We start from the raw sequence: 72,089 nt of genomic DNA, 5'->3' as shown, positions 1-72,089 counted from the left end.
TTTTTTGCTGGGGCTGCTGGCACTCCTAATAAAGGAATCTTTGAGTTACCCTCAGAGGGTTGGTCATGTTTGAGGAGCTGGGTCAGAACAATAGGGTAGGGTAGAGTAGGGTAGGGTATGGTAGGAGAGAGAGGAGAGGAGAAAACAAGACAAAACTTTATTTGGCCAAAAATAATTTGTCTCCAGTGTAGAAGCTGTCAATGTAGCAACAGAGTAATAATAATTATAATCATGATACCCATAAGAGGCGCAGTAGAGAAGATGTGAAGGATAATAATACTGCTGCCATACTACATTGATAAGCATATTTAGGCATAAAACAATATTATGAGGATTAGGTATTCAGCTGAGTGATGACACCAGGGAAAAAAATGACTGCATTTTGTTATGCACGTATGAAGTATGTTTGTTAATGTTTCTGTCTTGCTAGGGCTTGTGAAATACTTTTAAATATTCAAAAATGAATGGGAATATATCTTAAAGCTGGAGCAAGGGAGACGTATCATCCAACCAAGAGTTACACCAGGACATCAGTTTCAGAGAAAGAGATGAAAGGGCATAGTGCTCGGTGTGTCTGTGGGTGCATTTGTGATGAAAACATAATGCACTAAAACTAAAAGGTTGGAAAGGGGAAGATTTTCTAAAGACTGACACAGCACAAAACATTTCACAAGGTTATGTACCAGCATGGCATTAAATGTTTAGCAGTTCATAATTTTCTAGGGAAAATTAGAGCTTTAAAGGGGCGTTGATGTGCCTGTCATGCAGCTTTGCAAAAGGACAGCATGGATTCATATGTGATCATGTCCCAACACAATTAACAGGGTTACTGGTTAGCAACGCTTATTTTCCATCATGGGAAATGGTTCCACTCCTTTTCTATCTAAATGCCATGCAACTTAGTGGATATGGGAACCCCAAGGACTCTGATGATGTCTTAGACAATTCTCAGGATTGCAAGTTCCCACATTCTCCTCTCCTGTTCCACCCTCGGTTTTAGCAAATATTTTGGCAGAAGTGTGGCTGGATAGCAATGCACATGGCTTCCAGATTTGACTAAAAGAAAACAAGGGCATCGCTTGGATCAGAGATACGGGCACCCGTGAAGAAAATACAAGTCCAACATTATGTAATTTAGTGGGTGGATATAGTCTAACGAAGAGAAGGACTAGGGGATGACCGTCTTCCAATATTTGAGAGGTTATTACAGACCGTAGGGGGTCAACGTCTTCTCCAAAACACCTAAAGGGAGGACAAGAAGCAATGGATGGAAACTAATCAGGGAGAAAACTAGCTTAGACCTCTAGAAGTTGTGAATGAAGTATCACTGGAGGTTTTTAAGAAGAGATTGGACAACCATTTGTCTATAATGTTATAGGGCTGTGATGGCGAACCGATAGCACATGTGCCAGAGGTGGCACGCAACACCCTCTCTAATGGCATGTTAACAGTTGCCCCAGATCAGCTCCGCCGCGCATGTGCACATTCCTCCCACCAGTCAGCTGGCCTTTGGATCTCTGCTGTGCATTCGCAGTGGGTTGGGCATGCGGTGGGGGCGTTGCATGTGTTTGTGGAGGATCACACACACATGCGTGGGGGTGGGCACAAGCAGGGGCTCCATGCAGAGGCAGGGGGTAGGATGCATGCAGGGGGTCGCGCATGCGCAGGAGGGGGTGCAAATTGTATTTTGGGGGCTTGCATACATGCGCTTTAGCCATTTGGTCCAGAAAAGGTTAGCCATCACTCTTATAGGGTCTCCTGCTTGAGCAAGGGGTTGGTCTAAAACAGAGTTCACCAATATTTCCAGCTTCGTGGACCAGGGGGGAGGTTGATGGTTCACACGGTTCACCGACAAAAGGGCAAACGACAAAACCATGCCCGACTAAACCGCGTCGCTGACGTCATCAACAGGGCGACAACAACGCGGAGAGAGAAGCACGCTGTAAACCCTAAACCTAAACTTCACCCCTAACCCTAAACCTAACCCTAAACCTAATCCTAAACCTAACCCTAAACCTAACCCTAAACCTAATCCTAATCCTAAACCTAACCCTAAACCTAACCCTAAACCTAACCCTTAACCTAACCCTAAACCTAACCCTAACCCTTAACCTAACCCTAAACCTAATCCTAAACCTAATCCTAAACCTAACCCTAAACCTAATCCTAAACCTAACCCTAAACCTAACCCTAACCCTAATCCTAAACCTAACCCTAAACCTAACCCTAAACCTAACCCTAAACCTAACCCTAAACCTAACCCTAAACCTAATCCTAAACCTAACCCTAAACCTAACCCTTAACCTAACCCTAAACCTAACCCTAACCCTTAACCTAACCCTAAACCTAATCCTAAACCTAACCCTAAACCTAACCCTTAACCTAATCCTAAACCTAACCCTAAACCTAACCCTTAACCTAACCCTAAACCTAACCCTTAACCTAACCGTAAACCTAACCTTAAACCTAACCCTTAACCTAACCCTAAACCTAACCCTAACCCTTAACATAACCCTAAACCTAACCCTAAACCTAACCCTAACCCTAAACCTAAACCTAACCCTTACCTTAAGTTAAATCGGCTTTCTTTCGACGCGCTATTTAAAGCTCCCTTCTTTCTCCGCGCTGGCTGTTGTCGCCGCATTGATGACGTCAGCGACGCGGTTTAGTCGGGCGCGGTTTTGTCGTTCGCCCTTTTGTCAGGTCACGGGTTCACACAAGGGGTCAGCAAGCACACATTCACCAGTCAGGAGAGGGATTTGGGAGTTCTCCGAACTGCACAGAATCTTAACTAGAGGTTCTCCCGAACCCCTGCAAACCCCCAACAGCCCACCCTGCTCCCATCCATAGGGTGAAAACAGCATTCTCCGCTCCACAGAGAGCCACTTAGAGCGGCCGAAAAGTTCCCGACGTTTAAATTTATTCTCCATGCAACCGAGCACAAGGCGAAGGAGAAGATGGTTGCCCTGCAGCACTTTCATTCATATTTATCCCCAATCAAAACACGTCTGCCTTGTGGGTGTCAACAGGCTTTTATCTCTCTCAATTATCACAATCCCACCTGAATTCTCCCTTTCAAAACAGTCGTCTAAAATATTAATTACGCACGTTGGGTGCAAATGGATGTAAACTAACACATTTTCATATTCCATTATCACTGTTATTACCTAATGATTAAGGTATTAGCTAGCTCTGCTTTTTCGATAGGCTTCATCCGCGCAGTCCCAGGGACCCTTCTGAAAAGAAAAAGAAAAAACAACCAAGCAAAGATTCATGCACGAAATGGTTTTCTTGATGGCCTCCATTGCTGAGGGCTGCCTCTTAAAGGATATAAGGGAATTCATGGGATTTGCTATTGGTCTATAGGATCTGGGATTGATTAAATAATTCAGAAGCAACTCCTTAACCCCCCTAGGTGCAATCTATTAGCAGTGTCCTTAGTTTCAAGACTTATTTCCCCCCCCCCACTGATTAATGGTTGGACTTTTTAATAGTTTTAATTTAAATATATTTGCATATTATCAAGGCCTCAAGGTAAGGGGCTTCAGAAAAGTGTCTCGTAATGCATAATTAGCAAATATTACTTTTTGCCTTACAAAGTGAACACATAGAATACCCTTTGTTTCAGCCTCATCGTGTTCGTAGGCAAACCCAAATCCACACTTTGTAAGAGTTTGTGAAGAAGTTGAGAAAGAAAGAAACAAGAGAGAGTATATGGCAGGATTGGGGGATTGGGTTTTTTTTTTACTTCCTGTTTCAAAAATAGATCTCGTTGTTGTTGCTGTTGTTGTTGTTGTTAGTTGTGAAGTTAGCTAATTGCCAATTACCTCCACTAGACCAATTAGATCCCACAGACTAGGCCTCCTCCGAATTCCATCCGCCGGCCAGTGTCGACTGGCGACTACCCGGAGGAGAGCCTTCTCTGTGGCTGCTCCGACCCTCTGGAACGAACTCCCCGTGGAGATTCGAACCCTCACCACCCTCCAGGCCTTCCGCATAGCCCTTAAAACCTGGCTGTTCCGACAGGCCTGGGGCTAAAGATTCGCTGCCCCTACCTCGAATGGTATGATTGTTGTGCTTTTTAACTATGTATTGTTTTGTGTTCTTGTTAAACTGTTTGTACCCCCCCTCTCCTTTTTGAGCTGTGAGCCGCCCTGAGTCCCCTTAGGGAAAAGGGCAGCATACAAATGAAATAAAACTCAAACTCAAACTCAAACTTTCTTCCTACCCACAAGACTGACCTGTTTGGTAAATCCCAATTCTGGCTGCTCCTCCCTATCACTATGGAGAAGGGGCGTTGGTCCTACCTGAGATACCCATTCTCACAGGTAGAGAGGAGCAGCCAGCCCCACCCTTAAGTCTGTCTGGTCCTGCCAGAAGGGAGGGGCTTATGTTTTTTGCAGGTCACAAGCCTCATCATCTCCATGCCTACACCAAAAACTGGGAAGGTTCCATAGAGGGGCGTTACCAAAAAAAGATGACAGGTTCTGTCTCCAGGCAGAAGACAACAGCAACACCGTGTCATATCCACCCCATCACGACCACATGGACAATGTTCCTCCAGGCCTTCCTGTCCTCTACCATCCTCTGGAGTCCATTTAAGCTCACGCCAACTGCTTTGTTAACTCTATCCAGCCACTCATTCTCTGTCGTCCCCTTCTTCTTTTGCCCTCCATCTTTCCCAGCATGAGGCTCTTCTCTGATGAGCCCTTCCTTCTCATTAGGTGGCCAAAGTAGATGTCTTTAGTGATTCTAATTGGACGAGCCAATAAAGGCAGTCCTCAACTTACAACCATTCATTTCGTGACCATTTACAGTTACAACAGCGAAGTGAAAAAGTGGCTTACAACCAGTCTCTGCATTTACTACTGTCGCAGCATTCTCATGATCATAATTTGGGCGCTTGGCAATGGCATGTAAAAAAAGATGTAAGATATCATTTCACTGAAGAGCTTCTAAACACTGAAGAGCTCTAGGCTGCATTAACAGTGGGATAGAATCAAGATCACGTGAAGTGTTAATACCACTTTATGATGCCTTGGTAAGGCCACACTTGGAATACTGCATTCAGTTTTGGTTGCCACAAGAAAGAGTGCAGAGAAGAGCAACAAAGATAATGAGGGGACTTGAGGCAAAAACATATGAAGAAAGGTTGTAGGAACTGGGTATGTCTAGTTTAATGAAAAGAAGGACTAGGGGAGACAGGATAGCAGTGTTCCAATATCTCAGGGGCTACTACAAAGAAGAGGGAGTCAAGCTATTCTCCAAGGCACCTAAGTGTAGAACAAGAAGCAATGGGTGGAAACTAATCAAGGAGAGAAGCAACTTAGAACTAAGAAATTTCCTGACAGTTAGAACAATTAATCAGTGGAACAACTTGCCTCCAGAAGTTGTGAATGCCCCAACGCTGGAAGTCTATAAGAAGAGATTGGACAACCATTTGTCTGAAGTGGTGTAGGGTTTCCTACCTAAGCAGGGGATTGGACTAGAAGATGTAGAATCCATTCCTGCTCCCACCCCATTCCAAGTCGTGGCACGACAAAACCGCACTCGTCAAAATAGCAGTGATAAAACCATGTCGTTAAAGCCGCAACGTCATCACCGCGATGTCATCACCACCGCGACAACAGTGCGGCGGCAGAAGGGCGCTTTAAAACAGTGCGGCAGCAGAAAGCCGATTTAAATTAAGGTAAGGGTTAGGATTAGGTTTAGGGGTTTGCTTTAGGTTTAGGGTTAGGGTTAGGGTTAGGTTACGGTTAGGTTTAGGGTTAGTTTTAGGGTTAGTTTTAGGGTTAGTTTTAGGGTTAGGTTTAGGGTTAGGTTTAGGGTTAGGTTTAGGGTTAGGTTTAGGGTTAGGTTTAGGGTTAGGTTTAGGGTTAGGTTTAGGGCTAGGGTTAGGGTTAGGGTTAGGGTTAGGGTTAGGGTTAGGGTTAGGGTTAGGGTTAGGGTTAGGTTTAGGGTGCTGAGTGCTTTGGAAGGCGCGGCTTTGCCCTCCATGGTTATGTCATCGCGGTAGGGTCGCATTTTCCTTAGCGCTTCAGACGGCGCGAATTTGCCCTCCGCACTTATGTCGCCGCGGATAAGGGCTTCGCGGTTTTGTGGTGGAACCTTCCAAGCGTGGCCATCCCAAATTGTATAGCTCAAAGTCTGTAGAGTTCTCAGTCATCCAGGTTATGGTTGTCCCAAAAGTGCTTTTTCAGGAGGCAATTGGAGTCGTTTTTCCTTTTGCTTCAACGAACCTGTAAAAGGACGCAAACGACCAGCTTTCTGCAAGGAATATAAATCCTTCCTTTCCCTGCTATCCTGTCAGAGCTGAAGAAGCTTCTTGGATGAGAAGCGAAACGTTTTTAAAAGGGGAAAAAAACCAAGGAAGTCCAGTTGCCTCCTGAAAAAGCACCTTTGGGATAATATGATGGATAATGTAGTTCCGGCTCACATCATATGGCATTGATTCAATGTGCTATTGAGAACTGAAAAACTTTTGGAGTACTAATGACAGGGGTGGGATTCAGCCAGTTCAGGAGAACTGGATGTTAATTTTACTGGCTGGCCTCGCCCACCCCATTCAGCCCCTCCCAGGACTCCTCACGCGGCCCGTTTTGCATGCCAGGTAAGCGCACACAGAGGCTCTGAGACAGTGAAAAGCAGGCCTCTCGGAAATTCCAGAAGTCTGGAAATAGGCCTGTTTTCAGCCTTCAGAGGGCCCTTTGGAGCCCGGGGAAGACCATTTTTGCTCTCCCAGAGTCTCAAGGAAAGCCTCCAGAGCCTGGGGAAGGTGAAAATTCCCCCCACCCCCCCCCCGGCCATGGTGCAGGAGGCTGAGTAGGTCACGCCCACCATAGCCACGCCCACCATAGCAACCGGGCAGAAAACCAGTTGCTAATTTTTTTCAATCCCATCCCTGGCTAATGATGTTGATGGTGTGGTTAGATTAAAGCCTTCAGGGTGTCTACTTACCGGTATTGCCATAAATGAAAAGAAAAATCTGAAGCTGCAAAGATAGAAAGATTATAATAGGAACATGCAATGTAAGAAGCACAGGAAAACTCAACCTAATGAAAGGTGAAATGAAATGACTACAAATTGATGTCTTAGGCACCAGGAAATTGAAATGGACTGTAATTGGTGCTGTCAGTCAGAAGTTCACACTGTTTATTACTCCGGACATGAAAAACAAAGAAGGAAGAATGTTGCTTTTATGGTTAAGAACAAATCAACCCTGAGTTGAGTTGAAATGAATTAGGAATCTAATTTCTCGTGGGAGGCACAATTGAACAGGCTGAAATTATTCTATTTCATACACATTATGTGAAGACTAATGTATATAGTCAAGGCTACAGTTTTCCCAGTTGCAATGTATAACTGTGAAAGTTGGACCATAAGAAAGGCTGAGTGCGAAAGAATTGAGGCCCTTGAATTATGGTGCTGGAGAAGACTCCTGCGAGTCCCTTGGACTGCAAGACAATCAAACTGATCAGTCCTAGAGGAGATCTTGACTGCTCTTTAGAAGGCCAGATCCTGAAGATGAAACTCAAATACTTTGGCCACCTAATGAGAAGGAAGGACTTCCTAGAGAAGAGCCTAATGCTGGGAAAGATAGAGGGCAAAAGAAGAAGGAGATGGCAGAAGGTGAGGTGGTTGGATGGAGTCACCGAAGCAGTTGGCGTGAGCTTAAATGGACTCAAGAGGATGGTAGAGGACAGGAAGGCTTGGAAGAACATTGTCCATGGGGTTGTGATGGGTCGGACATGACTTTGCAACTAACAACAACAAATAAAAAAGTAGTAGACTTTAATCACATCATTATAGCTATTATCTTGATCAACCCTGACTGCTCTTTAGAAGGCCAGATCCTGAGGAGGAAACTCAAATACTTTGGCCACCTAATGAGAAGGAAGGACTCACTGGAGAAAAGCTTAATGCTGGGAAAGATTGAAGAGAAAAGAAGAAGGGGGCGACAGACAATGAGGTGGCTGGATGGAGTCACCGAAGCAGTCGGCGTGAGCTTAAATGGACTCCAGAGGACGGTGGAGGACAAGAAGGCCTGAAGGAATGTTGTTCGTGGGATTTTAATGGGTCGCACAAGACTTTGCAACTAACAACATGTGAAAATCTAGATCTCTGCAGAAGGCTGAAAAAGTGGAAGGGAAGAGAAGGAAAGGAAGACCAACATTAAGGTAGACAGACTCGATTGCAGCAATAATGAGGGCACAGATTGTCATGGAGATCTGTGGTCACTAGGAGTCAAAAATCAATGGCACATAACCAATCAGAATTAGAAAATAGCAAAGTTGGAAGGAACCTTGGAGGTCTCCTAGTCCAACCCACTGCTCAAGCAGGAGATCCTGTGTCATGGCAGAGAAGTGGGTGTCCAATCTCTTCTTAAAAGCCTCCAGTGATGGAGCACCCACAGCTGCTGAAGGCAATGCATTCCACTGGTTAGTTCTTCTCACTATTAAGAAATTTCTCCTTAGTTCTAGGTTGCTTCTATCATTGATTAGTTTCCAACCATTGTTTCTTGTCTTGCCTTCTGTTGCTTTGGAAAATAGGTTGATCCTCTCTTCTTTGTGGCAGCCCCTCAAATATTGGAACACTGCTATCATGTCACCCCAATCCGTCTTTTCACTAGACTAGTCAACCCCAAATCTGCAAGTGTTCTTCATATGCTTTAGCCTCCAGTCCCCTAATCATCTTTGTTGTTCTTCTCTTCACTCTTCCCAGAGTCTCGACATCTTTTTTATATTGTGGTGACCAAAATTGGATGAAGTATTCTAAGTGTGGTCTTACTAAGGCTTTATAAAGCAGTATTTTTTTTAAAAAAAAATATTATTTTAATTAAAAGAATCATCTTTCGTTACATCTTGTAGAAAGTGTGTTGATTGGTTATAAATACATTTCGTGCGTTTCTTCCACAATCATTACGTATACTTCATTCAAATTGAATTGTACATTTTAAATTAAAAAAAATTATGTATTTTACTATCACTGTACCACAATTCTCATATAATTACAATTATTTAAACATGCTTTTCTCTAAAATCATTTGTATTTAAAGACACAACCACCTACTGGCATTCATTCGCAATTTCAATAAACCTCCAATAACATTACACCTTTATAATATATTCTGAAACAAAGTCAGTTAATAAGCTATCTAAACATTTCCCCCCCTTTCTCCCCCCCAACGCACAATTTAAAGCTTATATCCAACACACACACACACACACACAAAAACACAAACACACACACAAACACACACACACACACACACACACACACACACACACACACACACACACACACACACACACACACACATATATATATATATATATATATATATATATATATATATATATATATATAATTAAACATTATCCATTAACATTTCCTTGTTATTATTGTAGTTAACTAAAAATTATTTACTATTTATATCACCTCTCCTCTCATCAGCCCCCACCCCAAAAGAAAAGATTGTACCTTTATAGCAAGCTCTAGACAAGAATGTATTAATAAAATTTATAGGTCTTTTCCCTAAGTCCCAATTTACGATTTGTATCCAAGTTATTTTCACTAATAAAGCAGTATTAATACACCGTGGGATCTTGCTTCTGTCCCTCTGATAATGCAATGTAGGATTGTGTTGGCTTTGTTAGGAAACCGTGTATTTACAGTTATAAGATATTTTCAGTTTTGCAGTTGAAGGAAAAGTAAGGAAAATAGAGAAGATAAAGAATAAGAAAAGGCTGAAAAATAATTAAACAGAAAGCATCGTTTCTGCTAACATAACATCTACTGGGTCATGTAGAAGATGTTCTGTGGATATGCACATAAAGTTTGTGTGGGGGAGTATACACTGCTTGCCATAAAGGTTATTCTCCTTTTTATGCCAGTAGCTGTTATGGCAGCTGCCCTGGGAAACAAGGAGGACTATAAAAGAGATCAGATATTTCCTATTAAATGCACAAGGGGAAAAAAAAGAAAAGAAAGGGATAATGAGGAAGAGGTAACAATCTCGAAAAAGTATGCATTATAATTCCATTGCTTTAAACGAATGGATGGAAACTGAACAAGGAGAGATTGAACCTGGAAATAAGGAGAAATTTTCTGACAATGAGAACAACCAAACTAAGGAACAGAAGTTGTGGGAGCTTCATCACTGGAGGCTTTCAAGAAGCGACAGGACTGCTATCTGTCAGAAACGGTGTAGGCCGGTGATGGCGAACCTATGGCACGCCTGCCACAGGTGGCACGCAGAGCCATTTGCCCAAGCATGCGAGGCATTGTCTTGTCAGCTGGCCAGCGTGCATGCTCGCACTGGCCAGCTGACTTCGGCCTTCTTTTGAGGCCATTTTCCGCCTTCCGGAGGCTTCAAGAGCTTCCCTAAAGGCTCTGGAGCATGACAAACTGGCCCTATGGGCAAACTGGAAGTTCAGGAATATACTTCCAGTTTGCTCGTAGGATCGTTTTTTGCCCTCTGGAGCCTTCAGGGAAGCCTCTGGAAGACCCCTGAAGACTCTGGAGTATGAAAAACGGCCCTACAGACAAAACAGAAGTCACTTCCAGTTTGCTCTGGAGGGCTAAAACCGGCCCTATGAGCAAACCGGAAGTCCGTTCCCGAACTTCCGGTTTGCCCATAAGGCCAGTTTTTCACTCTCCGGAGGCTTCGGGGAAGCTCCTGAAGCCTCCAGAGAGCCTCCGGGTGGGGCGATCAGGGGAAGCTGTTTTCACCCACCCCAGGCTCCTATAAAGCCTCTGGAGCCTGGGGAGGGCGAAAAAAGCACACCAAAAATGGGGGGAGTGCTGGTCATGCGCGCATGCATCTGGGGACACTTAGAGCAGTGTATGTAACACCTCATGAGCTGCTTAGTTTCCAGTTTGCTTCTGAATCCAATTCAAGCTGTCAGTTATTACCTTTACAGCCCTTCTTGGCATGAGTCCAGGTTACCTGAGAAACCATCTCATCCTAATTATATTGACCTGTTCCATCTGGTCAGGCTAGAAGAGCAAATCATAGACCCCATCGGCTAAATAATTTTGACTAGTGAAATCTAGGAGAAGAGATTTCTCCGCTGTTGACCCCTGCAGGCCATACAAGATGGACTTTGTAGTACCAAACATGGATTTTGTCCTATTGTAATACTTGCAAATTAACATAATTATTTTGTATTTTAATTCAATTGGTTTCATTGGCACCCACGATTTCCATTACCGGTTCGGGCGAACTGGTGCAAACCGGCTGAATACCACCTCTAGCCACTATCCTTCTGGAAGAGTGTGAAGACATGGTTCAGTAAACTAGCATGAAGATCCAGTCCAAGAGTGGTGCGTGGCCCTCAGGATGTTTGAAGGTACTCTCTCAATCTTTTTGACTTTGTCTATTTTTGTAAAGATGTTATCAGATTGTTGTTGTTTTTTACTTTTAAACCACCCAGAGTTAGTTAGTTAGTTAATTTACTTTATTGCTGTTTTGCACAATGAAATTAAAGTTAGTTCCTTTATTATATTTCATTTCGTACAACGAAAAAAATTGCAAAGATTTTTTTTTATTTTTGTATTCTCTTACATACCATTTTAAGTATACATTCACATGAGTGTTATAACACACACCGTTCACATTCTAAACAATTGAATTGAAAAACCCCGATACTACATTAATATTGCATTATACTAGTGATGGCGAACTGCCCTGGGATAGAAGCTGTTTTTCAGCTTATTTGTCCTTGTTTTTATTGTCCTGTACCGTCTTCCAGATGGTAATAGTTAAAAAAAAAAAAAGGGAGCCCAGGATGAGATGGATCTTTAAGACTGTTTTGAACTTTCTTAAGGCAGCGGGAGCTATAAAGCTCTCCCAAGGAGGGGAGAGGGCAACCAATGATCCTCTGGGCAATGACACTAACCCCTGGAGCACTGTCCTATCTGCCACTGTGCAATTGGCAAACCATACACAGGTGCAGTGAGTTAAAATACTCTCTGTGGTGCAGCGGTAGAAGGTCACCAGCAGTTTTACATTCAGTTGTTTTTTCCTGAGAAATCTCAGGTAGTATAATCTCTGCTGGGGCCTTTTGACCAGTGGGATAGCAATAGCAATAGCACTTAGACTTATATACCGCTTCATAGGGCTTTCAGCCCACTCTAAGCGGTTTACAGAGTCAGCATATTGCCCCCACAGTCTGGGTCCTCATTTTACCCACCTCGGAAGGATGGAAGGCTGAGTCAACCCTGAGCCGGTGAGATATGAACCGCCGAACTGCAGTTAGCAGTCAGCTGAAGTGGCCTGCAGTACTGCACTCTAACCACTGCGCCACCTCGGCTCTTAGGATAATGTCACTTAGTGAGATGGAATGGACAGTATATACATTTGGTAAATAAATGGTCATAAATTATTAGATAATTGATCGAGGATTATAATCGGAGTGACTGCATATTTTCCCTAACCTTATGGGTTAAGTCCAGCCATTTTGAATAGGACACGGTTCTTAAAAGCTTCTGAATTAAATTATTCTCAGATACTTTTATTACCAAGTCCTAAAATGGATGATTACATCCCAGTTCTCGTAAAACACCTGATGTTGTACCTTTTCCACCTGCTTAACATTTTTTGTGGACTCTTCAAAGTCAACTCTGTGTAGAGTATGTTCTCTCTCTTTTTTTTTAATAAAAAGTTTTTTTATTCTCTTGCATACCATTGTAAGTATACATTCACATAATTGTTATTCTTCTTTACAATTGTCATTCTAATCGTGACCCGTCAAAACCGTGCTCAACTAAACCGCGCCCAATTAAACTGCGTCGCTGATGTCATCAACAGGGCGACAACAGCCAGCGCAGAGAAAGAAGGGCGCTTTAAATAGCGCTTTGAAAGCAAGCCGATTCAACTTAAGGTAAGGGTTAGGTTTAGGGTTAGGTTAAGGGTTAGGGTTAGGGTTAGGGCTAGGGTTAGGTTAAGGGTTAGGATTAGGTTTAGGGTTAGGTTAAGGGTTAGGATTAGTTTTGAGGACTGTAAGGAGGGACGCGACCACAGGGTGAACGGAACAGTCTTTATTAACTCAAGTAAGTATGACAGCGATTCAAGGCAACCCGGAGCGCGCCAAACTATTTATACGAACGCTTCAGCCAATAGGAGCCTGGGACTTGGACAGCAACAACTGTCAAGCTCCCAGGTCCAATTAGAACTCACTCTCTGCCGGCAACAGCCTCCCTCGCGTCCTAACCAATCAGGACGAAGGAGGCTGTTGCTGACCGTCAAAAGGTGCTGAAGTAACTTTAACCAACGTAGACCATTTGCATGGGCCTTATGAATATTCAATACCCCTTCCCCCCAGTTCTGCGCATGCTCCCCGGGTGGAGCATGCGTAGTCCTGTAAATAGGCGGGGCGGTGCCGGACCCGCCCTGACCTACGCAGTTCCACAATAGTCGACGGCGGAGGAGGACCTCCTTGTGGTAGCTCCTCCCGGAAGGGGGTGTAGCTCCGAGGCACGCCTTCTCGGGATGGCCCAGAAGGAGGGCTCAACGGCAATGGTGAGCAGGGGCGAGGTGGCGTGTTCAGGACGACAGAGTCAGGTCTGGGAGGCGTGTCCGGGGGGCAGGACATAGACAAAGGTGGGGACCGTTCTACGGCGGCTTGAGATGTCGGTTGGAGTCCCCTGCAGGGGGCGCTCTGGTAGGCTGGGCCTGGTGTGGTGAAGGCCCAAGGCTTTGCTTCTCCGGATTGAGTTCCAGGTTTTTGATAGGAGAGGCCTGGTGTGGTGAAGGCCTCAAACTGCATTCCCGGGCTGGCAGTGCTGACATCAGTTGGGTCCGGGCTGTCGGCTGGTGGCGGGAGGCGCCTCCTTAATTGATCCAGGTGGTGCCTCCATTGGGATCCGTCAGCCAATCCGACCCTGAAAGAACAGGGGCCTGTCAGGGTGGTAACGGTGGCTGGAACCCATTTTGCAGGCCCAGAAAATGCTCGGGCCCATACTGTGTCCCCCAGTTTGAATGAACGGGGAGGGATAACCCCCAGGTTGCTCGGCTGATCCCCTGAATACAACGGGTGTAGCTGGTCCAGGGGAGTCCGCAGACGCCGGCCCATCAAGAGCTCCGAGGGGCTTCGGTTGGTCGTTGGGCAGGGAGTGGAATGTTGGCTTAGCAGGTAAGCCGCCACTTTCTCCTGCCAGTCGCCCCGGTCCATGCGGCCCAGGGCCTCCTTAGCTGAGCGGACCGCCCGCTCCGCCCGGCCATTGCTGGCCAGGTGGTACGGGGCTATGGGCGCATGTCGAATCCCTTGCCCGGTCAGAAACTCTTGAAACGTGGTGGACATAAATTGGGGGCCATTATCCGAAACTACCAGGTCTGGCAACCCATGGGTCGCGAATAGCCTCCTCAAGGCCCGGACCGTACTCTCAGCTGTGGTGGAGCCCATCAGGACCAGCTCCACCCAGCGGGAGTAGGCGTCCACCACAATCAAGAAATTCTGACCGTGGAAGGGGCCGGCAAAATCCAGGTGGAGGCATGACCACGGGCCTCTCGGAGCCTCCCACTCACGAGCAGGCCCAGCTGGGGGGTTTGGCCTAGATTGTTGACATGGGGTGCAGCGGCCAACATAGGCCGCTATCTCTGAATCCAGTAAGGGCCACCAGACATAGCTACGGGCTAATGCCTTCATTCGTGCTATGCCCGGGTGATCCTTATGGAGCAGGGACAGGACTTGTGGCCGTAGCGCCGTGGGGATCACCACTCGATCCCCCCAAACGAGGCATCCCCCGTGGAGGGAGAGCTCCGCCTGTCGGATTTTAAAGGGCTTGAAGCCCTCCGCCACCTTGTCCATGGGCCATCCCCTCAAGACCCAGGAAGCGACCTGGGAGAGGATAGGATCGGCCTTAGTACAGGCCGCGACATCCGCGGCCGAAATAGGGAAGCCGGAAGACGCTATGGACAGAATGGAGAGACTGGGCACCTGGGCAGTATCGGTCTCCGGCAATGGGCAGCGGCTTAGGGCATCAGCGTGCCCCAGCTGCTTGCCTGGACGGTACTGCAGCGTATATGAATACGCTGCCAGGAATTCCGTCCATCTTGTCATGCAGGGAGAGAGGATGGGGGGGGGTCGGCTTGTCGCCTGCCAGAAGCCCAAGGAGTGGCTTGTGGTCGGTGACAAGAGTGAAAGGCCGACCATAGAGGTAGTCGTGGAACCTCTTAATCCCGGACACTGCAGCCAGAGCCTCCTTGTCGATCTGGCTGTAATTACGCTCCGCCGAGGAGAGTGTCCGGGAGTAATAGGCCACAGGGGCCTCCAAGCCGTTGGGGAGGACATGGCTTAGGACGGCCCCGACTCCATAGGGGGAGGCGTCACACGCCAACGTCAGTGGCATCCTGTCATTGTACTGAATCAGGACTGCCGCTGACGTCAGAGTTTCTTTGACAGCCGCGAACGCATGCGCTTTGCGGCTCCCCCAGCGCCAGGCCGCAGATCGGTCGAGCAACCGATGCAGCGGCTCAGCTAGTGACGCCTTGTGCGGTATAAAGGGGGCGTAGAAATTCAGGAGCCCTAGGAACGCCTGCAGCTCCGCCTTAGAGGTGGGTGCCGGGGCGTTCCTAATGGCTGCGACCTTGGAAGGCGTGGGGTGGATGCCTTGGGCGTCAATCATGAAGCCCAAGAATTCCACCCTTGGAACAGCAAATGAACATTTGCTGCGCTTCAGTTTTAAGCCCGCGCCCCTGAAACGACTGAGGACCTTCCGAAGTACTTCGATGAGTTCTGAGCGGCTGGAAGCAGCGATCAGGACATCATCGAAATACAGAACAACGCCCGGCAGCCCATGGAGCAGCCGCTCCATGAGGCTTTGGAAGATCCCCGGGGCCACAGAAACACCGAATTGAAGGCGGCGACAACGGAAAGCCCCGCGATGGGTGACGATGGTCTGGGCGGCCGCCGCATCGTCATCCACCGGGAGCTGTTGATAGGCCTGCGCCATATCCAGTTTGGCGAATGTGCAACCCTGCCCAAGGGAGTGGAGCAGGTGTTGCACTACAGGGACTGGATAGGGGTTTGCCTGAAGGGCCAAGTTGATCGTCGACTTGTAGTCGGCGCAGATCCTCACCGACCCGTCTGGTTTAATTGGGAGGACAATGGGTGTCTCCCAAGGAGAATGATCAACGGGCTCGATGACTCCCTGCGCCAACAACTTATCCAGTTCGGCGTCAACCTTGGCCCTTAAGGCAAAAGGCACCCTGCGGGCTTTCAGCCTAATGGGAGCAACCTGAGGGTCTAAACTTAAAGAGATGGGGGTCCCCTTGTAACAACCCAACTGGCCGTCGAAGACGTCCGCAAAATCCCTTAATATGTCTTCGATGGTACTGGGAACCACCCGGTGGACCCCTCCAATAGACAATCCCAGGGCCGGGAACCAGTCCAAGCCCAAAAGGGCTGGCAGGTCGTCCCTAACTATTAGAATGGGCAGTTTCCCCCGGAATTGGCCATAGCGCACTGCGATAGGGAAGGATCCTAGAGTAGGAATCAACCTCCCTTGATAATCCCTCAGGGAAACCTCAGATGGTATTAAGCGATTCTGGGGCACTTTGGGGCATAGCTTAGAGAAGAGAGACCAGGGCAGAAGGGACCGTGAAGAGCCAGAGTCCACCTCCATCCGGCAAGGCTGACCTTCCAGCTGGACGGAGGCTGAGACCTTCCGGGCCCCTGCAGCGGCTTGGCTCGCCGCGCTGTCAGAACTATTAGGTTGACTGGTGGAATAGCAATCTTCAGCCCACCTCGGGGGCCGCTGCTGCTGGCGGCGCGGCTGCGCCTGGGAACGGCTGGACGATTGAAGGAACGAGGGTGCCGGCAATAGGGCCCTGCAGACTTTTGCTAGGTGGCCTTCCCCTTTGCATCGGTTGCAAATGGCATTGAGGAATGGGCAGGACGGGCGTTTGTGACGGCCTCCGCATCCCCGGCAGGGCACCATGGACGCCTGCTGCGCCGCTGGTTGAGGTTTCGGCTTCCGCTTAGGCAGAGTTCTCATCTGCGCCACCACATCTTCTTCAGGGTCATCAAAAGGCAGGTCGTCCTCAACCATGTGGGCTTGAGGCGACGCTTCTGGAGGTGGTCGCTCAGGTGTAGATAGCTGCAACCGCTCAATATCGGCCGTGGACTGCTCTGACAGTTCAGCTGCCCGGGCAGTCTCCACGGCCTGAAGCAGGGTGATTCGGTGGTTCCGGAACATGCGGCTCCGCAGGTTGACATCGCGGACCCCGCACACGAACTGTTCCACTAAGTTCCCCTCCAAATTTGAGAATTCACACTGTGCGGCCACCATTCTCAAAGCCTCCAAAAATTGGCTTATCGACTCATTTTGTTTCTGGACTTGCCGGCGGAAAGCAAACCGGCGTGCGATGACAGAAGGGGTGGGCGCGTAATGGTTTTTAAGTCTGGCCATAAGTTCGTCCCACCCCAGCTTGTACGCTGGCCTTGGGGCGGCCAGGGCTCTCGCTGACGCGAACATTGATGGTTCGCAGCATGAGAGGAAGAAGCTGCACTTTTCTTCCTCGGTTTGAGCTTGATTCTTAGAAGCAATCAAATAACACTCAAACCTCTCCATAAAACCCTCCCATGATTCTCCGGCCGAACCAAAGGGGGCAAAGGGAGGCAGAGCAGATGTCATCTTGACGGTAGTGAAGGGAGAGACAATGAGAAGCCACAAAAAAAAAAATTTTTTTTTTCTCTTCAGGCAGTGTCCGTTGCCGGTCTGGACGGCGGCAGCTAACTGCTTGTCTCTCTCTTTTCACCCTAGCGTCGCGGAATCGCTAATCCCATCCTCGTCGCCAATTTTGAGGACTGTAAGGAGGGACGCGACCACAGGGTGAACGGAACAGTCTTTATTAACTCAAGTAAGTATGACAGCGATTCAAGGCAACCCGGAGCGCGCCAAACTATTTATACGAACGCTTCAGCCAATAGGAGCCTGGGACTTGGACAGCAACAACTGTCAAGCTCCCAGGTCCAATTAGAACTCACTCTCTGCCGGCAACAGCCTCCCTCGCGTCCTAACCAATCAGGACGAAGGAGGCTGTTGCTGACCGTCAAAAGGTGCTGAAGTAACTTTAACCAACGTAGACCATTTGCATGGGCCTTATGAATATTCAATAATTAGGTTTAAGGTTAGGTTTAGGATTAGGTTAAGGGTTAGGTTTAGGGTTAGGATTAGGATTAGGATTAGGTTTAGGGGGGTTAGGTTTAGGTTTAGGGGTTAATTTTAGGTTTAGGGTTTACAGCGTGCTTCTGTCTCCACGCTGTTGTCGCCCTGTTGATGACGTCAGCAACGTGGTTTAGTCGGGCGCGGTTTAGTCGAGCGCGGTTTTGTGGGTGAACCCATTCTAATACATTTGTTATACCATTTAATAGGTTGTAATATACAATTTGGGTTGCTTTATTTACCATCCCTTCTGCCTGTTGTAACACCATCTTATTTCCCCTTTCTTTTATCCCTCTCTCCCTTCTCTACTTCCTCCTCTTCTTCCCCTTCCTTCTTCCCTTACCTCTCCCCCACTCCTACTCTTCCTCTTCCCCTTCCTACCCTCTCTCCTTCCCTTTCTCTCTCTTCCACCCTCTTCTCCTTACCTCTTTCTTCTTCCCCTCCTCTTCCTCTCATTCTCTCCTCCTTTCTCCCTTTCTTTTTCTGTTGTTATAGGTGTCTCTTCCAACCAGGGGCGGGTTTCTCGCCCCGTTCCAACTGGTTCGGTTGGAACGGGGCCGGCAGCGTCCTCGCGCATGCGTGTAGCACGCACATGGCACACGCATGCGTACTAGCGTCTGTGCGATGCTCCAGCTGCTCCTGGAGGATCGCGCAGGCGCTGTATGCGTCCTGCGCATGCGTGGAAGTGCAGAACTCGTCAAAACCGGGTAAGGAGCGTGGGCGCGTGGGTGGGCCCTTCGCCGTTCCCGGAAGTTACTTACTTCCGGGTTCGCCGACCAACTGGTTCGCAGGGACCGCCGCGAACCAGTTGAAACCCACCCCTGCTTCCAACTCTCAATTTATGTTTTCTTGGGATGGTATTTTTGAAAACTGTGCGAAGTATGATCTCTCTTTTCTGTACCATGATGTCACTGTTACCAGATGGTCTGTATTATCTCTATTTCATATATGTATATGTGTGTGTGTGTGTGCACGCGTGCACGTACACACACACAGTATGTATGTATGTATGTATGTATGTATGTATGTATGTATGTATGTATGAATGAAAATGCTTTTCAAAGTTGTTTTATTTTGGGTGCCAATTTTTCTATTCAGTCTCTGCTTTTTCTGTTCTTATTGTCCTGGCATCTCTATTGGTTACAGTCTAATGTAACTTTCAAAAGCTGAACGTAGGGAGCCCTCTTCCCACTCCATCTCAAAATCAATTAATTCTGCCCTTTCCATTCAAAGGTGTTTGAAGGCAATTTGCAAACAGCAAAAGGGAGAATATGATTAAGATCTCTTTTTCTAACCCATTACTTCACATCATACTCCCACTTATATAGGTTGATCTCAAGATGGTCTTTTGTTTTTATGTAAGATCATAGATAGCTAGGATGAATTAAACAACACCGAAGCTTTGAGTAGTTTATTTAATGAATGCTGTGGATCAAGGGTGGGATTCAAAAATTGCCGCAATGGGTTTGCTGCCCTGTTGCTGGTAGGGCATGGTCATGATGGGCGTGGCCATTGTGGGTGTGGCCTAGTCAGCCTCCTGCACCATGGCGGGGTGGTGTTCTTTCACCCTCCCCAGGCTCTGAAGGCTTTTCTCGAGCCTCTGGGGGGGTGAAAACTGCTATCCCCGGGCTCCAGAGGCCCACTGGAGGGCAAAAACAGGCCCATTTCTGGACTTCTGGAACCTCCAGTAGGCCCATTTTTTCCCCTCCCCAACCCTCCGCGCAGGGCCTTAGCTGGCATGAGGAATGGGCCACGTGGAGATTCCTGGGAGGGGCAGGGCAGGGTGGGAGGGGATGAGGCAGGATGGGAATGGCCAGCCAGGGGTGGCATTTGGTGGTTGGTCGAACTGGACAGAATCCTAGCTAGAGGATCGCCCGAACCCGTGCGCACCCCCCTGGCTGCAGATCACATTTCTGCTTTTCTGCTCTTTCTTTCCTAGGGACTAATCTAGGCAGTCCTTGACTTACAAGCAAAAAATGGAAGGAGAATTTCTGTGTCAAAGCAAGACAGATGTTAACTGAGCCCACACCCAATTCCACAATCTTTTTCGCCATGGTTGTTAAGCAAATCACTGCATTGGATAAATGAATCATGTAGTTGTTAAATGAATCCCGTTTCTCCCAGGGATTTTGCTCATCAGAGGTTGGCTGAAAAGGTCTCAAATGGTGATCACATGACCCTGGACACCACAATCGTCATAAATCCGGGTAGTCCTCAATTTACAACCTAATTGGGGCCCTTACATTTATGTTCTTAAGCAAGATATTTCTTTAGTGAGTTTTGCCCCATTTTACGACCTTTCTTGCCTCAGTTGTTAAGTGAATCACTATAGTTGATAAGTTAGCAAACTGGTTGTTAAGCGAATCTGGCTTCCCCATTGTATTTGCTCCAGTGGTGGGTTGCAGGTGGTATGGCCCGCTACGGGCGTACTGGAGCCTGCCCAGAGCACTGGGTACCGTTCTGGTATGGTGCTCCGTAGGGCCCACCCACCCACCTGAGCTCCTTACCTGTCCTTTAAAGCCTTTGGCGCTTCTGTGCATGCACATGGCGCGTACAGCACCTGCGCGACCGTCTGCCGAGCAGCTGGAGCATTGCGGAAGCCTCCGCAACATGCAGGTGCAGGCGCAGTGATGGGTTCTGGATCCCACTTGGTGCATACAGCGCCTGCGTAATCCTCCGCCGAGCAGCTGGAGCATCGCGGAGGCTTGCGGAGGTGTTGCTGGCAGGTACAATGCATGCGCGCATCACACGCGTCCATGTGGGCGACGCTGGGCCTGTTCCAACCAGTACGCCGCGTGCATCGTACCTGCCAGCGACACCTCCGCAAGCCTCTGCGACGCTCCAGCTGCTTGGCAGAGCGCTGCGCAGGTGCTGTACGCACCATGCGGGATCCAGAACCCATCACTGCTTTGCTCGTTGGAAGTTGGCAAAAGGTGATCACGTGACCCTGGGACTCAGCAACGGTCATAAATATGAACCAGTTGCCAAGCACCTGAATTTTGATCACGTGAACTAAGGGATTGCTGCAAAGGTCATAGCTGAAAAATGCTCATCAGTCATTTTTCAGTGCCATTGCAACTTTGAACGGTCACTAAATGAATTACTGTAAGTTGAGCTCATGCTGATTGCCAGCCACCTGGATTTTGACCCCATGACCATGGGGGATGTCATGACAGTCATAAGTCACTTTTTTCAGTGTGATTGTGACTTCAGACAGAAGGTAAACAAGTGATTATATGTGCCAGGGTTCCAAGGAAGACCCCCAATGAAAGAAGACTCCAACGCTTGAGTTTCCTCAAAATTCCATTTTATTAGAGATGTCATTTTGGCACATCTGGGAAAACCTGAATCTGAAAGCTTCCAGGTTTTCCCCACCCAAAAGAAAGTTCCAGTCCCTCCCCAGCACCCACATGTCCATCCCATGGCCCAATCAGGCACCATCCAAAACAGGAGATACCTCCCAGTCAAGTCATCACAGCTGCAGGGCAGAGTGTCCTTGACTCTCTGAGAAAAGAGTGTTATTTTGACTATATATCTTCCATATGCCATATAACTTCTCCCCTCCCATTTTACCACAGTAGAAAATGTGGCAGGCCTGAAGGCCCAATGCAAAAGATGGCTTCCAGGCCTGACAATAAGTTGAGGACTACCTATAACAGGGGTGCCCAAACTTGGCAAAGTTTGGGCACCCCTGTTATAGGTAGTCCTCAAAGGTTTACTGACAAATGCGCAATAGACATATGCGCGCCGACAAAACTGCAATGACAAAACCGTGACGTCAAAACCGCGCCCACAAAAGCGCGCCGACAAAATCGCGTCATCAACAAACTACATAGTGGGATGCGTCTACGTACATTATAGCCTTAACCCTAATCCTAACCCTAACCTTAATCGTGCTTGTCATTGCGCTTTTGTCGGCGTGCTTTTGTGGGTGCAATTTTGACATCGCGGTTTTGTCATCGTGGTTTTGTCGGCGCGCATATGTCTATCGTGCAATTGTCGGGTCACGTTCCTCATACTTGCCCAAACCCAAGCATAGTTCGCTGGAAAATTCTGGGAGTTGAAGTCCACAAGTCTTAAAATTGCCAAGTTTGGGTACCCCTGACCTATAATGTAGTATATTTCATCACAAAATGTTGCAGTATTTGCATTGTCCCCAGGATGTTGTCCTTTAATCTGTTTTTTTCCTCCTCTTACAGTATGTTGTGTTCTCTAGACCAGTTGATTTCTTACTATCTTCCATTCTCCCTGAATGCCATCAGCAAAGTCTTTGTGGATTCTTGGGTAGAATTGTTTCCATTATTTACATCTGGAATGTAGGACTGCCAACGGTGATCGTACTTTAAATAATGAAATGGGGTTTGAAATAATGATGTAGGGATAGGCACAACTGTCAAGATCAGCTGGGTTGGGGTTTTTTTTTTTTCATTTTTTAAACCTCAAATTCTTTCCATCCTTCTTACGAGTCTTTGCATCAGTGTGCGACTTTTCTTTTTAAGTGTGCAGGAAACTTTATGATCTTTTTAGTCAGTGTATTTTATGCCTGTTTTGTAGCTGAAAATATACATCACAAAATACGAAAACTATTTTCCGTTTCATTACCTGAAAAGCAAAGTAGAATACTGAATTCAACCCCAAGGGTGAGATTTCCCTACACGTAGACTATAAATGTTATATTTTTATTTTATTTATATTTATCCCGCTTCTATTAATTTTACAAATAACTCAAAGGCAGTGAACATATCCAACAGACCTTCCTCCTCCTATTTTCCCTACAAGGACAACAATCCTGTGAGGTGGGTTGGGCTGAGAGAGAGGGAGTGGCCCAGGGTCACCCAGTCAGCTTTTATGCCTGAGGTGAAACTAGAACCCACCATCTTCTAGTGATTGGTTCAAAATCACTCAGCTGGCTTTCATGAGTAAGCTGGGACTAGAATTCAGAGTCTTATGGCGATTGGCCCAAAGTCATCCAGCCAGTTTTCATGGCTAAGGTGGAACTTGAACTCACAATCTCACAATCACTAGTTTTCTAGCCCAGTACCTTAACCACTAGATTATTAACTGTCATAAATATACACCAAGTGGACCAAGTACTGTATATAGTTATGTTAGACAACGGGTAGAAATTCATTCTACTGAGCTACAAAGGAATAGAATTCAAGAAGAAACCAAAAACATACTTAGCTGTATTTAAAGGTAAAGATAAAGGTTCCCTTCGCACATATGAGCTAGTCGTTCCCAACTCTAGGGGACAGTGTTCATGTCTGTTTCAAAGCCGAAGAGGCAGCAGAGACGTCCATAGACATCTCTGTGGTCATGTGGCCGGCATGACTAAATGCCGAAGGGTACCTTTGCACCAAAGGTGGTACCTATTTTTCTACTTGCATTTCTACATGCTTTCGAACTGCTAGGTTGGCAGAAGCTGGGACAAGAAACGGGAGCCCACTCTGTAATGCAGCGCTTGGGATTCGAACCATCGAACTGCCGACCTTTCTTATCAACAACCTCAGTGTCTTAGCCACTGAGCCACCACGTCCCTAATTTACCTCATAGGCAAGTGGTTTTATTTTGTACGGGGAAAAAGCGAAAGATGGGTGCTATGCATGGCACCTTGAATTCCCGGAGCAAAAGCAAGATATAAATTTAATAAGAAATAGCCTCCCCAACCTGCCTTTTGCAGGAACACATCAACTATAATGTACTAATTATCTCTAAGGGGGTTGTATCCCCTTCTATTGATCTTCTGGTTCAAAAACCTTTCATAAGATTTTGAGGAACCCTGGGGTTTTCTCAGCTAGTGCACCGAGAAAACTCAATTAACATTTTAACAGCTCTATCCATGCATCTTGCTATCAAAACAAAGCCCATTATATTTAATGAAGCTTATTGTTATCGGTGGAAGATGGCATTCCTTCTTCCAGTCAAAGAAATTTATTTGGTTTTGAAAAACAACAATCTGAATCCGCCAGCAATTAAAAGCAATAATAGATAATAAAGTGCCGAAAAGAGGGAGGTGCTTTGCTCCTTGATTTTACAAAATTTGTATCAGGCACTTGCCAATTCTAAATAAAAAAGTACTTAGTACTGCTTTGTAAAGCCTTAGTAACACCCGGAATACTGCATCCAGTGTTGGTCACTATATTACACAAAAACAGATGTTGAGACTTTGGGGGAGGGACTGCAGAGAAGTGCAAAGAGTTATAGCTGGATCTGTAGCAGGGGTGGGTTTCAGGCGGTTTGCGGCGGTCCCCGCGAACCGGTTGGTCGGCGAACCCGGAAGTAAGTAACTTCCGGGAACGCCGAAGGATCCACCCGCCCGCCCGTGTTTCTTACCCTGTTTTGACGAGTTCTGCGCTTCCACGCATGCGCAGAACGCATACAGCGCCTGCGCGATCCTCCAGGAGCAGCTGGAGCATCGCACAGGCGCTAGTACGCATGCGTGCACTGCGCGCGTGCACGAGGACGCCGCCAGCCCCGTTCCAACCAAACAGGTTGGAACAGGGCGAGAAACCCACCCCTGATCTGTAGGTTGTCTGAGCTCCTCGGTTTGGTTGAGGTTTGGGCTGATGCAATGAAGTGGTTTGTTGGCAAATTCAATTGTGGCCGAGGGCTAATCCTACCTTTCTTCAGGCCTTGCTGCAGGGAATTTGCTTATGAATAGAGCTAGCTAGCTCTTTATCTCTTGAGTCCTTACCTTTGCTGAGGGCTATTAAGAAAGGTGGGGGATGCTTTCCAAGAGCATGTTTCTCCATTTCTCCATCCAGGGAAATATAATATTCTAAGTTTTTAATATTTCTCAAAATATTTCATTCTTCTAGGAGAAGGTTTTACCCTTAAGTTTGGGATTCAAATAATTTAACAACCGATTCTCTACCCTAATGACCAGCTGGGTAGATGGGGGTTCGGTGGTCATGTGACTGGGTGGGCATGGCCAACTCAAAGTCCCTCAAGTCGATGGGCGTTTCGGCTTAGCTGTTACAATGTAATAAGGGTTAACCGGAGAGGCAGTTTCTGTGAGCAGGGCAATAAAGATCAGGATAGAAACAACACCAGAATGTTTCTTTTCTGCCTTCCTTACAGGATTAGCCCTGTAAAGGGGGGAAAAAACAAAATGAGATTTCTTCCAACAACCGGTTCTCCGAACTGCTTAGAAAGTTAACAACCGGTTCTCCCGAATAGGTGCGAACTGGCTGAATCCCACCACTGACTGGGGTTCATCTAGTGAAACTCTGGCAGTCATTTTGAAAGGAAAATGGATCAATTGATTTAACAAATATTGGTTTCAATACAGTGATGGGTTGCCAATTTTTTTTACTACCAGTTTGGGCATGCTCACATGCTTCTGAGCATGTGCAGAAGGGTCTGGGCAGGTGGGCGGAGCCTCCCGCCATGGCTACTACCAGTTTGCCTGATCCAGGCTGAACCAGGAACAACCTACCTCTGTTTCAACATGAAAGAAGCTTTTTGTTGTCCATATAGTAACCAATACAGATATCCAATATATATGAATAACTCTATGGGAACAGTGTGCCTTATAATAACATCTGTTTTCCATAAACTTTCTAACTTGGTGACTGAATTGATCCGTGATCCAATTTAGTGAATGCAATAAATCATAAACTAAGGAAAATTGTTTGCATTCTCTTGCCACTTTAAATCAAAGATAAAATGCTTGTTGGGTAATCCATGTTGCCAAAAATCAGCCCCTGTGTCTGCTTATAGAAAGATCCTTCAAAGGAAATGTTGTCTGTTAAATAAAGTGCCCATTAAATCCCAAAGTTGCTTTTTTTCAATTTCAAGAAACATATTCAACAATCTGAATATGCACAATATGTATAATATTCATTAGCCTTTTTTGGCTGCTGCTACCCACCGCTGGCATAGAGTCAAGATCACATGAAGTCTTAGTACTGCTTTAGAAAAATTTAGCAAGCCCACACCTAGAATACTGCATCCAGTTTTGATCTCCAAGTTATAAAAAATATGTTGAGACTCGGGAAAGAGTGCAGATAAGAACAACTAAAATGATTAAGGTGCTGGAGATTTAAATGTATGAAGAACAGTTTCAGAAATTGGGTATAGCCATTCTAGAGTAAAGAAGGATTGGGGGGGGGGGACATGATAGCAGTATTCCAATATTTGAGGGACTGCCACAAGGAAGATGGGGTCAACTTATTTTCCAAAGCACCAGAGGTCAGGGCAAGAAACAATGGATGAAAACTAATCAAGGAGAGAAGCAACTTGGAATTAAGGAGAAACTTCCTAACAGGGAGAACAATTACCCATTCGAATAGCTTGCCTTCAGAAGTTGTGGTTGCTTCATCACTGGAGGTTTTCAACAGGACACTGGACAAACCACTTGTTTGAAATGATATACTGTCTCCTGCTTAAACAGGGGGTTGGACTAGAAGACCTCCAAGGTCCCTTCCAGCTTTATTCTGTATATGTATGAATGATAATGTATGAATAATCTGAATCAGATCAGAGTCGATCTGTAAATTGTTAGTATGTTACAGCAGTTTTGATCTAAACCAGGGGTGAAATCCAGCAGGTTCTGGAGAACCGGTAGTGGAAATTTCGTGTAGTTCGGAGAACCAGAAAATACCACCTCTGACTAGCCCCAAAGTGGGGTGGGAATGGAGATTTTGCAATGTCCTTCCCCTGGAGTGGGGTGGGAATGGAGATTTTGCAGTTTCCTTCCCCTGCCATGCCCACCAAGCCACGCCCACAGAACTGGTAGTAATTTTTTTTTAATTTCACCACTGATCTAAACCTAATCCATCCATGCATCAGTAACCTGAGATTGTATTGACTATCCGCAAGTGAGAATTCAAGGTCTTTTGCACTTAATGTCAACTCGCAAAGCATCCCTGGCCTGCTCTCGAGTTGCCATAGGAAGAGGGTGATGGGGAACCGATGAAACAGCACGGCAGCAAAAGACAGATGCACATTATCTCTCTCAAGGCTGTATCCCAGGGTTACTTACAGCGGCCAGAGGGGAGTGGTCTCTACAACCCGCGAAATTGCCCTGACACACCCTGCGGGGGGAGAGGGGAAACAGCCTCATAATTGGGGTCATAAATTACGTGGGGTCAGAGCTGGCTTCACTTGGGTTTGTATTGTATTGTATTGTATTTGTATTTATTAGTTTTGTATGCCGCCCACTCTCAGAAGACTCCGGGCGGCTTACAATAAAAAAGGGAGGGGAATATATAAGACAATACAACAATTTAAAATTACAGCAACATTCATAACTTAAAGTGGGGCTGGATGCTTCAACAGCCCCAGGCCTGCCAGCACAGCCAGGTCTTAATAGCTTTACAGAAGGCCGGAAGGTAGTAAGGGTCCGGATCTCAATGGGGAGATTGTTCCAGAGGGCTGGAGCTGCAACAGAGAAAGTCCTCCCCGGGGGGTCGCCAGCCGACATTGGCCGGCAGATGGAATCCGGAGAAGGCCTAGTCTGTGTGATCTAATCGGTCTTTGGGAGGTAATTGGCAGGAGGCAGTCTCTCAGGTAGCCAGGTCCGATGCCATGTAGGGCTTTAAAAGTAATGACTAGCATCAGGGGTGGGTTTCTCGCCCCGTTCCAACTGGTTCGGTTGGAACGAGGCTGGTGGCGTCCTCGCGCATGTGCGTGGTGCGCGTGTGCATGCGCGCACCGCACGCATGCGTACTAGCGTCTGTGCGATGCTCCAGCTGCTCCTGGAGGATCGCGCAGGCGCTGTATGCGTCCTGCGCATGCGTGGAAGCGCAGAATTCAGCAAAACCGGGTAAGGAGCGGGTGCAGGCGCGCGCGGGCGCGGGGGGGGCCTTCGCCGTTCCCGGAAGTTACTTACTTCCGGGTTCGGCGACCAACCGGATCGCAGGGACCGGCGCGAACCGGTTGAAACCCACCCCTGACTAGCATGTTGAAGTGTGTCCAGAGACCAATGGGCAGCCAGTGCAGCTCGCGGAGGATAGGTGTAACGTGGGTGTAGCTAGGTACACCCACAATCGCTCGCGCGGCTGCGTTCTGGACTAACTGAAGTCTTCGAACACTCTTCAAGGGCAGCTCCATGTAGAGCGCGTTACAGTACCAACATGAAGCTCCTAATAAGTGACTGGAGTTCTTTTGAAGCTTGGCTTGAGGCTCATGACCCACCGTTCAGCCCTGAACTATAAAGATTCTCTTCTATTGATATAATCAAAGAGTTGGAAGGCACCTTAAAGGTCAGCTAATCCAACTGCCTTTTCCCTGGAGCATCACTGGCAAGAGACCAACCAACCACCATCTGAAGTCCTCCAGTAACAGAGAATTTACCACTTAAGATTAAGATTAAGATTTAGTTTATTTGTATGCCGCCCTTCTCTGGGAGGGACTCAGGGCGGCGAACAACTCAAAGGGGGAAAAAGGGAACATAAAACACAATACACGTGATTAAAATAAACAAGAATCATACAACCATACAAGTTGAGAGGGGAGGGGAACACATCAACCCCAGGCCTGCCGGCACAGCCAGGTTTTGACGGCTTTCCGGAAGGCCTGGAGAGAGGTGAGGGTCCGAATCTCCGCGGGGAGTTCGTTCCAAAGCTGCCACAGAGAAGGCCCTCCCCCGGGTAGTAGCCAGGTGGCATTGGCTGGTGGACGGAACCCGGAGGACGCCAACTCTGTGTGATCTAACGGGTCTTTGGGAGGTAATTGGCAGGAGGCGGTCTCTCAAGTACCCAGGTCCAATACCATGAAGGGCTTTGTAAGTTACGACTAGCACTTTGAAGCGTATCCGGAGACCGATCGGTAGCCAGTGCAGCTCGCGGAGGATAGATGTAACGTGGGTGTACCGAGGTGCACCCACAATCGCTCGCGCGGTTGCATTCTGGACGAGTTGAAGTCTCCAAATACTCTTCAAGGGCTGCCCCATGTAGAGCGCACTTCACTTGGAAGCTTGTTCTACTGGCTGACAATTTCTATTGTCACATCATCATGGTGTTTCACTTATTCCTCTTTCTTTGTCATTTCAATTCATTGGATTTGGTCCTGCCCTCTGGGGCAATACAGCATAAATCTGCTTCTTTTTCTGAGTAAATATTCCTGTTTTGATTGTCGAAGTGAAAACAGGAGTCAGGAGGCTAAGCCACAGCTAGAGTAAAGCTAGCATAAGAAAGAAATCCACAAATGGAATTCTATAAATCGGTAAACAAATTCATCCTATTTCTGTTTTCCTTCCTTTTAAGTTTGCTTTCAGGGAGGTTTTTTTGAAAAACATGTTCGCGGCGTGTGGCTTTTGCATTCTGCCATGTTTCCACGTGAATAACTTAATCTGAAGAGGTTAGGCTCAAAAACATTTTGAAGCTGGCACTAGTTTTGAAAATATGTGAGAGGGCCAGAAAGAACTCATATTAAAAAAAAAACCAATTTTATTTTATGCATCTACTTCTTTAGAATAGAATCAGTGGTGGGTTCCTACTGGTTCAGACCGGTTCGACTGAATCGGTTCTGGTTTCGCAGCCTGCGTCACTGGAACCGGGCCTGCCACGCCCCTGATCCGATTCTCCAGGAAGTGCCATAGGCACCACCATCTTGTTTTTTTGCTTCTGCGCGTGCACAGAACAACTTTTATTGCACTGTGCATGCGCACGCAGAATGCATCAAGGGCATGCACACAGCATGCATGTGAATGAACTAGCAATATTGCCTGCCGGAACCCATCCCTGAATAGAATAGAATAGAATAGAATAGAATAGAATAGAATAAAATAGAATAGAATAGAATAGAACAGAACAGAACAGAATATATATATTTTTATTGGCCAAGTGTGATTACACACACAAGGAATTTGTCTTTGGTGCATAAGCTCTCAGTGCACATAAAAGAAAAGATACATTTGTCACGAATCGCAAGGTACAAGACTTAATGATAGTCATAGGGCAGTGATGGGTTGCAAATATTTTTACTACCAATTCGGGAGCTCTCCTGCATGTGGTCTTGCACGCGCTTGCATGCACAACACTTCTGCGCATGCGTAGAAGCATTTGGGTGGGTGGGCCACTACTACCAGAAAGGAAAAACAGGGAAAACTGTCCTTGTGTATAGTTGTTCTGGGGTGCAATGCTCTATAGTTTTGAGGGAAGGAGTTGAAACAATTTATGTCCAGGATGTGAGGGGTCTGTAAATATTTTCACGGCCCTCTTTCTGACACGTGCAATGTACAGGCCCTTCTTTAGTAATCAGCTGAAAGCTCCAAACCTTTAGCTTATTTACAACATTATTTACAACTCAGCCAAAGCCTCCAGGCGCTGACACCTGGCCTTGCACTCCTACAGGTCTTCCCTCTGCTTGGAAAGCCTGTGGTCGTAGTCCTCAGTGAGGTGCTTCTGCTGAGACTCCTTCTCGGTCAGATCCAATTTGAACCGAGCCAGCTGTTTTGCCAACTCTTTCTCATGGTGGTGGCTTAGCTCCCAACAACTGCTTCCTGTTGAGGCCCTATGGAGCCCGGGCGGGCAGGCGAGGAGTGGCTGGAAGGGGAGGGGTGAGTAGAGGCCGTCGAAGTACCCCTTTATGTGAGTGACATCGAGTTGGCCATACCCACCCAATCACACGACCATTTAGACATGCCCACCAAGCTGGTCATTAGGCAGATTGTATTAGTGGCCCGCAAGATTTAAAAATACGAATTTAGTGGTCCCTGAGGTCCAAACATTTGGTGACTCCTGCTTTAGGATATATGTATTAGACTTTTTTCTCAAATTCATTCTTGAAATTATAGCAGTTACTCTTTCTGAAGTTTGGCAAAACAATTTACTGTACATCAGGAAAAAGAGAAGAATCATTCACCCAGCCTAGTTGCTGGAAACTTTTTTATTATTTTATTTTAGCAGAAGCAACATTGGTAGGAGAGGTGAACATTTTAGTCAGGATGCAAAATGAAAACAAATGGCATGGAAATAAGAGATTTTTTTTTTCTGAGTGAGCTGTCCACGGCCTTCTCAATCAAGCAGAAATACAGTTTTCCTTCAGCTTAATGGAAAGACCATCCAGAGCTCAAATTAGCATACAGCGCCACCCCCCCCCACCGTATGTTAGGAAAATCAGGGGTAGCTGGGATCCGTCTCACATTGTCTCCTGCAAATTGAGAGGGAGTGGGACTGAAAAGAATCTTTTTCCTCCTGCAATTATTCTCACCGTGCACATGGGGCCTATTTAAAATGAATTTCCCCACTCGTGCCACAGCGCCTCATTCATCATCGCCGCTCCTCTTTTTGTTGCCATTTGTCGGTTTCTCCAGTGGGAATGGCGGCATCACCCAAAGCTTTACCACTCCTGAGGTTGCAGGTGGAGGCCATCTGGGAGCCAAGAGGCATCGCTTCTCTATTAGCATAGGACAATGGAGGAAGAACTGCATGGCTGGCTCTTCGGGCCAAGTAGCCCTTCAGATGAACGGCAAGACTAAAAAAAGAGAGAGAGAGATTTTGTCCCATGCCCATCATTCAATAGGAAAACAAACTAACAATTTGCCAGGATGTGGACCTGCTAGGATTAAAGTTGAAGCGGATGCTAATTATGGGATAAAGCCAACAAGGCAGTTTCTAAGGTGATATGAAACCTTGCATGGCAGCTGATGTAGCGAACACATGGAGGGCAAGGCATACAGGATTTGCTTACTGCTGTGTTTCCTCAGGCCTCCCTTCCCCTAGAGGGTTGTGGGGATGGACACCACCTGACCACACTTCCCCAGATTAATGTCTACAGCTACAAATCTCACAGGCCATGTGGTAAATTTCTGGAAATGGGTTTTTTTATTCTACTCCCCCTGTAAATTTGCAAAAAAAGAAAATCAATCTTGGACATCAACAGGAGCTGCCACAAATGAAAGCTGCAGGGTCCTTGCATGGATCGCGCATCATTCTTGCTCAAAAATTGTAAAGTTAGGTAACAAATTGATCAAGGGATATTTTTGTTCCTTGCAGGTAAGGTAAAAGACAAAAGCGATGTAAATCTTTCTCCGTGTTCCTTTGGAATGCCAAAGGCAGGTGTTTGTCCATCTTTTGGAGGAACTGATTCAAGTTCAGCTTGCTCTTCTGATTGAAACTTATACCATTTCAGACAAATCGCTATCCAACATCTTCTTAAAGACTTCCAGTGTTGGAGCATTCACAATTTCTGAAGGCAAGCTGTTCCACTGGTTAATTGTTCTAACTGTCGGGAAATTTCTCCTCAGTTCTAAGTTGCTTCTCCCCTTGATTAGTTTCCACCCATTGCTTCTTGTTCTATCCTCAGGTGCCTTGGAGAATAGTTTGACTCCCTCTTCTTTGCGGCAAACCCTGAGATATTGGAACACTGCTATCATGTCTCCCCGAGTCCTTCTTTTTATTAAACTAGACATACCCAGTTCCTGAAACCGTTCTTCATATATTTTAGTCTCCAGTCCTCTAATCATCTTTGTTGCTCTTCTCTGCACTCTTTCTAGCGTCTCCACATCTTTTCTACATCGTGGCAACCAAAACTGAATGCAGAATTCCAAGTGTGACCTTACCAACATATCATAAAGTGGTATTAACACTTCACGTGATCTTGATTCTATCCCTCTGCTTATGCAGCCTAGAACTGTGTTGGCTTTTTTGGCAGCTGCAGCACACAGCTGGCTCCTATTTAAATGGTTGTCCACTAGGACTCCAAGATCCCTCTCACAGTTACTACTTTTGAGCAAGGTACCACCTATACTGTACCTATGCATTTTGTTTTTCTTGCCTAAATGTAGAACCTTACTTACTTACGTAGACAGGGGGTTGAACTAGAAGCCCTCCAAGGTCTTTCTGCTATTGTATTTTATTGTATTATAAGTAATGATTGATGGTTGGAGAACAATAGAAGAAAAGAGAAAGGGAGGATATGTCAACAAAAGACCCTCCATAATGCTTTCTGTTTGCCTTTTGTATCTTTATTCATTGCTCTCTGCTGTACTATACTGTACAGTTCATCCTTGACTTGCAACCATTCATTGAAAGTTACAACAGCATTGAAAAAAATGAAGTATGTTTTTCACACTTATAACTGATGCAGCAACCTCATGGTTATGTGATCAGAATTCAGACGCTTTGGGAACTGACTCATATTTATGACAGTTGCAGTGTTCCGGGGTCATGTGATCTGCTTTTGCGACCGTCTGACAAGCAAAGTCAATGTGGAAGCCCGATTCACTTAATAACCATGTTCCTAATTGAACAACTTCAGTGATTCACTTAACAACTGGGGCAAGAAAAGTCGTAAAAGGAGGCAAAGTTAACAAGTGTTTCACTTAGCAACAGAAATGTTGGGCTAAGCTGTGGTCATAAATTGAGGTCTATCTTTAAAGAACATTTCACAAATTAAATTCAACAGTGAATTCATTTAACAATAAGTTACTTGTTACTAACTTAACAACTGCAGTGAATCACTTACCCAGTGTGGCAAGAAAGGTGTTAAAATGGGGGGAAATTCACTTTACAAATGTTTCACTTAGCAACAGAACTTTTGGGCTCAATTGTGGTCGTAAATCAAGGACTAACCTGGAGTTAAAGAGAAACTTTTTAACAGTGAGAGCAATTAATCAGTGGAACCTCTGGTATATACCCATAGTATATTTGTGCTAATACAATACTGAGTGTAATAATACTTTGTTAATGCCAAATTGAAAAAATGCAAAATGGGGGGGGGGGGAGTAATATATCCTGCGGCATATATTCTTCCATACTGAAAGAAATAGAAGGATGGAGACAGACTGAAGAGATCATGGTTTTTGGGGACCAAATGCAGCTGCTATATATCAATGGAAAAAAATTCATTGGGCTGGACGAGAGATCCTGCATTCTGTCTCCAACAACAACAGCAATAGCATTTAGACATATATTGCTTCACAGTGCTTTTTTACAGCACGCTCTAAACCAATGGTTCTCAACCTGTGGGTTGGGACACCTTTGGGGGACGAACGACCCTTTCACAGAGATCGCCTAAAGAAAACACATATTTTCGATAGGAACCGAGACACCAATGTTATGGTTGGGGGTCACCACAACTGTATTAAAGGGTTGCGGCATTGGGAAGGTTGAGAACCACTGCCCTAAACGGTTTACAGGATCCGCATATTCCCCCCAACAATCCGGCTCTTCATTTACTGACCTCGGAAGGATGGAAAGCTGAGTCAACCTTGCAAGCTCTTAATCGTACTTTATGGTTGGATCCTACTGTTGAAGTACCTTGCTCAACAGTAGTAACTGTGAAAGGGAACTTGGAGACCTAGTGGACCAGTGGTGGGTTTCAAATTTTTTTAGAACCTCTTCTGTAGGTATGGCCTGCTTTGTGGGAGTGGCTTGTTGGCCATGTGACTGGGTGGGAGTGGCTTGCCAGCCATGTGACCAAGTGGGAGTGGCTTGGCAGTCATGTGACTGGGTGGGCATGGCCAACATAAAATGTGGTGAAATTCACTTAACAACGCTCTTGCTTAGCAACCAAAAGGTTGGCTCAGAAACTCTGGCATTTGAAGCACGCAAATCTTAAAGCTGTCAAGTTACAGGACCCTTGCACCCCTAACCCTTTAGAAATAAAACCCCAGGGGTGTTCAAACTTGACAGCTTTAGGACTTGTGGACTTCAATTCTGAGAATTCCTCCTCCAGTTATATTGGCTCAGGAACTCTGGCACTGAAGTGTGCAAGTCTTAAAGCTGTCAAGTTACAAGACCCTTGCACCCCTAATCCTTTAGAAAAAAATCCTAGGGGTGTTCAAACTTGACAGTTTTAAGACTTGTGGACTTCAACTCCCAGAATTCCTCCTCTCGCGCTTCATCTTGATGATGTGCAGATGGGCAGGGGGAGGGAGCTGGAACCGGTTCTAAACAGCACTGAAGATTTGTGGAACCTCTTCTATAGAACTGGCAGGAACCCACCCCTGTAGTGGACAACTGTTTAAATAGAAGCCAGCCGTGTGCAGCAGCTGCCAAAGAAGCCAACACAGTTCTAGGCTGCATAAACAGAGGAATAGAATCAAGATCAACTGATGGGTTAATACCACTTTATAATGCTTTAATAAGACCACACTTGGAATATTGAATCCAGTTTTGGTCATCACAATATAAGAAAGATGTTGAGACTCTAGGAAAAATACAGAGAAGATGATTAGAGAATGGAGGCTAAAACATATGAAAAACGGTTACAGGGATATGGACATGGCTAGCGTATGAAAGAGAAGGACCAGGGGAGATATGATAGCAGTGTTCCAATATCTCAGGTGATGCCACAAAGAAGAGGGAGTCAAACTATTCCCCAAAGCACCTGAGGATAGGAAAGAAGCAATGGGTGGAAAACTAATCAGAGAAAAGCAATTTAGAACCAAGGAGAAATTTCCCGACAGTTAGAACAATTAATCAGTGGAAAAACTTGCCTCCAGAAGTTGTGAACGCTCCAACACTGGAGGTTTTTAAGAAGATGTTGGATAACATTTGTCTGAAGTGGTGCAAGGTTTCCTGCCTAAACAGGGGGTTGGACTAGAAGACCTCCAGGGCCCCTTCCAACTCTGTTATTCCATATTCCAAGCTACCTACATCTCAGCAGTGTACCAGGAATTAAAAGAGGGAAAACAGTGGAGAAACCAAAGGCAGAGAAAAGCCACCAAGAATCTCAGCATCCAAGTGAATATCAGAATATGGAGAAGACAGTATAATCCACAGCACGCTAAGGTTATGAACTTGCTCTCCTGAGTATAGTGGTCTCATCCAGTTCTGAGGGTTTCATAATGCATGATGCACATTTATTATTCGTGTAATTACCAAGCAGTTTGGGTGAAAGTTTTTTTTTTACAATGTTCCTAATTTAAAACAAAAATCACAAGTACTAGATGTGTGCTCAAAAATAGGAACTGTTTTCCGTAATACATAAAACCGCTTGTATACGTGTGATAAATGCACACAGAAATGCAGCAGAGAACAAAGCAATGTCATGAGTTGTTTCTATGACCGGAGGCAAAATGTATAATGATGGCTATCCATTAACTATTTATTTTAAAGCAGCAACGACAAATCAAGTCTCTCCCTCAATATACATAGCCACGTGCACAAAACCACAGCGCCGGTTTCCAGCTCGAAAAGCTAAATATCTCCTTCATATCCTTTGATTTGTTGAGAGTCTTTGTGTGGAGAATCCCATCAAAGTAGGAAAAAATGAGGACTCTTTTGACCAGTGTTGGGTTTCAAAATTTTTAGAACCTCTTCTGTAGATGTGGCCTGCTTTGTGGGAGTGGCTTGCAGGCCATGTGACCGGATGGGAATGGCTTGCAAGCCATGTGACTGAGTGGGAGTGGCTTGCCGGCTATGTGACTAGCTGGGCGTGGCCAACTTGTAAAATGTGGTGAAACTCACTTAACAACGCTCTTGCTTAGCAACCAAAATGTTGACTCAGAAACTCTGGCATTTGAAGCACACGTCTTAAAGCTGTCAAATTAGAACACCCTTGCACCCCTAACCCTTTAGAAATAAAACCCCAGGGGTGTTCAAACTTGACAGCTTTAAGACTTGTGGACTTCAACTCCCAGAATTCCTCCTCTCCCTCTTCATCTTGATGATGTGCTGATGGGCGGGGGGAGGGAGCTGGAACCGGTTCTAAACAGCACTGTAGATTTATGGAACCTCTTCTATAGAAGAGGTTAGAACTGGCAGGAACCCACCCCTGCTTTTGACCTAATGAAACTTATTTTAAAAATGGAAGCAGGGGTGGGTTGCTGCTGGCATTACTGCCAGTTCATTGTGCAAAACATTTTGCATGCATGGGCATTTGCACCTAAAAAGATCTGTATGCACAACCTTGGGAAGGGGGAAAATTGCATTTCAGCAATGAAGATCGTTCTGCGCATGCACAGAACAAAAATCAAGATGGCAGCGCCAGCAATAGAACCGGTTCGGGAGTGTGGTAGGCCGAGTTGCTACCTACTTGGCCGAACCAGGCCAAACTGGTAGGAACCCACCTCTGAATGGAGATGGATATTTGCAAACCTCTTTAGGAGAAGGAGCAAACCATCATAAATACATGCTACCTGTCAAATGCCCAAATTTAGATCACATGACCAGGCGGCCATGGCAATTCGCCAAGGCCATTTCACCACAGAGCAACTCACTGCCAGACAAGAGTTACACTAATATCAAAGAAATGGTGGAATAGAATCGTTAAAGAAAGAATGCAAAAGGAGGGACAGAAAGAAATGTGAATGGCAAAAATTAAGATAATGTTTATTTATGTTCAATAATTAGATACAATTGTTAAATTGTCCTGCAGCAAGTTATCCCATGGTGAGTTGGCCATGCCGATGTGGCCACAGCAACTTAGCTGTAACAAGTTGTCCCATTTCCAATGACCATGGGGATTCTGCAATGGTTGTAAGAATGAGGACCATGTTCTGGCCAGCCCATCCAGCAGCTGAATCAGAGAAGGAGGAGGAGGTGTGGGAGACAGGTCAGCATCAAGGCAACCTGAGTTCTCTGAGGGCAGAGGTGGGTTCCTACCAGTTTGCACCTATTCGGTAGAACCGGTTCGTCAAATCTACCGAACCGGTTAGAAGAGGTTCCACCAGTGGACCCAGAAAGCAGGCCACACCTACAGAAGAGGTTCCAAATTTTTTTGAAACCCACCACTGGTCCTTGGATATGATTATTCTACACTATCATGCTCATATTTATAAAACTCAGTGCCTCTGTGAAAGGTAAGGATGACTACTGCGTTTGTGGTGCAATCAGAACATTGTGTGTGTTGAAGTTGTTTTAACGCAAACCAAAGATGCCTTTTAAAAAACAAGTTTACATCATATTCTTATGCATGCCAGTGCTGTGCGTGAGGTAATTTAAGGTGGTTCTGGCAAGTGTCATTGGCATCTTCATATCCGGTCACATGGGTGGCAAGCCACTCCCACAAAGGAGGCCACACCCACAGAGTAGGTTCGAACAATTTTTGAAACCCACCACTGTCTGAGGGGGAAGAGGGAATGAAGCTGTCAGAGATAAGAGACAAAGGCAGAACCTGGGCCGGCCGTCAGCCCTCAGATGGAGAGTCAACAGCTCCCAGGTCTGGAGGTGGCTGATGAGGAAGAGGAGGAACAGCTGGGTCCAGTACCTGACGCGCAGTTGCACAGAAGACAGAGGAGAGGAGAGCAGTGGAAATCCCTGGGCCGGTCCCTGGGAAGGAAGAGCTGCTTCCTTCTAAAAGGCAGGGGGCGGAGATGAATAGTTGTGGCAGACAACTATTCATTTCCTTGCTGGACAGACTTGTTGAGAGAGAAACGTTTTTCCAAGGCTCCCAGCACTCCTAATAAATGAATCTTTGTGTTTTCAGGGGCTTTTTCATGTTTGGGAGCCGGGTCAGAAGAGACAAGTTGTAAGTCACTTTGTTGAGTGCCATTGTCACTTTTAACCATTGCTAAATGTATAGTTATAAGTTGAGGACTATCTCTATACAGCAATCCATGGCCTGAGAATCATAGCTCAGCTACAATATATCTGGATTGCAAAAAAAAAAAGGGGGGGGGGAACCAACAATAACAATAGTTGACCCTTGGAAGGGTTGCAAAGCATGAAAGAAACCACTAACTCAATGGTCGCATTTCAGGGTCATCTCATTTGTGTAACCCTGAGACCCTAGTCCTGGGGTGTGTACCTACTCCCCCCCCCAAAAAGTGCTACATTGCGGGAAGTGTTATTATTCCATCCCACCCAAAGCCCCCGTTTCTTGCAGATGGGACACGAATTTTTTTTTAATCTAAATCCTGCTTATTTATTCATTCATTCACACACTCTCTCTCTCTTTATTATAAAACACACACTTGTCCTTTGACATATGGCCTTTTCTTTGGGAACTGTCACCTGCTCATAAACATTTTCTCTGAAAGTCACTGTTAATTACATGTCAGCATGTCACCGAGCACTGGGGTACCAAATGCTGCTCTCACATTCATAAAAAGCACCAACGCTAAATAATTGCTCTGAAAACACCCTTTAACCCAAAAGCATCATCACATCCCACATTGCCTCTCCAAATCCTGTAGCCAGGAATCCTTACGGAGGCATCTACAAACAGCTTCTTCACTTAAAAACTTAACGTAAGATAAAAATGGAATAGAGATCAGAGTTGCCTTTTTTTCTCCTTTTTAAAAAAAATATATAAAAAATAAGAATCCAGGAGCCCTTTAATATCTTATGTGTTGTGTAGAGACCAATATTCCCAAGAGTATGTGAATTCAGAAGGAAGAAAAAAAAGGGGGGGAACTCCCACTAAAATTTAATTTTAATGTAACTTTAATGCTAATATCCCATTCCCTTTATATAAATATTGTTCTCCTTTTATCTCGTTAAAAATTACAGATCAGTAGAAAGGTCTGTGTAAAATCTGGCAACTGCATCCAAGACAATTAGATGGATCAACCAAGAGGCTCTATTTTGTATTGCAGTGGCCTCAGAACTGAGTGTTCAATTCCGCCATCCAGATGATACTCTCTGGTGTTGCTTCGTGCAGATCTTCCAGGGAATCGGAGAACACACGTCATGGGCAATCTTGCACAATATCCATTAGAATAGAGCTGGAAAGGACTTTGGAGGTCTTCTAGCTCAGGGGTCTCCAACCCTTTGGATTTTCAGGGACCACTAAATTCATAATTTTAAATCCTGTGGACCACTAATATGATCTGCCTAATGACTGGCTAGCTGGGCGTGGCTAGGTGGTCATTTGACTGGGTGAGTGTGGCCAAATTGATGCCACTCATGTTGAAGGGTGCTTCGCCGTCCTGTACTAAGTCCTCCCCTCCAAGCCACTCCTCCCCTTCCCACCAAGGCTCCTTCGGCCCCCAATAGGAAGCAGTTGTTGGAGCTAAGCAAATACCACGAGAAAGAATTGGCAAAATAACTGGCTCAGTTCAAATTGGATCTGACCAAGAAGGAGGCTCAGCAGAAGCACTTCACTAAGGACTACGAGCATAGGCTTTCCAAGCAGAGGGAAGACCTGTGGGAGTGCAAGGCCAGGTAACAGTGCCTGGAGGCTCAGCGGACTAAGATAGTCAGCCAGTTCCAGGTCGTGATACAGTCCCACTGGAACAAGGTTTTCTGGCTCTTCGCCACCAGAGGTACTTTCCTCCAGCCTTCACCCAAAACCCCGGACCAAAAACAGACCCCAAGTTGGAATTTCTGCCCCCCTCTGCCCCACACAAAAATACCCCGAAGGGGGTGACTCTCTGCAGCAAAAGAAACATTCATTGCACGTATCCATCCCAGGGACTGTAGTTTGAGGACCCCTGGCCAGATGATTTTGGCCTTCTTTTGAAGCCGTTTTTCGCCCTCCAGAGACTTCCATGAAGCCTCCGGAGCATGAAAAACCAGCCCTATGGGCAAACCAGAAGTTTCGGAATGGACTTACAGTTTGCTTGTAAGACCATTTTCCGGCCTCCGGAGCCTTCAGGAGGCTTCCCTGAAGGCTCCGGAGAGTGAAAAACAGACCTACGGAGAAACCGGAAGTCACTTCCGGTTTGTTCATAATGCCAGTTTTTGCCCTCTGAAGCCTTCAGGGAAGACTCCTGAAGGCTCCGGAAGTAAAAAAAATCAGCCTTACGGACAAAATGGAAGTTGAGGTCCATTTTTCGCCCTCCGGAGCCTTCAGGAAAACTCCTGAAGCCTCCGGAGGGTGTCCAGGAGGGGCGGGGGAGGCTGGGTTCATCCTCCGAGGCTCCTAGAAAGCTTCTGGAGCCTCGGGTGGGTGAAAAAACTACACCAAAAGCGTGGGGTTGCTGGTTGCACATGCATGCGCACAGTGTGGGTATGGCACACCCGTGCATGACACCCCTGCGCTCCCCCCGCTTTTGGCACGGGAGCCAAAAAAAGGTTCGCTATCACTGCCCTATACCATTTCAGATAGGTGGTTGTTCAGTTTCTTCTTAAAAACCTCCAGTGATGGAGCACCCACAACCTCTGAAGGCAAAACTGTCCCACTGGTTAATTGTCCTCGCTGTTAGGAAGTTTCTCCTTCATTCCAGGTTGTTTCTCTCTCTGATTAGTTTCCACCCATTGTCTTGACTTCTGGTGCTTTGGAAGATAAGCTGAGCCCCTCTTCTTTTTTAAAAAATAATAATATATATTTTATATATTAAAAATATACTCATAAATGTTTAATTGTTTGCATATCGGCACCACAACTGCAACGAGAGGAATTATTTCCATCCCCGCTGATACAAGGCAGAGGCACTTGGTCCAGGATCACACCTCATTCTGTTCAATTATGACCAGGCAGGTCAACCCCAGGTGGTTTAGTAGAAGAATCACTCATGATCAGGTCTCAAAAAGGTTCCTTGGACCATTCCTCTCTCTGGGATGCTGTGTTTTGCTTTGCTGAGGTGACGCTTCCTTTAGAAACGCAACCTTAGCGAGGACCTTCGGGCTCCACTTCCAGAACATGATTACCTGCAATGAAAAACCCGAGGCAACATTGGACAGCCTCCCCAGGCAGAGAGCACACCCGGCGCTTTTATCATTGAAATGAAGGATGCTCCAAACAGCTCCATGCTGATCTGTTGTTCCACTGGAGTCAGCCTTGATTAACGTCCGTGTTCTCTCTTTTATGAACACCTGTGTCTAAAGCCGGCAAATGATTAACTTAGCTGCATTTCCCTCTGATAATGATGTAATTTGCCACGCCTTTCAGACTCGGGACAGCTGGCGCTATTGAAAAAAAATCACCTCCGGATTAGGGATAAATCCCAGGACTCCCTCCTTGGGGGTCTTCTTAAGTTTCCATGGCAACAGACCATAGACTGTAAATTATCACCTCTAATAATGATTGGTAAAGTCGATCTGATTTTTATTCCAGGGCTATCTGTAATAAAGAGGCAGGAAGCAGGGAAATGAAATGCGTTCTCGACCGTGGGAAAGTTAAAAGTGGATGTGGAGTGATTAAAATGGAATTATTGTATATGTGTCTTGGCGTAGGGGCAGGCAGGAAGCACAGGAAAATGTGGACACTCGCACAAGGGAGGTGGAGGAAGAGAAGGAGAAAAAGAAGGAGGGAGGGAAGGAGGGAAGGAAGCAAGGAAGCAAGGAAGGAGGGAAGGAAGCAAGGAGGAAGGGAGGGAGGTGGGGGGAAGGAAGGAAGGAAGGAAGGAAGGAAGGAAGGAAGGAAGGAAGGAAGGAAGGAAGGAAGGGGAAAAAACCCACAGAATAGCTCATGAAGCTTTGGAAGGATCAAATATATTTTAAAATCCATCCTTCTCACTTTTCAGAGATGACAAAAGATCTTCTGCTCCTTGGAAGCAAAATAACGAAGATAAGGAGGCCATCAGAATTAAGAGAGAGATCAACTCTTCTAATTGTTGCAACCACTTACTATTATATAAGAAAACAGTTTTTGTTTTTTAAGACAGGTTTTTTTTAAAGCTACATGCTCTGGCAATGCTTCCTGTTTCGAGTCTGTCCAAACTCTTAAGGACTGACCTGTGGATGTGTGCTTGACTCAGTAAGAAAATATAATCAAGATGCACTTTTACATGTGACACTAGAACATTAAATGTACTTGCCAGGGAACGGGAAATGTCCTTTGCAGTGGTCAAGGGGCTTTGGGGAGCCCTATGCCAGCAAAGCACGTTATGGAAAGTAGGATGCAATTTTTAATAACCCACCAAGGGCCACCTTCTACCTTCCAGTGCAATTGTTATCATCCCCCCTTCCACCTTTTCCCTTGCAGCAATCCCTTGCAAGAGCATAAAGCCAAATGGCAACATCTGTGTAGATTCCACAGGAAATATATCTATTCTGTATATACAGAGATAAAAAAAAGACCATAGCTCGGATGGCTATAAAGTTTTTCATGAATTTTTAACCAACTTATTAGACTGAAATCCCAGCCTCCCTTTAGAACAGAGGTCACCAACCTTTCAGACCTCAGGGACCACTAAATTCATAATTTTAAATCCCGTGGACCACTAATCTGTTCTGCCTAATGACTGGCTGGGTGGGTGTGGCTAGGTGGTCATGTGACTGGATGGGCATGGCCAACTCAATGTCACTCATGTCAAGGGACACCTTGCCAGTCTCTACTCACCCCTCCCCTCTCAGCCACTCCTCCCCTGCCCGCCCGGGCTCCTTAGGGCCCCAACAGGAAGCAGTTGTTGGAGCTAAGCAGCCACCGTGAGAAAGAGTTGGCAAAACAGCTGGCTCAGTTCAGATTGGATCTGACCGAGAAGGAGGCTCAGCAGAAGCACCTCACTGAGGACTACGAGCATAGGCTTTCCAAGCAGAGGGAAGACTTGTGGGAGTGCAAGGCCAGATGCCGGTGCCTGGAGGCTCACTGGGCTGAGATGATTAGCCAATTCCTGGCCATGATGCAGTCATACGGGAATATTGAAGCTTCTTCAGTTCTGACTGAATGGTGGACAATGGAAGGATTTATATTCTGTGCTGATAAGAGGGAGGAAGAGAGGGAGAGAGGGAGAGAGAGTGTGTGTGTGAGAGAGAGGGAGAAAGGGAGGGGAGAGAGAGGGGGAGAGAGAGGGAGGGAGAGAGAGGATAAAAAGGATGGACGCATGGATGGATGGAGATGTGGTATCCTGCCGGTTCATTCATGCCCTTTTTTTAGAGAAAGAGAGAGAGAGCTAGAGAGACAGAGACAGAGACAGAGAGAGATGCTTCCTGGAAGAAATTCCTTTTCTTCTTATTTAGAATCTGCTTTTTGCTTTGGGGGATTTTTATTTTCTCTGTAACCCCTTTTGGAACTCATGTTAAGCGGAAGTAGTGAGCTCAGTGTGTGAAATTCATACCCGGTGAAATTCTGGAAAGTGCTAAAGGCAGCATTTACGAAAAGCAGACCAGCTATCAGTGAATGAACCAGAGGCCTCTCGCTATTACAAGCAACACTGAGAAGACAAGCCACAGAGCCAAGGCTAAAAAGTTCACACAGACTCATGGGGGCTGATCGAGCAGCACCACAAAAGAGATGAAAGCCTTGGCATCATCCACTTGACCACTCAAAGAACAAGATGTTCCAGGTCATGTCTTGATTTTATTCAGCAGAAGCTGGTGAGTATCTGATTGGTGATTTCCTCGTCCTGTCAATTTCTTTGGAGAGGCTGGTGGAAAGCAATTTTCATCAGAACCATGTTGAGAATGTTCCGCAGTCAAGAGGCCCTTCTAAATGATGGGAAGAATGTAGCAACTTTAAATAATCATGAGCCAGAGTCTCAATCAGGGGATATGGTATTTGTAGAAACTAGCCTTACCAAGACAGTCTAATTGATTCGGCTATATCCATATTATCCAGTGGTGGGATTCAGCCGGTTTGCATTGGTTCAGGAGAAGCAGTTGTTAAATTACCCATCTACCCACGCTATCAAAGTGGATCCTGGGCGCTGCATTGCAATGGAGAAACGGGCAACGGAGTGGCCAGCACAAGGGAAGGAGAAGGCTGATTTCCCTCTTTCTTCTCCCTGATCCTCCTCCTTCTCTCATGCCAGCTCCTCCATTTCCCCGTTGCAGTGGAACACCCAGGATCCACTTTGATAATGAGGTGGGTGGGTAATTTAACAACCGCTTTGCCCAGGGTCAGGTTGGCCGTCGCGGGAGGCTCATCCTACATGTGCAGTGGAGCGGAAGGACGGGGGATGGGCCATGCTTCCCATTGAGAGAGCAGGCTGAACCAGAGTAGGCCTCAAGCCTGTACCAAACTAAGAGCCAAGGTGGCGCAGTGGTTAGGGTGCAGCACTGCAGGCCACTTCAGCTGACTGTTATCTGCAGTTCAGCGGTTCTAATCTCACCGGCTCAAGGTTGACTCAGCCTTCCATCCTTCCGAGGTGGGTGAAATGAGGACCCAGACTGTGGGGGCGATATGCTGACTCTGTAAACCGCTTAGAGAGGGCTGAAAGCCCTATGAAGCGGTATATAAGTCTAACTGCTATTGCTATTGCTATTGCTATTGTCTCATGATATTAAGCTTTAGCTGTTCATATATAGAAATTGCAAACGTTCGCTTTTAGGAAGTCTGCACATAAAAGCTGCTGTAGCAAAAGTCTCTATTTTAATATATCTGCTGGCTTGACTGTAAAAACTGTCTGAAAGGACACAATTTACTTCCTCAAATGTATGCTATGTTGGCTGTTAGCTGACTATGTATTATTACTTCCTGTAGACATGATTTTACTGTAATTCAAGGGCACATCTTGGGGGTGTACCCAAAATCTAGCAGGTGCCTTAGCTAAAAGCTAAGGACTATAAAAAGGAATTTCCTGATGTCATTCGGGGTTCAGGCCTTTGTCTCTGGACCTGCGCAATAAACTATTCCTTCCCTGAAGAGCTGGCTTGCGTGTCCTGTTTTTTTCTATAACACCATGGCAGCCAACCTGACTCTGGGTGAACCCGTTGAATCCCACTACTGGTGCCATCTTCTTCTCAATAATGTAGACATGCTTTTCTATACTGCCATCTTCCAGGAAGGGAAATGTACAGCCCAATCTATAGCTCTGTAACTCTGTGGAGGTCTCCCATCCCAAGAACCAACCAAACCAAACCCTGCTTAGTTTCCAAGCTCAGCCAACGTTGGTCCACCACCTGTTGAGATGGTGTCAATTAGGAAGTCATCGTTGGAACAAGGAAGTGGGGGATTTGGAGTGTTTCCAGATGTTGATGAACAATAACAAAGGAGCCTTTTCTGCTAGCAATAGCAATAGCAGTAGACTTATATACCGCTTCATAGGCCTTCAGGCCTCTCTAAGCGGTTTACAGAGAGTCAGCATATTGCCCCCAACAATCTGGGTCCTCATTTTACCCATCTCGGAAGGATGGAAGGCTGAGTCAACCCTGAGCCGGTGAGATTTGAACCGCTGACCTGCTGATCTAGCAGTAGCCTGCAGTGCTGCATTTAACCACTGCGCCACCTTGGCTATGCCTCCCACCCTCTGGAATATCTCCCCCTCCCCCAGATGAGATCCACTCCCATTCCTCTTTCCATTGAAAAGGCCTGGAAGACATAGCTATGCCAACTAGCCTGGTTGGCATGGCTATGTCTTCATAGCCAACTAGTAGGGATGGGGCATGTTGGAGGTGGCTAATGGAGTAGAGAACACCCACCTCCTCTCTATGTGTACTTCGCTCTGTCCCTCTCTCTCCATCCTATTTAGTTTTAGTTTAATGAGTTTTGAAAATTTAAGATCTTTCTTTATTGTTTTAATGTTTTGTTCTGTTTTTTATTCAGCGTGCTGTAAACTGCAGGTCTTGATGCGGGTGAAGAAGGAGAGTGCAAAAGTTGGCTTGAAACTCAACATTAAGAAAACTAAGATCATGGCATCCATACCTCTCAATTCCTGGCAAATAGAGGGGGAAGAAATTGAAGTAGTGACCAGATTTTATTTCCCTGGGCTCCAAGATCACCGCAGATGGGGACTGCAGCCAAGAAATTAAAAGACGCTTGCTCCTGGGGAGGAAAGCTATGGCAAATCTAGAAAGCATACTAAAAAGCAGAGACAACAAAAGTGCGTATAGTCAAGGCTATGGTTTTCCCAGTTGTCATGGATGGCTGTGAAAGTTGGACCATAAGAAAGGCTGAGCGCCGAGGTGGCGCAGTGGTTAGGGTGCAGTACTGCAGGCCACTTCAGCTGTTATCTGCAGTTCGGCGGTTCTAATCTTACCGGCTCAAGGTTGACTCAGCCTTCCATCCTTCCGAGGTGGGTGAAATGAGGACCCAGACTGTGGGGGCGATATGCTGACTCTGTAAACTGCTTAGAGAGGGCTGAAAGCCCTATGAAGCAGTATATAAGTCTAACTGCTATTGCTATAATGTAGGCCTTTGAACTCTGGTGCTGGAGAGACTCCTGCGAGTCCCTTGGACTGCAAGGCGATCAAACCGGTCAGTCCTAGAGGAGATCAACCCTGACTGCTCTTTACAAGGCCGGATCCTGAAGAGGAAACTCAAATACTTTGGCCACCTAATGAGAAGGAAGAACTCACTGAGAGGATCCTAATGCTGGAAAAGATGGAGGGCAAAAGAAGAAGGGGATGACAGAGAATGAGGTGGCTGGCTGGAGTCAACGAAGCAATCGGTGTGAGCTTAAATGGACTCCAGAGGATGGTAGAGGACAGGAAGGCTGGAAGAATGTTGTCTATGGGGCCGCAACGGGTTGGACACAACTTCGCAACTAACAACAACAACAACTATAAGCTGCCTAAAGCCACTTTCAATGAAATGGGCTGCGTACAGGTTTAGTGAATAAATCAATAAAAGTGAGCAGTTCCCCCCATATTCTTCAAAATAGAGGGAGAATTTGTAGATGAGGAGGGAGAAAAGGTTGACGAACTGTGATTAGCTCATCACTGCACACTTGACTGAAGTAGCAGCAGACAAATATTTGTCTGGACTATTTTTAACCTTCCTGTCTCTAGAAGCGGCAGATTAATTAGACAACAGGTCTGAGTTTCTGGGAAAATTGTGGCGTGTTTGTTTAGAATAAAATGTCTCTCTGAAAGGTAAAAGTTAAAAAAAAAATCAATTCAGACATCTGAGGAAACAGTTGTCATTGTTATGGGAAAGCAGTATACAGAACCATAGCAATTCTACCCTGTTCATGTTTAATTTCATCTTGTGGGCATCTAACCAGTGGGGGGATTCAGCCATTTCGCACTTCGGGAAAACCAGTTGTTAACTTTCTAAGCAGTTTGGTGAACTGGTTGTTGGAAGCAATCATTAAGGCAGAGAACCGGTTGTTGAATTATTTGAATCCCACCACTGTATCTAACCAATTATTTTCAAAATAATTGGAGCCTTAGCTACGGGAAGTTTGCAAAACCAGCAAGGCACCAACCCTTTGTTGCAATTTAAAGAGGTGTGGAATAATTGCATATCGGCAGGAGACGGTGTTTAGTCCACACAGGCTAATTTGGGAAAAAGTGAAGCAGGGTTGGGTTAGTTAGGTTTTGAATGGGAGATAGAATAGAATAACAGAGTTGGAAGAGACCTTGGAGGTCTTTGACTCCAACCCCCAGCTTAGGCAGGAAACCCTACACCACTTCAGACAAATGTTTATCCAATCTCTTCTTTAAAACTTCCAGTGTTGGAGCATTCACAACTTCTGGAAACAAGTTGTTCCACTGATTAATTGTTCTCACTGTCAAGAAATTTCTCCTTAGTTCTAAGTTGCTTCTCTCCTTGATTAGGGATTTATATTCCTTGCAGACAGCTGGTCATTTGCGTCCTTTTACAGGTTCGTTGAAGCAAAAGGAAAAACAATCCCAATTGCCTCCTGAAAAAGCACTTTTGGGACAACCATGACCTGGATGACTGAGAATTCTACATATTTTTAGCTATACAATTTGTGATGACCACCCTTTGAATGGTGTGGGAGCAGGAATGGATTCTAAGCCTTCTAGTCCAATCCCCTGCTTAGGCAGGAAACCCTACACCACTTCAGACAAATGGTTGTCCAATCTCTTCTTACAGACTTCCAATGTTGGGGCATTCACAACTTCTGGAGGAAAGCTGTTCCACTGATTAATTGTTCTGTCAGGAAATTTCTTAGTTCTAAATTGCTTCTCTCCTTGATTAGTTTCCACCCATTGCATCTTGTCCTGCCTTCAGGTGCTTTGGAGAATAGCTTGACTCCCTCTTCTTTGTGGCAACCCCTGAGATATTGGAAGACTGCTATCATGTCTAGTCCTTCTTTTCATTAAACTAGACATATCCATTTCCTGCAACCGTTGTTCATATATTTTAGTCTCCAGTCCCCTATTCATCTTTGTTGCTCTTCTCTGTGCTCTTTCTAGAGTCTCCATATCTTTTTTACATTGTGGTGACCACAACTGAATGCAGTATTCCAAGTGTGGCCTTACCAAGGCATTATAAAGTGGCATTAACACTTCACATGATCTTGATTCTATCCCTCTGTTTATGCAGCCTAGAGCTCTTCAATGTTTAGAAACTCTTCAGTGAAATGATAGCCCACATCTTTTTACATGCAGTTCCAAGCACCCAAATTATGATCAATGACCACAGGAATGTTACAACAGTAGTAAGTGCAGAGTGATCTTGATTCTGTCCCTCTGTTTATGCAGCCTCGAACTGTGTTGGCTTTTTTTGGTGAAGTGTTAATATCACTTTATAATGCCTTGGTAAGGCCACACTTGGAATACAGCATCCGGTTTTGGTCACCACAATGTAGAAAAGATGTGGAGACTCTAGAAAGAGTGCAGAGAAGAGCAACAAAGAGGATTAGGGGACTGGAGGCTAAAGCATATGAGGAACGGTTGCAGGAACTGGGTATGTCTAGTTTAATGAAGAGAAGGACTAGGGGAGACATGATAGCAGTTGTCCAATATCTCAGGGGCTGCCACAAAGAAGAGGGAGTCAAACTATTCTCCAAAGCACCTGAGGGTAGAACAAGAAGTAATGGGTGGAAACTAATCAAGGAGGGAAGCAACTTAGAACTGAGGAGAAATTTCCTGACAGTTAGAACAATCAATCAGTGGAACGGAAGTTGCCTCCAGAAGTTGTGAATGCCCCAACACTGGAAGTCTTTAAGAAGTTGTTGGCTAGCCATTTGTCTGGAACGGTATAGGGTTTCCTGCCTAGGCAGGGGGTTGGACTAGAAGACTTCCAAGGTCCCTTCCAACTCTGCTATTGTATTGTATTGTGATGTATTGTAATTTAATACCAAGGCCAAAACTGACAAGGCTGAGTAACCACAGATAAAATTGGCAAAAGTCAACAGATTACCCCATTTAAAAAAATCTCCTCAAGATAGTCAAAAGTTCCCCTTTGTGTCCCTCACAAGAGCCCAAGGTCCTCACGTAGAGCAGAGGCCTTCAAACTTGGCAACTTTAAGCCTTGTGGACTTCAACTCCCAGAATTCTCCAGCTGGAGAATTCTGGGAGTTGGAGTCCACAAGTCTTAAAGTTGCCAGGTTTGAAGATCCCTGACCTAGAGACTCATGAAAGATAAATATCGGATACCTTGTAGGGCACCCAACCACATTTCATCTTCAGTGGGCCAATTAGATTCTCCAGGATTTCTTAGAGGGCAAGATGAGGTTTGCATGCCTTCTAGGAACAATAGAGGGACTTTCCTATAAACCCCAGAAACCTAATTCATGGCTACCTTTTGACGGCGAGGATCACCTGTACCTCATTCTCGAAAATAATAATGTGTCCTCATCTTGAAGTGGCTGCCTATACTCTGCATTCCTTCAATCCCAGCTCAGAACAGGTCCACCTTTTCTTCTAACCAAGAGAAAAGACTGCATTGAGCCCAGGAACCAAATGATGGGGAAACCCCAGAATTCCCACTAAAGGGAAACCTGATAATGTTGAAACTATGATATTACCTAGTTGAATAACAAAATGTCCGCAAGAAAAGAACCACACTCAGAGAGCACCAAAGAGCCCACAGAAACTGCTCCCTTCTCCTCTTTCAGCTTAGCAAGAGAAACATGGCTTAAATGGAGCTTTTGGACATTCCAATTCACTTAATAAGAGCCATGGTGGCACAGTGGTTAGAATGCAGTATTGTGAGTTAACTCTGCCCACTGTGAAGAGTTCGATCCCGATGGGGCTTAAGGTTGACTCCATCCTTCCAAGGTTGGTAAAAGCAGGACCCAGATTGTTGGGGGCAATAGGCTGACTCTGTAAACCGATTAGAGAGGGCTGTAAAGCACTGTGAAGCAGTATATAAGTCTGCTATTGCTATTAGACTTCAGCTATTGCTGAAACAGATTTCAGAGGATAATTAGAACTGCAGAAAAAACACTTACTACCAACCTGCCTTCCATTGAGAACCTGTACACTGCAGGAGTCAAAAAGAGGGTCGTGAAAATATTTACAGATCCCTCGCATCCTGGACATAAATTCTTTCAACTCCTACCCTCAAAACGACGCTATAGAGCACTGCACACCAAGACAACTAGACATGAGAACAGTTTTTTCCCAAATGCCATCGCTCTGCAAAACAAATAATTTCCTCACCATTGTCAAACTTTTCACTAAGGCTGCATTACTGTTCCTATTAGTCTTCTCATCATTACTATCACCCATCTCCTCCCACTTGTGACTGCAGGACTGCAACTTTGTTGCTTGCATCCTTACTATTTATATTGATATGGATTGTTTCCTGGTTGCTTATTTGTACCCTATGACTATCATTAAGTCCTGTACCTTATGATTCTTGATTAATGTATCTTGTTTTTTTATGGACACTGAGAGCATAGGCACTAAAGACAACTTCCTTGTGTGTCCAATCACACTTGGCCAATAAAGAATTCTGTCCTGTCCTGTCCTGTCCTGTCCTGTCCTGTCCTGTCCTGTCCTGTCCTATTCTATTCTACTCTACTCTACTCTACTCCACTCCACTCCACTCCACACTGCTCCATTCCATTCCATGTTTTCTATTCTATTCTATTTTTATTCTACGCTATGCTATGCTGTGCTGTGCTATTCTATTCTATTCCATTCCATTCCATTTATTCTACTCTACTCTACTCTACTCTATTCCACTCCACTCCACTCCACCCCACTCCACTCCACTCCATGTTTTCTATTCTATTCTATTTTTATTCTACGCTATGCTATGCTGTGTTGTTCTATTCTATTCCATTCCATTCCATTCCACATATTCTACTCTACTCCACACCACTCCACTCCATTCCATGTTTTCTATTCTATTCTATTTTTATTCTACGCTATACTATGCTGTGCTGTCTGTGCTGTGCTGTGCTGTGCTATTCTATTATATTCTATTCCATTCCATTTATTCTACTCTGCTCTACTCCATCCATTCCATTCCATGTTTTCTATTCTATTCTATTTTTATTCTACGCTATGCTGTGCTGTGCTGTGCTGTGCTATTCTATTCTATTCCATTCCATTCCATTTATTCTACTCTACTCTACTCCACTCCACTCCATGTTTTCTATTCTATTCTATTTTTATTCTACGCTATGCTATGCTGTGTTGTTCTATTCTATTCTATTCCATTCCATTTATTCTACTCTACTCTACTCCACTCCACTCCATGTTTTCTATTCTATTCTATTTTTATTCTACGCTATGCTATGCTGTGCTGTCTGTGCTGTGCTGTGCTGTGCTATTCTATTATATTCTATTCCATTCCATTTATTCTACTCTGCTCTACTCCATCCATTCCATTCCATGTTTTCTATTCTATTCTATTTTTATTCTACGCTATGCTGTGCTGTGCTGTGCTGTGCTATTCTATTCTATTCCATTCCATTCCATTTATTCTACTCTACTCTACTCCACTCCACTCCATGTTTTCTATTCTATTCTATTTTTATTCTACGCTATGCTATGCTGTGTTGTTCTATTCTATTCTATTCCATTCCATTTATTCTACTCTACTCTACTCCACTCCACTTCACACCATTCCATTCCATGTTTTCTATTCTATTCTATTCTATTCTATTCTATTCTATTCTATTCTATTCTATTCTATTCTATTTTTATTTTACACTATGCTATGCTGTGTTGTGCTATTCTATTCTGTTTCATTCCATTTAGTCTACTCTACTCTACTCTACTCCACGCCACGCCACGCCACGCCACTCCACTCCTCTCCATTCCATTCCATGTTTTCTATTCTATTTTTATTCTATTCTATGCTGTGCTGTGCTATTCTATTAATTTCCATTCCATTCCCTTTATTCTATTCTATTCTATTCTACTCCACTTCACGCCACTCCACTCCATTCCTTTCCATTCCATTCCATTCCATTCTATTCTATTCTATTCTATTAACTAATGAATAGCCTGGAATCACACAATGCTGGACTGATCTGGGAGCCATGTAAAGAACACATTTGATGTTCCATCTAAGTTAATAATCATAGAATATGAGAGCTAGGAGTAGGTTGTGGCAAGCAGGGACGTTAAAGTGGAATTCAAGGAAGAGAGTGATAACGTGAGAGGCAGGAAAAGAGAAAGAAATCCTCCCCCCACCCCTGATACCATGTTGCTATGATTCAGCTGAGCTTCCTGTGACTTCCTGTATGCAGTCAAGCAAACCCGTAAGGCAATTTCTGGACAAAATTAAACTGAGACAGCCTTGGTCATGTTGTATTCCTTGGCAGAGCAATGCTCACATCACAAGGAGATAGCAGTCCCTGCAGCAGGCGACTTTTTGAGTTGCAAAAATATGGTCGCAGGCGGATGTTAAACTCGTGGCAAAGAAATTTGACAATCTTGCAATTGTGAATATTTTGGGAGGGGAAAGTGCTATTTCTGATGCAGGGCTGAGAGAGGGGAAGCCACATGGAATGTATATAAAATGTATATAATGGTAAAATTCTTACAAAATCAGGGGATGATCCCACAACTGGTGGGTAGGTGCTTCCAACATGAATATAGCAATAATAGTGTCCCCATTCAGAGTAGATAATAACTGGAACAGCCTACAAAGTTACCCCACACTTATTTTCAAGGAGCAATGTATTATTCTCCATGTGCAGCTTAAGGAAATCCATCATCTCAAATTATGCCTTTTTTTCTTTCTTCAAATTGCTTTGTGGATCTGTAAAGGGGAACAGTTGCTCAAAAGGCAAATAAAATTGGGTCCTTCTAGGTTTGAGCAACAGTGGATAAAGAAAGACGTGATAATAAAAATTATGAATTTTATAAGAAATATAAGTAGAAATGTTCCTAATACTTGCAGTCTTCCGTTGAAATCTGGATTGAAACTTGAGATTCAGGGCTAATAATAAGCAGTACTTATTTACAGAACGATGGCTGAAATTATGAAATTTAAACTAAATGTCTATGGAGATTCTCAGTCATCCAGGTCATGGTTGTCTCAAAGGAGCTTTTTCAAAAGGCAACTGAAGTTTGTTTTTCCTTGAAGATGTTTCTCTTCTCATCCAAGAAGCTTCTTCGGTTCCGAAGAAGCTTCTTGGATGAGAAGCAAAATGCCTTTCAAGAAAAAAACCAAGTCCAGTTGCCTTTTGAAAAAGCTCCTTTGGGATAAAGTTTGCTAGTTTTGACCAGGATTATATTACCATTTTCCTAATGAGGGCCTCACCAGTCACAGATGGTGAAGGATCGGGAAGAAGGGATCCGGAGGAACAGACAACCTTCCTCTCTCACTTTCTTTTTCCTGCTCTTTGTTTGCAACCAAGTTATTTGAAAAAGATGACCGTGATTAATGAGGCAGGGTAACAAGGTGTGAGCCAACCATCTCTTGGGGCTTCTTCCAACACTCTCCAACCTGGTATCCCTCACGCAGAATTGAGTCACAGCTGTGGTGCTCCTGCCTCCATTTCTTCATCCCTGAGGACACAACTAGAACAATGTCAGCTGAACTTTCCTCGGCACTTCTCCCAATATCTCCCACAGTCACTATCCTCCAAAGTCAGTGTTATATCATATTAAGGGGATCTGATAATGTCTAAAGAGCTCTTCTAATGAGGATCTTTCCAGATCCCTCCATTGTTCCTATAGCCTTAATGGTTGTCTATTGCCTCCAGAATTATTATCAATCTCCCCCCCCCCCTTTTTGGGGGGATGTGTGTGTTGTTAGTGTTGGATGTATGTTTTTATGTTTTGCATTTTTGCTGATAAAACAAAATAAATCTACATATATAAAAGCCAAGTACCACTCACTCATCGCAAAATCTCCAGAACCATAAAGCCTATAAGCTTGAAATTTGGCACATATGTTCCTCTTGACTTCTAGTTGCTCACTAAAAAAGGATTTTTTGAAATGACCATCAGAGCATTGGTATTTCTTATACAGTAATTAACACTCTCTGATGCTAAGGAGTTCTACTCCCCCTCCCCGCCTGAAAAGAACTCTGTTCCAACTGCCAGTTGCCTCACATTCCGTTACCTCAGTTCAAACTGGCAGACGTTTCACTCCTTCATTCAGGAGCCGTCTGGGGCTCCTTACAGTACTAAATATCGGTACCTCACCAAAATGTCTACACTTTCCATCTATTAAACTGCTTCTGGATTCAAGGCGGTGGGAGAGATATTGCCTTATGTGTTCAGTCACCTCCCACCCCTGAGCCAACGGATTGTGACCCAAATTTCTCCTCCATAGCCAGATCACATAGTTTTGTCATTTATATATATATATATATATATATATATATATATATATATATATATATGTATGTATGTATGTATGTATGTATGTATGTATGTATGTATGTATGTATGTATGTATGTATGTATGTATCTATCTATCTATCTATCTATCTATCTATCTATCTATCTATCTATCTATCTATCTATGTTGTGTGTTATATTTGTGCTGATAAATAAATAAAGGGAGACTAGTATAGATCTATTTCAAGCTATTTAGCTCTCATCAGCTAGCCATACCCTTACTGGGATTCGAACCTGTGGTGTATTGCATCTTAGGCAGACGTCTTAGCCATTAAGCTAATATATATATACATACATACATACACAGCAGTATTAGCAATCTGCCTTCCATAACATCAATTGTAGTTCAACTATAGGAAAGGATGATTGCATTTCTGAATTGCATTTATCATTCACATGACAAGAGCCAAGGTGGCGCAGTGGTTAGATGCAGCACTGCAGGCTACTGCTAGATCAGCAGGTCAGCGGTTCAAATCTCACCGGCTCAGGGTTGACTCAGCCTTCCATCCTTCCGAGGTGGGTAAAATGAGGACCCAGATTGTTGGGGGCAATATGCTGACTCACTGTAAACCGCTTAGAGAGGCCTGAAAGGCCTATGAAGCGGTATATAAGTCCACTGCTATATTGCTATTTATTACATTTATTAGGTGCAAATAGAAATACACTTTATTTCCATAGGAAGGGAGATAAAGCAGGAATGGCTACATTGATTATTTTATTCAAAGAGGAAAATACGTTTTTATTTGGATATCACTTCCGGAATTTGTGCTTGTGAAGAAGAAAAAAATAAAACTTTGACTTTGGTTTTGTTCATCAGAAAGATTTGGTGTTATAGGAATGGTTAGTTATATATTAATGTGCAAAAGGAAAGAGTTGAGGTTGGATTGTGTTTATCTTGTACTGTGCTAAGAAGTGTTGGGACCCAATGCCCCTTTTCTTTCTTTTTCTCTTTCCCCTTGTATCTCACACCCTCTTTCCCCCACTCCCCTTTCTTCCCTTAATTTCCTATTTTTTAAATTCTCTTCTTTGTATTTTATATATTAAAATAAAACCTTAAGAAAATCTGACTTGATTCAATCTGAATTATTTGAACTGAACACCCAAAGGAGTCATTTGGCTTCAATTTTCTGCATCAATTCAGAAGAAATGGTTTCACCACTTGTGTGATCAGGTACAACTGATTCATCAAAATCAATTTAGAGGCATCTGGGTTGAACTTGCAATTCAAATCAGCGGTACATAGAAAGTCAATTCTATTTAGAGAGTTGGTCAAATCAACTTTTGCAGGAAAAACTCCAGATCAAATATCCATGCAGCCATATCCGTCCACCCAACACCTGTTCAGAGGAATGGTACCAGAGGTGGTATTCAGCAGGTTCTGACCAGTTCTGGAGAACCAGTGGTGGAGATTTTGAGTAGTTCAGAGAACTGGTAAATACCACCTCTGGCTGGCCCCACCCCCATCTATTCTCTGCCTTCCGAGTCCCAGCTGATCGGGAGGAAATGGGGATTTTGCACTATCCTTCCCTTGGAGTGGGGAGGGAATGTGGATTTTGCAGTTACCTTCCCCTGCCATGCCCACCAAGCCATGTCACACCCACCAAGCTACACCCACTGAACCGGTAGTAAAACAAATTGAATCCCACCACTGAATGGTACTTTCTCCAACTGGATATTTGCAATTGACAGCATGGTGCTGCCTGTAGTCTAGCACCTGCCACCTACCAAATTCTGCTAAGAGCCGAGGTGGCGCAGTAGTTAAATGCAGCACTGCAGGCTACTTCAGCTGACTGCAGTTCTGCAGTTCGGCTGTTCAAATCTCACCGGCTCAGGGTTGACTCAGCCTTCCATCCTTCCGAGGTGGGTAAAATGAGGACCCGGATTGTTGTTGGGGGCAATATGCTGACTCTGTAAACCGCTTAGAGAGGGCTGAAAGCCCTATGAAGCGGTATATAAGTCTAACTGCTATTGCTATTGCTATTATGCTTTTTCCCCCTCTGATGAAAATGGCTCGACCAGACGGCTAGCTGACCTAGCTGCCTTTTATCCCTTGTTAACACAGCCAGGCAATACATTTGGACTTTGGATGAGTTAGAGACTTGAGCTAGTTCCCCGATGAACACTCTAAGCCGAATCTATCAGTGCCGTTTTAAAATCAGAAAGCAGTCTTTCCGTGTTCCAGCATGATGTCAATTGTCATTGTGGCTAAAATATCTGGGATTTGGGTTTGCGGCTCATTGCAGCAAAAGATTTGATTAAGTGCTATCTCCTGGTTCAATTCATCCCCTGGGCTCAAACGGGAAGATTGATCGTGATACCCTGACCAGCAGATAATCCCATTCCTCTGAAGGCTGTATATTGAGAGATACTAGGGCAGCGCGACAGTTTCTTACCCAAACATTGCAATGGTCAGTTCCAATCAGAAAATGATTCAGGCGCCTAGGAGAATGTATTGCATTTTGACAATATAGTGTTGGAAGAAATATCCATCTGGTTCAGTTCCAAGGTGGGAGAAAGACCCTGGAAACATGGAGGATGATAGGAAAGATGGTTTAATGGTAAAGCAGAACCACCAAGCATGTGTGATTCTGGGCAGCTGACCATGTGGAATTGAGAGTGAGGGGTTTTTATACTTTCTCTTTTGCTTTGCACTTGAGCTTCCTGTTCCTGTTCAAGAACATGTATTCTATTGGCTTTTGTCAGATTCCCATGGGGCCATATACAAATCCTAGGAGTTTGTCTGAGCTAGGTTTGGTTGAAGTTTGGCTGATGCAAGGAAGGGGCTTGTTAGGCAATTCCTATTGTGGCTGAGGGCTAATCCTACCTGTCAACTCATAAAGTTGCCATGGTGAGGAAAGGGAGGAGTGCATTCCACGCAACTTACGGCTAGAGTCAGATCTCAGATTACTACAGCAAGCTTAGGAGGGGTGCACCTGATTGGGGAATGTGATTTATGACACAGACTGAGGGGAGGGAAAGAACGGGAGTAAAGTTGAGGTATAATTCAAATGAGGCTCAGATCTGACTGCAATATGGTCTTGCCAAAGTGGTGCTCCTAATAAATGACTAGTTTTCTTTTGAAGCTTGGCTCGAGACTCATGAATCAATTAGGGCATCTTTCGGAAACCTGACACTACCTTTGTTCAGACCTTGCTGCAGGGAAGTTGCTTATGAATAGAGCTAGCTATCTCTTTATCTCTGAAATGCCGACATCTGCTGAGGGCTATTAATAAAGGTGGGGGCTGCTTTCCAAGAGCATGTTTCTCCATTTCTCATTCTGGGAAATAGAATATTCTGCCTTTTTAATATTTCTCAAAATATTTCATTCTTCTAGGAGGCGGGTGGGTGCTAACTTTCTACAATAGCAAAACCTGCTTGCTCTGAAATTAAATAATAAATAATTATTGGATAAATAATTCCAATGCTTTATTCACCCCATTGGCATCTTCCATTTCCGCTACATCAGAATAATACAATAACAGAATAACAGCATTGGAAGGGACCTTGAAGGTCTTCTAGTCCAACCCCTGTTTGAGCAGGAAACTTTATTCCATTCCAGACAAGTGGCTGTCCTTCTTAAAAAACCTTCCTTTTAGTTAAGGAAATTTCTCCTTCAAGATTGGCTCTCACTTTGATAGACTTCCATCCATTGCTTCAGGTGCTTTAGAGAGTCGAATAACAAAATAACAGAGTTTGAAAATGAAACCTTCCCCCTCTTTTCTTTGACAGCCCCTCAAATATTGGGAGACTGCTATCATGTCACCCCTAGGTGTCCTCTTCATTAGACTAGATATTTCCAGTTCCTGAAACCATTTATCACATGCTTTAACCCAGGGGTGGGCTTCAAAAATTTCAGCAAAGGGTTCTCTGCCTGGTTGCTGGGTGGGTGTGGCCTAGTCGGCCTCCTGCACCATGGTGGGGAGCAGAGGTGGGTTCCTACCAGATCACACCTATTCGGTAGAACCAATTCGTCAAATCTACCGAACCGGTTAGAAGAGGTTCCACCAATGGACCCGGAAATCAGGCCATACCTACAGAAGAGGTTCCAAAATTTTTTGAAACCCACCACTGGTCCTTGGATATGATTATTCTACACTATCATGCTCCTATTTATAAAACTCAGTGCCTCTGTGAAAGGTAAGGATGACTACTGCGTTTGTGGTGCAATCAGAACATTGCGTGTGTTGAAGTTGTTTTAACGCAAACCAAAGATGCCTTTTAAAAAACAAGTTTACATCATATTCTTATGCACACCAGTGCTGTGTGTGAGGTAATTTAAGGTGGCTCTGACAAGTGTCGTCGGCATCTTCATATCCAGTCACATGGGCAGCAAGCCACTCCCACAAAGGAGGCCACACCCACAGAGTAGGTTCGAACAATTTTGAAACCCACCACTGGTTGGGAATGTTTTCACCTTCCCGAGGCTCTGGAGGCTTTCCTTGAGCCTCTGGGAGGGCGAAAACTGCCTCCCTGGGCTCCGGAGGCCCTCTGGAGGCCAGAAACAAGCCTGTTTCTGGCCTTCTGGAACTTCTGGGAGGTCTACTTTTTCTCCCTCCCTTAGCCTGTGTGCGGACTCTGAACTTACATTGCATCCAAAATGGGCCACATGGCAAGTCCTGGGAGGGAAGGGGAGCAGCAGGGCAGGCAGGGGTCAGATTTGGAGGTTCTCTGAACTGGCCATAACGTCAGCTACGGGTTCTCCCAAACATGGGCGAACCGGTAGCAGCCCACCCCTGCCTTAACTTCCAGTCGTCTAATCATCTTTGTTGCTCTTCTCTGCACTCTTCCTAGAGTTTCAACATCTTTTTTGAATCGTGGTGACCAGAACTGGAGGCAGTATTTCAAGTGCAGTTTCACCAGCACAGCATCAAGCAGTACTAACATTTTATGTGGCCTTGATACTACCCTTCTGATGATGCCTATTCTCATTAGATTTGATTCTATGCATCTCAAATCATAGGCAAACACGAGAAGGCACAAAAACTGCCACCGGCTTGTATTGAATTTGGGGGTTTGTTTTGTTTCACTTCACATACCAACACATGTCTTGCAAACCCTTCCCCTCAAATAACCTTTAAACAAGACTGTCTGGTTTTATAGACTGAAATGCACATTTTTAAGGGCACCTTTCACTCAGGATTACTAAAGAAAATATGATTATGGTGCTAGTTGGCTGCCTCGGAGAAAATGCAAGCATATGTTTGCGTTCCAGGAAAAAATGAGAGGCAGACAAATCAAGCAGAGCTAACTGAACAAGATGTTTAGCAATTTGCAAATAGCAAATCCCATTTTCAAAGCCTTCCAATGTCCCTTGTTATTCCTGTTCATCCCTCTGGAGAAAATGGTGTTTGCGTAATTTTTCGCTGGTTCATCTGATGCCCTCATTTTTTTCAACAGGTGAGCGTGCAATCAGTTGCAGGAAATTCCTCAACCATGCTGAAGATTTATTGCAAAATACTCTATTCACATAGTTTTGTAGTTTCTGGAAAGGCATCTTGATTTGGATGCTGGCTTGCTAACAGGAGTAACAGATTTTCCTTACACCTTTCATCTCAAAAATAGAAGGCAGCGGAATAAGAAGAAAGTATGCACATTAGCAATAGCACTTATACTTATATATCTCTTTACCAGGGGTGGGCTGCTATGGGTTCGCCCAGGTTCAGAAGAACCCATAGCTAACGTTATGGCTGGTTCAGAGAACCTCCAAATCCTACCCCTGGCTGGCCCTGCCCACCCCTCATATCCCTCCCACCCCTCCCAGGAGTCTCCACGTAGCCTGTTTTGGATGCAAGGTAAGTGAAGGGCCTGTGTGGAGGGTCAGGGATGGGGAAAAACAGGCCTCCTGAAAGTTCTGGAAGGCCAGAAATGGGCCTACAGTTTCCGGCCTCCAGAGGGCCTCCAGAGGCTGGGGTAGGGAGTTTTCGTCCTCCCAGAAGCTCGAGGAAAGCCTCTGAAGCCTGGAGAAGGTGAAAATGCCCATCCCCACCCCCCCATGGTGCAGAAGGCTGACTAGGCTATGCCCACCATGGCTATGCCCATTTTTTTTAAGACATTTTATTGGGATTTATAGGCCGCCCTTTTCCCTGAGGGGACTCAGGGCGGCTTACAATCGTAGGGAAGGGGGTGCAATACAAAAACAAACAATATGTGAACAAAATAAAATGATAAGACACAACTTGCATTCAACAGTCAACACTCGGGCGGGTAAATTGGGAACCTATCCCCAGGCCTGATGGGATAGCCAGGTCTTAAGGGCTATGCGGAAGGTCTGGACGGTGGTGAGGGTGCGAATCTCGACAGGGAGGTCGTTCCACAGGGTCGGAGCTGCAACAGAAAAGGCTCTCCTCCGTGTAGTCGCCAGTCGGCATTGACTGGCAGATGGGATTCGGAGGAGGCCCAGTCTGTGCGATCTAATCGGTCGGAGGGAGGTAATCGGCAGAAGGCGGTCTCTCAAGTACCCAGATCCACTACCATGGAGTGCTTTGAAGGTGGTCATCAATACCCTGAAGCGCACCCGGAGATCAACAGGTAGCCAGTGCAGCTCGCGGAGGATGGGTGTTATGTGGGCGAACCGCAGTGCGCCCGCTATCACTCGCGCGGCTGCATTCTGAACTAACTGCAGTCGCCGGATGCACTTCAAGGGCAACCCCATCTAGAGCCCACCCCACAAAGCATATGTGCAAGCAAACCAGTACCGGTTTGCGTAGGAACCCACCAGTGGTGGGATTCAGCCGGTTCTCACCACTTCGGGAGAACCGGCTGTTAACTTTCTGAGCAGTTTGGTGAACTGGTTGTTGGGAGAAATCATTAGGGCAGAGAACCAGTTGTAAAATCATTTGAATCCCACCACTGGAACCCACCCCTGCGTAAAAAGTATATTTTGACCTAAGGTTTTCTTGTATTGGGGTGGTTGGATGACTTCTTCATTTTGTTTCGATGTTTCAATGGTTAAAAAAATATTATTTATTTACTTCTGGTTTACTTCTTGGTTAATTGTTTGGTCAATTCAATTCAATTCAATTCAATTGGTTATGTGCTGTCTTGACTTTTAGAGACCACATGGATAGATTTGGTCCATGATGATCTGTCCCCAAACTGGTTCTTGAGGTCTTCCAACGATGCATCTTTAGCCCCTGTAACTGAGTCCATCCACCTTGCTGTAAGTTGTCTTCTTCTCTTCCCTTCCATCTGTCAAGATTCTAAATAGCATCCAAAAGTAAATCAGAGTCCAAGGCAAAGTATTGCTCAAAGTTCCAATTTATTAAGAGAGCCATGTTGGCACATCTGGGAAAACCCGAATCTGAAAGCTTCCCAGTTTTCCCCACCTAGTTGAAAGTACAAGATCTTGCCCCCACACTCACAAGTCCATCACATGGTCCAATCTTCCACTACTATGCTGGCAGTTCCACCCATCCAGTTCCAGTCAGGTGCAGAGGTGCAAAGTCAAAGGATGACCTTGGCTTTCTAGAAAGAATTTTGTTATGGCTACATCACATTTCACTCCTACAATCCCCCTCCCACTTTCCCACAATAGTAGAATAATAGAAAGTGTGGCAGGCCAAAGACCCAAAAGAAAAGATGGCTACAGGCCTGACACCATCATTCACAATATCAGAGACATCTTCAGAGCTAGGTCTTTGCATAATATATCCAAACTGGGATAATTTGAGCCTGATCCTTTGTGACTTACATGAGAATTCTGGACCGATCTGTTCAAAGATCCATTTATTTCTTTCCTTGATACCTTTCAGTCACAAGAAACCAGAAACAGAAGCAGAGTTCAAAGCACTAAAAAATTATTTCATGCTACTTATACACTAGAATCTGAAAGGAAATCCACTCTGACTGTTCTTTAGAAGGACAGATACCAAAGTTGAAGCTCAGATACTTTGGCCACCTAATGAGAAGAGAGGGCTCATTAGAAAAGACCCCCGAAGTTGAGAAAAATTGAAGGCAAAAAGAGAAGGGGGTGGCAGAGGATGAGACAGTTAGATGTTGTCATTGGTGCAATGAACATGAATTTGGACAAACTTCTAGAGAATAAGGAGGATATATATATTTTTTGTGGCAGTGCCTCCAATACTGGAACACTACTACCGATATCATGTCATCCCTACTCCTTTTTTTTTCTAACTGCCCATACCCAATTCCTGCAACCATTCACCATATACTTTTGTCTCCAGGCCCTTAATCAGCTGATTAGCTGCACTTTTTCCAAAGTCTCAACATCTTTTTTGTAATGTGGTAGCCAAAACTGGATGCAGCATTCCAGGTGTGGTCTTCCTAAGGATTTATAACAGTGGTAGGTTCCTGCCAGTTCTAATCTCTTCTATAGAAAGGGTTCCACAAATCTATAGTGCTGTTTAGAACCGGTTCCAGCTCCTTCCCCCCGCCCATCAGCACATCATCAAGATGAAGAGCGAAAGGAGGAATTCTGGGAATTGAATTCCACAAGTCTTAAAGCTGTCAAGTTTGAACACCCCTGGGGTTTTTCTTTCTACGGGGTTAGGGGTGCAAGGGTCTTGTAACTTGACAGCTTTAAGACTTGCGTGCTTCAAATGCCAGAGTTTCTGAGCCAACATTTTGGTTGCTAAGCAAGAGCATTGTTAAGTGAGTTTCACCAAATTTTACAAGTTGGCCATGCCCACCCAGTCACATGACTTCCAAGCCACTCTCACCTGGTCACATAACTGGCAAGCCACTCCCATCCAGTCACATGGCCGGCAAGCCACTCTCACAAAGCAGGCCACACCTATAGAAGAGGTTCTAAAAAATTTTGAAACCCACCACTGACTTATAAAGTGGTACTAATACTTCACGTCATTTTGATTGTATGCCTCAGTTTATACAACAGAGGATTGTATTAGCTGTTTTGGCTGCTGCTGCACACTGCTGGCTCATGTTTTAGTGATCATCCACTTGGACTCCAAGGTCCCTCTCACACTTAACTGTTTTTGAGCCAGGTTTCACCTAATCTGTAGTTGCACCTTTGGTTTTTCCTGCCTAGATGTAAAACTTTGCTTTTCTGCACATTACATTTTATGTCGTTGGATAAGGCTCATTCTCCAAATCTGTCAACATCTCTTTCGATTGAAATATTATGTCCTTGGATAATATTTGCAGACCGAAGTAGATATTCCCAAGGTCTGGTTTATTTATTTGCATCTAAGAAGACAGGTGAATGTCTTAGACAGCCCAGGTGGCACAGTGGTTAGAATGCAAAATCGCAGGCAAACTCTGCCCGTAAGCCAGCAGTTCGATCCTGACCGGCTCAAGATTGACTCAGGCTTCCATTTTTCTAGGAGGGGGTCTATAAAATAAGGACCCAGATTGTTTGGGGCAAGATGCTGACTTTGTAAGCCACTTACAGAAGGTTGTAAAGCACCGTGAAGCGGGATATAAATCTAAATGCTATTGAATGAAGGAAATGTCTGTAAAAATCTATTATTGGGATTTAAATGTCAGTTCCTTTCATCTTGTCCTTAGTTGTCTCTCTCCTTCCTCTTTTTCATTCCCTAAATAAAGTATTTAAAACAACCTTTCTCCCATCAATTACTTGCTATGCCTCTTCCCTCTTCTCAGGCTCATTCCTTGCCTCCTGCTACGGTGCTGAAGTCCCTCAACTGCGCCCAGTGACTCTCACGAGCCATTCATAATTGCAGGGGAGGTAAAAGGCAAATGGAGACGAAGAGGAATATTATCAAAACTAATATGTGGCAAGAGGAAAGAGGTAATGACCCATAAAAGCTGATTATGGGAGAAGAAACCCTTTCAACCGAGCCCAGAGATTAAGTGAAGCAGGGCAAGGCTATCTATGCCCTTTTTTTGACAAAAAACGGGCCCACATTCATGAAAAACAAGCCATTTTTGATAGGTCTGCAGAGTGCAAACCCTTTTTTTTTTTTAATTTGCCTCTTCAAAATCTCGGTGCGTCTTATACTCCAAAAAATACAGTACTTTTTCCAGTGCCATTGTAACTTTTTTTTTACCCATTTTTTTATTTTCTTTAATTTGTTATAAAAATGTCAAATCAATGTGTGAACAGTATGGCACCCAGGCACCATATGTTCCAATACAAACAAAACTGATCAAATTAAATATTATTATTGCATCCCATCAACTGATATAATTCCCATAACAATAAACACCTATATTATATTACAATCTTTCATTATTCAGTTATTCCATCTATTTCTCATTTTTACTTTCATTTTATCAAATAAAAATACAGTACATTAATATCCTTTTTCCCCCCTATCACTTGGTCTAGCTTTTAATCATATCACCCTATAAAAAGGTTTTCTCTTCTTTCCTGTCTAACTTCTACTCGTGTCACCTGCTTACAAAAATAGCAATAGCAGTAGCAGTTAGACTTATATACCGCTTCATAGGGCTTTCAGCCCTCTCTAAGCGGTTTACAGAGTCAGCATATCGCCCCCAACAATCCGGGTCCTCATTTTACCCACCTCGGAAGGATGGAAGGCTGAGTCAACCTTGAGCCAGTGAGATTAGAACCGCCGAACTGCAGATAACAGTCAGCTGAAGTGGCTTGCAGTACTGCACCCTAACCACTGCGCCACCTCAGCTCAGTGAAGAGAAAGAAAAAATCGTAGAGAGGGAGAGAGAGGGGGAAATAATTCAAAACAGCAACTGAGAAAGGAAATCATCCTCCCATCATCCCTTGCCGAGGTGACGCAGTGGTTAAATGCAGCACTGCAGGCTACTTCAGCTGACTGCAGTTCTGCAGTTCGGCTGTTCAAATCTCACCGGCTCAGGGTTGACTCAGCCTTCCATCCTTCTGAGGTGGGTAAAATGAGGACCCGGATTGTTGTTGGGGGCAATATGCTGACTCTGTAAACCGCTTAGAGAGGGCTGAAAGCCCTATGAAGCGGTATATAAGTCTAACTGCTATTGCTATTGCTTGCCTGCTTTATACTTTAATTGCTATGCTTTAAAAGAAAGAGGGAGGAAAGAAAGAAGAAATCAAAAACAGCAATAAGGAAGTGGGGGGGGAAGAGCTCAACTACCCATTGTCTCTTGCTCGCTTCACGATGCCATTGTAACTTTGAACGGTTACTAAACGAATGGTTGTAAGTCAAGGACTACATGTACTTTGACAGGACAACTTGGTAGCTCTCCTCTGAAAATGATGCAGTTAGGCACGGTCCTTTTTTTTTTTGAACTGTGGTTTTCAGGATAGAATCAAACAATTAGTTCCCATGATTTGGATTCTATGCTCCTTTAAATGCAACCCTGCACTGCATTTGCATTGACTTTTTAGCAACTTCAGAATATTAAACAAATCCAGGCAATGAATTAGTTCAGATTTGGCATGGCATGCAAATGCTGTCTCAAAGTGGAGGTAGCACCGGGATCCTTGTGAGATAAAAATAGGAGGTAAGAGTCAGAATAAGGAGCACAGTGACCAAGCAGTGAAGGCTCTGGGCTTGTCAAGCAGAACGTGAGCAGTTTGAGACCCAAGTACTGCATGATGGAGTATGCTCCTCTTACTTGCCCCAGCTCCTGCCCACCTAGCAGTTGAAAAGCATGCAAATAGCAATAGCAATAGCAGTTAGACTTATATACCGCTTCCTAGGGCTTTCAGCCCTCTCTAAGCGGTTTACAGAGTCAGCCTATTGCCCCCAACAATCCGGGTCCTCATTTTACCCACCTTGGAAGGATGGAAGGCTGAGTCAACCCTGAGCCGGTGAGATTTGAACAGCCGAACTGCAGAACTGCAGTCAGCTGAAGTAGCCTACAGTGCTGCATTTAACCACTGTGCCACCTCGGCTCCTCGGCCTCCCCCTCCCACCCACCTCGTGAGTAGATAAATAGGTATCACTTTGGTAGGAAGGTAACAGTGTTCCATATGCCTCGGCGTATAGTCATGCTGGCCGCCTGACCGTAGAAGTATCTTCAGACAACGTTGGTTCCCTTAGCTAGGAAACAGAGATGAGCACAGCCCTCTAGAGTCAGATGTGACTGGCAGGGGAAACCTTTTGAGAGTCAGAATGGTCTACTGGAATGGTAACCAGGAGTTCTGGCAATGGTTCATGCCTGCAATTTCAATAGCAAGTAATGGGGGATGCAGTGGCGAGATTCAGATGGTTTGTACCAGTTCAGGCGAACTGGTTGTTAAATTACCCACCCACCCCACTGTCAAAGTGCGGCGTGGCACTTCAATGAAGAAACGGGCGAAGGAACAGCAGCACGAAGGAAGGAGAAGGCCGCTTTCCCTCTTTCTTCTCCCTGCTCCTCCTCCTTCCCTCACGCTGGCCGCTCCGTTGCCCGTTTCTCCATTGCAGTGCAGTGCCCAGGATCCACTTTGATTGTGGGTAAGGTAAAGGTTCTCCTCACACATATGTGCTAGTCATTCCTGACTCTAGGGGGCAGTGCTCATCTCTGTTTCAAAGCCGAAGAGCCAGCGCTGTCCAAAGACGTCTCCGTGGTCATGGGGCCGGCATGACTAAACATCGAAGGCGCATGGAACACTGCTACCTCCCCACCAAAGTGGTCCCTATTTTTCTACTTGCATTTTTACATGCCTTCAAACTGCTAGGTTAGCAGAAGCTGGGACAAGTAACAGGAGCTCACTCAGTTACACGGCGCTAGGGATTCAAACCGCTGAACTGCCAAACTTTTTAGTATTTAGTATTTAGTATTTATTAGGATTTATAGGCCGCCCTTCTCCCTGAGGGGACTCAGGGCGGCTTACAATCATTAGGGAGGGGGTGCAATTCAAAATAAACAATATGTGAACAAAGTAAAATAATAAAAACACAACTTGCATTCAACACTCAACACTCGGGTGGGGCAAATTAGAAGCTTATCCCCAGGCCTGTTGGGATAGCCAGGTCTTGAGGGCTGTGCGGAAGGCCTGGATGGTGGTGAGGGTGCGTATCTCGACGGGGAGGTCGTTCCACAGGGTCGGAGCTGCAACAGAAAAGGCTCTCCTCCGTGTAGTCGCCAGTCGACATTGACTGGCGGATGGGATTCGGAGGAGGCCCAGTCTGTGCGATCTTATCGGTCGGAGGGAGGTAATCGGCAGAAGGCGGTCTCTCAAGCTTTGATCGACAAGCTCAGCATCTTAGCCACTGAGCCACTGCATCCCTTCTTTGATAGTGGGGGTGGGAGATAATTTAACAACTGGTTTACTCAGGGTCAGGCTGGCATCGTGGGAGGATCATCCCGCATGTGCGGAGGAACTGGAGGATGGGGCTGGGCCACACCTCCCATGACAGCCGACCTGACCATGGGTGAATCGGTTGTTAAATTATTTGAATCTCACCACTAGGGAGATGATGTTGTGAATGAAAAAGCCACCAACTTGCAGAAACCCAGTGCTCTGCTTGTCTCTTCTCCTCGCTTGGCCCAAAGGCTGTATATTTCCTCATTTGTTCCTTGACATGTAATCCGATTTCCTTGGCCACCACTCCCTTGTCATTCTTACCATTTCCTCTGTGCTGCTGATTTCAATTTCTGTCCCTTATAATAAAATAATATGCAGCATGCAGGGAGCTCACGGGCCATTACACTTCCACTAATCTGGGCCTCGTGATAGATTTAGCAGTGAGTCTCTTATTAAACGGAGATTTGTTATCTGCAGAAGATTCCACATCAGACAGGAGATGACTGGTGCTCGCAGGCACAGGAAACTGCAGCAACTAATGAATCAATTTTCTTTTCATCCATTATGTTCTCTCCCTTTATAGTTCTCCGCCTCCCCCTCCCACCCACCCCTCTGGACTTTCTCCTGTTCCGTTTAGTTTATTGCTTTTGCTATAAAAGAAGAAACTCCTCGGATCATAAAGAAGAGAGTTTCATAAACACCTTCCATGCACCGTACTTGGGCTGGTAAACAAGGATTCCATTTTAAAAAGCCAGACACAGAAATTCAACAGGTACAGTTGCCCTCCAGCCTGTTCTGAAGGTTCTGAGCTATCCATATTAAGCGGCCTCTACTTTAGGAACAGTCTAAGCAGAATGCCCACTTTGACAATGACCATTATGGCCATCATAAAGAAGAAAGGGGTAGAGTAGAGTAGAGTAGAGTAGAGTAGAGTAGAGTAGAGTAGAGTAGCGTAGCGTAGCGTAGCGTAGAGTAGAGTAGAGTAGAGTAGAGTAGAGTAGAGTAGAGTAGAGTAGAGTAGGGATTGATTGATTGATTGATTGAGAGTTTATTTATATGCTGCCCTTTTCCCTGGGGGGACTCAGGGCGGCCTACAACTCGAAGGGGGGGGGGGAACAAACATTTAACACGTAAAACGGTACATAATTAAAAAGCACAACATTCATACCATTCGGGTGGGTTACAGTCTTTAGCCCCAGGCCTGACGGGATAGCCAGTTTTTAAGGGCTGTGCGGAAAGTCTGGAGGGTGGTGAGGGTACGAATCTCCACGGGGAGATCGTTCCATAGGGTTGGAGCTGCCACCGAGAAGGCTCTCCTCCGCGTAGTTGCCAGTCGGCATTGACCGGCAGATGGAACTCGGAGGAGGCCTAATCTATGGGATCTAATTGGTCGCGTGGAGGTGGTTGGCAGTAGGCGGTCTCTCAAGGGAAAGAATAGGGAAAGAATAGGATAGGATAGGGTAGGGTAGGGTAGGGTAGGATAGGATAGGATAGGATAGGATAGGATAGGATAGGATAGGATAGGATAGGATAGGATAGGATAGGATAGGATAGGATAGGATAGAGCTGGAAGGGATCTTGCAGGTCTTCTAGTCCAGCCCCCTGCTCAAGCAGGAGAGCCTATACCATCTCAGACAAGTGACTGTCCAGTCTCTTCTTAAAAACCGCCAGTGATGAAGTGTCCACGATTTCTGAAGGCAAACTGTTTCACTAGTTAATTGTCCTCAATGTTAAGAAGTTTCTCCTTAATTCCAGGGTCAATGAGCCATTGAGTCTAAATGCCGTCTCATTGCAGGAACCATATTTAAGCAGCTTCTGCCAAAAGATTGCTGGAAGTGTCAAGTAAGAGCAGGACAAAAAGAACCCCACCTTCCCTAGATAACCCACGGACAAATTGAATTCTACCAGAGCTTGCGTTTATTTGACTTTAGCTCATTGTCCCACACCTATGGTATGGGACCATTTCTTCTTTTTTTTTACTACATGTCTATGGAGAGTCTCAGAGACTCTCAGTCATCCAAGTCATAGTTGTCCCAAAGGTGTTTTTTCAAGAGGCAACTGGATTTTCTGGTTTTTCTTTTCTTCTTAAAAGACAAAGGACATTCTTTTGAAGACAGCAAAGTCTACATTTTGGGCAGAGAAGACCACTGGTTTGAAAGACGGGTCAAAGTGGCCATTGATGCAATAATGGGGAAATTCTACCCACACCAACACCAAGCAGCATCAGTTCAATTGGAGCAACACAAGAATCATTGGTCACGTTACCACTTGCCACACTCATGAGTTCATCGAAGCTTGGCACCACACAAGCAATTCCATCAACAGATGCATTAACCTACAACCAGCCTATGAACCCCTCAGAATCCAAGTCAACCACACAGCCAATCAGAGACAGTACCGATCCTTAATCAACCCACAAAATCCCTCCCCAGCAGCAGTTCGCCTTCCAATGAACCTGACCCGATATAACCTCCCTATCGCCAGACACGTTACAAGACTCTCACTGATGACTCACACCTGACCTACCAGACGACCCTCACTTGATACACTGAAGCCCTTAGAAACAGAAAGAACACGGACATCCCCTAAACTCTGCTGAAGATGTTACCTAGCCTGGTAACAAAACATTTGGAAACCAACCCATAAGCTCAGATAATAAAACTTTACCTTCATCAAGGCCATCTATATCAAAATTAAAAGCCCTCTCTCAACGGGGGGGGGGGGGGGGGGGATATGACATCATTTATCTCCAGTTTATAACACAGTCCTTTCTACAGTTCCAAGAAGCCACCACACCCATTTGCACTACTCAGGTGACCCTGAGGACACAGATAAACCTCCAAGTGGCATCAACAACTCTCTAAAAGAATGCAAATGACCAGCTGTCTGCAAGGAGTATAAATCCTTCTCTTCCCCACCATCCAATCAGAGGCTGAAGAAACTTCTTGGATGAGAAGAGAAAGGTCTTCAAAGAAAAACAAGAAAGTCCAGTTGCCTCTTGAAAAAAGCACCTTCGGGATTTTCCTTATTACCCATCTCTCCGATCCCTGGCTCTGTTATGAGGGCAATGCTAAGTCCCAAGAGTTGACTGTAGCTATGGTTCTGGTCCTTATTTTCTCCGACTTTCGAATAGTTATGGACTAGCTCCTCTTGATGTACCTGAACTTTTATTTTAATGTTCATTCATCAAACAAGAATTACAAATTCAAAGAAGGCTGGTTCAGAGAACCTCTAAATCCCACCCCTGGCTGGCCCCACCCACTCCACCCCTCCCAGGAGTCTCCACACGGCCCGTTTTGGATGTGAGGTAAGTGAAGGGCCCACACGGAGGCTCGGGGAGGGGGGCAAAATGGCCCTCCTGGAAGTTCTGGAAGGCCGGAAAGGGGGTCATTTCAGACCTCGGGGGGGGGGGCTTCCAGAGTCTGGGGAAACAGTTTTTGCCCTCTGAGAGGCTCCAGGAAAGCCTCCAGAGCCTGGGGAAGGTGAAAACAGTCCCCCTGCCATGGGGCAGGAGGCCGACTAGGCCACGCCCAGCATGGCCACACCCACCCAGCAACCGGGCAGAGAACCCGTTGCTAAAATTTTTGAAGCCCACTCCTGGATATATTTCTCCTCTCACAGGGGTGAGCTCCACAGACGTTAAGTTGGAGTCAAAACTATGACCTAGCTATCTTAGCTAAATT

The sequence above is a fragment of the Thamnophis sirtalis genome, unplaced genomic scaffold (genome assembly GCF_051295495.1).
Source record: "Thamnophis sirtalis isolate CommonGarterSnake01/CBP01778 unplaced genomic scaffold, rThaSir2_p1.2 scaffold_5, whole genome shotgun sequence".
NCBI classification, from domain to species: Eukaryota; Metazoa; Chordata; class Lepidosauria; order Squamata; family Natricidae; genus Thamnophis; species Thamnophis sirtalis.
This window is presented reverse-complemented; position numbering follows the sequence as displayed.